This window comes from Cupressus sempervirens, chromosome 3 (assembly GCF_028749045.1).
Source record: "Cupressus sempervirens isolate cs-2001-9-10 chromosome 3, ASM2874904v1, whole genome shotgun sequence".
Taxonomy (NCBI): Eukaryota; Viridiplantae; Streptophyta; class Pinopsida; order Cupressales; family Cupressaceae; genus Cupressus; species Cupressus sempervirens.
Window position 1 is genome coordinate 185982599 of NC_143120.1, and position 72089 is coordinate 186054687.

Here is a 72089-nt window from a genome sequence, read left to right on the forward strand (position 1 = left end):
GACCACAAGTCCTCTATTTTTTTCTTTAACACTCCTGAGCCTATCCAGTGGAGGATTGCTAATATCCTGAGATTTCAGATTAAGTCTCTCCCTCTAACTTACTTGGAGGTCCCTATTATTGTGGGTAGACAACTTAGGATTTTCTAGCAAATCTTGCTCGACAAACTTTGACAAAAAGTCAATCATTGGACTCATAGGTGGCTCTCTACTACTAGCAGGATGACACTCCTTCAATTTGTGATTCAAGCCCTTCCCATCTATAGAAGCATGGTTCAAGCTAAATGGTGTATTTTCTGAAGGAATTTGATGCTCTCTCTCACCAATTTCTTTGGAGTGGCAATTTGCAAAATAACAAATGGAGCCTCATCAATCGAGATACCATTTGCAAGCCAAAAAAGGAAGGAGGCCTCGGCCTCCATTCTGCTATCTTGTGCAATCAAGCTCTTACTGCCAAGCTCTATTCGTGTTGGTGTTCTAGTCAGTCTCACCTTTGGGCCCACATCCTATCACACAAGTATTTACCTGGTGTTAAATCTTCTAATATTTCTAGGTTTTCTCTTGAGGGAAGAGGCTCTATGTTGTGGAATACCCTCAAGATTGGTGCTCACTTGGTGAAGAGAAGTTTATTTTGGATCTGTAATAGAGCCACTAAGGCTCTATTTTGGAGTGATTCTTGGATTGAGCATCCTCCTCTCTTATCCTCTCATCCATAGTTGTAGTCTCTTTGTGATTTTTTCCTCTCTACTAGATGGAATAAGGTGTTCTATTATAAGGAGGTTTATAACCTAAGCCTTGCAGTGGTTTATAGATGGAAGAATTCTTTTGGTTGGTCGCTAGGTGGCTCTTTGGGGTATTGGTTGGAACTATCTCAGATATTGGCTTCTAGGGAGTGTAGCTCTCTATAGGAACCTGATGTTTTGGCTTGGGGAGGTGCTTCTTCTGGCAAGTATTTTGTTTCTTCAGCGTACCTTGCATTGATGAAGCAACCTTTTGGTGAGGTGGAGGGGTCTTGGTGGAAGAAAGTTTGGAATACTTTTTCATGGCCTAAGTGTAACTATTTCCTTTGGATTCTAGTTTATAATTGTTGTCTTACTTGGGAGAATCTCTACAAGTGAGGCTTCTAGGGGCCTTCCATTTGTGTTTTATGCCACAATAGTGAAGAGACTATTTCTCACATGTTTTTTCCAGTGCCCCTTTGCCAAATAGATTTGGCACTTCTGGTGGAGTGTGTGGGGATGCTTGTGTTGGAATGTTTCCTCTTTATCTAAATTTTGGGACCATTTGGGCTTTCCCCCTTCCAAGACTTCTTTTCTTCAGGTTGCTTGGGCTATTGGCCCTCCCTAATTTTATGGCATGTTTGGCTTGCGAGGAATAGGAGGATCTTTAATGATGTGTAGGTTGAGATCAAACACCTATGGGGGGAAATTGTTAATTCTCTTCATGAAACACTCCTAGCTAAATGTGACATTGGTGGAGGTTTGGATCCTACAAATGCTGGTATTTACTCATGCCTTTCCTTTCCTCTTCAAAGAAGCGTTCCCTCAGTCCCCCACAACTACTTTGGGAATAGAGTTAGGAAAAACTCTCACCATTTTAATCATGAGGGGCATTGGTTTCCTCCTGAGGCAGGCATTCCTAAAATCAACACTAATGGTTCTTCTCAGGGAAATCCTAGTTTGGCTAGTATTGGGGGAGTTGGGTGTGATAGTTCTGGTGATATTTAGTTTATGTTTTCTATATACAAGGGTTACCATACTAATAACCTCATGGAAGCCCTGGCTATCTTGGTTGCAGTGGAATAGTGCTATCAACATGGCTAGAAAACAATCATCTGTGACACTGACTCATAGGTGGTTGTGAATTTATTGAATAGAAGTAACCTTGTACATGTGGATTGGCATTTGGCTATGGTTATTTAGCAAATCATTCAATTATGCAATTCTCTTAACTCTGTGTCTTTTATGCATATCACTCATCAGTGGAATGGTGTGGCTAATTGTCTAGCTAAATGGGCCTCAGAGCATGGGCCGGCTTAGAAAATTATTGATCATAGGATGTTTCCCCTTGATTTATCTTAGATGCTGGTTCAACTTGTGGACCAGGATAAAGCTCTATAGTTCTCTTTGTTTCTTGTGTTGTTCTGCTCTCTTTGGTATTCACTAAAATTTTTACCCCTCTTTTAGTCTAGAACAATTTGACTATGTTAAAGTAAGTATGGATGTCAAAATTTAAAGAGAGATGACCAAGGATAGATGGAGAAGGTTACTCATGTACTTATTATTCAATTGTAATTATTTTTTGGTAATATTTAACATAGTGTGCAATGATATGCAGTTGCCTGGTGTACAGTTTTGATGGCACAAGTGTGTGATTGTGTTTTAAATTCTTAGGTCTTTGAATAGATCCTTTGGCACTCCAACTTTATTATTAAATCAAAGATTAACTGGATTTAGCTTTATCAAGTAGAAGAAATTTTTTTTGGTCATCATTTTATTTATGTATGATAAATTAAATATAATTTTTTTTCTTAGTTTATTTGAAATAAGGTTTAAAAAATTATTTTATTTAATTTGAAAATTATTTAAAATTTTATTTATTCACATGAACTTATATTTAAAAATAATTCTAGACTGATATTTTTTATTATACACTTTTTATTTTTTCTTTTCTTAAACTAGATATTTTTATATGATCAAATTTCTTCATTTTGGTATTGTGCAAATAATTTGACAATTTGACAAGTCACTTTTATCTTCTCATTGTTGTAGGTACAAAAGCTTGGTATCGATAGTCTATATCTATTTCTATATTATTGAAATAAATGAGTTGTAAGGGTTTAACTATTAGTATAGTTAAAATCTATTAGAAACAACATCTAATTAATAAATGTAATCTAAAAAATACTTATAATATTTATTGAATTTTTTGTTAATAAGTTTTTTAAACAAAATTTCATCAAATCAAACATTAAAAATACATTAACTAGCTAATTACAAATTCAAACATACCCATTGCACACTAAGATGCAATTGCTACTTTGTTTGTTATCAGTTCATTCTCCAAAATAAATATCTAAAATGGAAGTCATGTTGGGGATCTCACTCTATCATTGCCATTCACATGGGCTAAGTAAAATATAGAAACGAACAACACCACATCCAATCACACACGACAATGGAGAAAAGCGAGATGGACTTATTTCTATGAGGGACATGATAAATAACTTGAGCTATATTTTCTTCCAATATTAAGACTTCACACTTTAAACTACTTAGCATATAGCAATTCCTCTCCTTAAGACACAACAATTGAACAACTATGAAATGAAAGAATATGGGAAGGGAAATGAATGCCCTAATAACATTTAGGCTTGTGTGCCTTCTTATTCTTCTTGTGAAGCCCTCCCATTCATTGGATATCAATACTAGATTCACATGGTGATTCACTTACTACGAATCATACCATAATTTCAAAGAATCAAACCTCTGAATTAGGATTCTTCAGCCCAACAAAAGATCATCATTCAAAGAGGGTTGGACTAATCCCTAAGGAAAGAGGGGTATGTATTCCACTCTTGGGTTTAGTCTTATCAAGCTACGAGACCCCACTACAACGTCCAAATACTTTGGTATGGTATCTAGCACCTATGCATAATGATGGATAGCAAGAACCCATTAAAAGATATGAGAAGCCTTGAAAAATAGATCAAGGTTCCACTAGTAAATTTGAGCCAAATTTTTGACCAAAACTTTTGACCATATGATAAATTGGGGTCAATTTGGTTGAATTGTGATGACTTTTGTTAAATCATGAGCCCGTGTTGGTCAAAATTTCGACCAACACGGGCTCACACTATGTAAAAATTGAAAAAAGTGTCGTTTGCCACCCTAATCTTATTGTTACGCGACCCAAAAGACAGCTCGTGCACTGAACCATTTTCTATCATTGCATTTTGTGGCTAGGAGTATGCACCAAAAGGGTTTTATAGCATCAAAACCAATAGGGTTTGACATCTTGGGTTCTTTGGTGGTTGATTGTAGCAGAGGAGAGCTCGTGAATGCTTCAAAGTTGATCCATTGAAAGAGATTTCAGAAAGAAGGCGGCATGAAAGGATTAAATAACAGCTGGAAACGTTGAAGAGTCTCCTTCCCAAAGTTACAAAGGCAAGTTGAAGTTTTGTTTTATAGATTGACATTTGATCTCATGATACTCTTAATAATCCACCCCATTTCTACAAAATCATTAGTCATTGTAATTTGTGCTTTGATTGCTTTCTTTCTTGCCTTGTTTTGAATATATTTATATGCCCTATACAATGTTTGCCTTTTTTTGGACTAGACATTTCTCATTTACTTTATTCCCTAACTTGAGTTTTCAAACTAGTGCTTATAACAACCTCCTAAGATATTCATAAATACCAGTAATCCAAAAGCAAGGCAAACAAATTTGATGAGTCAAAAAATAGAACACAAAACTATCAAGATCTAATCAATGGACACAAAAAGGCCCTCCAATAATAACCCTTAGATGAAATCCATGGTATTACCCCTATCATTTCTAAACTCTAGACAATTCAAATTCCAAAATTGTCAAAAAGAATATTTATTATAACAAAGTTGAGTATCCCTATCTAATTTGCATCTACTATCCCTGTGTATAATTACAAACTTATCCATACTTACAACATTCATTCTATACACATGTATGCATCTTACTAGATCAATGTAGATGAAGCTTAGAAAAAGTTTGCTTCAAAATAATAAAATCAACTACTAGAATAACTTACAAATTTATTACTATGCAATCGAGCCAACTATGCTAGATAGTTTGAGGGTATCATGCCAACGTTAGGGTTCTTAGGGATGAGCAAAGGTGAACAAGTGATTAGAATATTAAACTTCATCAATAATAGAGTCTTCAACCCTCTAAATGCTCAAAGGGCCAATTGAAAAAAAAAGGTTAATGGTTTCTATTATTGGTAGCCTTTGGAAGACATTACAAGAAAGAAAAATCAAATTCATGATGTCATGCAGATGTTTCACAAGATAAAATCTATACTTATGAACAATACACAAATTGTCTTGGCTTTATTTACATGAAGAAAACAATAGAGAAGTTTTCATTCTGCCGGGAATAATGTACAACATTATAGCATGCCGAAAAATAACGTGAAATGTCAATTTAATTAAAATCTTGAAAATCTCACAATAGAAAGCAATTATGTTGAATAGGCGCATTAGAAGATCTTTCTATCCTACAAGGCAAGAAACATATATATCAAACCCAAAGGTGATGGTTTCCATGGGTTTGTAGGTCTACACAAACCAGTCTTGAATTAGGCTTTTAATACCCCTTCAAATGGTTTGATCAATTCCTACCAAGGACATTTCATACTCCTTATAAATTCCCCTAACACAATACAAATGAATTTCTTGAGGTTCAATCCACTGCTGCAATGTCCAAGCACATTTCTCTGTCAACCACCTAGCCAGGTTGCTGTAGGGCACGCTTAGGGATGGCTAGTAACAATAGAAAACTACAACTCCTCCATTACAATAAAAAATGACATAATGTATATAGAGTCTACTTTCATTTCCCATAATTCCATGCATTTTTAAACACAAGAAATGAATCTAGACTCCATTCTTTTGAAATTGCTTGGGTTTGTCCAGTGACTAGTAGAGTACAAAATAATAAGTATTAACCCAACAAAACTAATCAAGAATACACACAATTATGTAAAGAATATCAAGACCACATACTCTAACTACTAAATGTAAAATAACTCAAATTTCAATCAATATGATCGTGGATGTTCACCATTGCATAGCTGTACAATCAAAATTGCTTAGCATAACACAAAATCCAACCATACAAACTAGTTTGGATGGGCTTAAATAGCCTTCCTAAACCTTCCCAAAACTGAATTCTAGGAGTGGGTGACTAATTGGTAAAATATTGAACCAAGTTACAAAAGTTTCACATAAAGTTGTCAAACTTGCAACTTGACAACTTTTCAATTTCTTGACAACTTTTGGAAATGTTTGGTTCCTTTCAGCCTAGGTGTGTAGAACCTTACCAAATGGTTCCCCAATATCACATGAGTCTAGAATCTATTCCAAGCCATTCTAGGCCTTGGATCATATACTATACTCCTAGAGACAATTGGACCCATTGACAACTTTTTACCTAGGGAATGCAACTTTACATCTTTTTCCACAACTTTTGAATTTTGACTTAGAAAACATGCCAAGATGCACTTGGATATCACTTTGAGATTTCATTTATCTATTATTAGATACCATGGCCCATCAAAGAGCCAAACACAAAAAAAATTCAATAGAACCTTGACATGTCCTAGAGTGCTACTACACCATTCTCCCCAATAAAAGAAGTCCTCATGGGACTGTGGGAGAAATCAAGTTGAGATCTATTCCCTTCTTCTTGAAATCAGTCACTGGTATCCATGTAGCTTCAATATCTAGCTTTCCCTTCCATTTGATTAGGTATTCCATGTAGACCTTGTGCCTAGTCTTCTTTCCCAATCTAGAACTCAACACCTTCTTAGTCCATGGAACTGAATTAGTAATTTTTGACAATTTCTCAGCTACCACTTAAAGCTCCAAAGTCCAAAGAGAACACAGTATCTTTTAAGAATAATTCTCATATTCAATTGGACTTCAGAGAACCCTCTAGCTCATGGAAATTATGTGGAATGAGCTTCCAAGAAGCGTCAAGAGGTATCTAAAAATACACGACTCATGTTGCTCATATGATTAGAGGATGAGTATCTCACACTTCCTGAATTTTAGAAGTTATATCCTTTGTCTACCATTTTAAGGGAAAAAGTAGCTTTTCCTCATACTTCAAGAATGAATGCCAATTTTTGGCATAGAAGAGGTCATATATTATAGAAAATAAGGCCTAACACAAGGAACAACTCTTTTTGTTTCAACCAAAGACTTGTTGAGCCGTACTCTTGAACGTGTTTTGTATCTGCAGATCACGGAGCTGCAAAATAAAATTAGTGTATTACTTAGCAAAGATCGTCCCACAGAAATTCATTTGTCAAAAAATAATTTTAAATACATTCAAAGATATAACTACTTCCTTCAAGCCCTCCGGGGAAGTTTCTCGCAGTTCTAAAATTTGATCAGCTCTTCTTTCTCCAATACTCTAGTTAAAATTTTATCAACAAAATTAGGCCAAGAATAGGCATAAACATAGCACTAGTTAAGATTTCAACAAAACATGAGTTTATAGATAAAGACCAAATAAGGATACCCAATAATCTAAATCATATGGTCTTCTTGTCGTTTATATTTCTTTATTCACTCAAGACGATTGAATGATTAATATAGACTGATTGAATTAATTGAAGAATTGATTGCAAGTTTGTTTGATTCCCAACTGAAGTTTGATGAATGATAGAATGATTTCCTTTGATTTGACAATTTGATAGTTAGTGAATGATGACTAAATGAATGTTGTAATTCATAAATTGAGGAGTGATGATTGTGTGTTGATTTAATGTATTTGGAAGTGATGAATGGTAAATGATCATAAAAAAATTTCTTCTTTTATATATTATTCATGGAAGGTTCAACACCTGTCATAAAAATTGAATCACCACTTTAGATTAATATGTTATTCCCCAACTTTATCTCCCTTGGATGCACTCCTCAAACGAAACCTCTTCTTTATATCTTACAATGTAAGAGTCACTTCTCTTCACCACATGTGCCCCTTGCATTGGTCACAGCCTTTCACAATTACCACCCTTCAAATAAGGTCAAACTCTTCATCGTTGTTGACCAAATGAAGGTACTTCCTTACTATCTTCCCCTCCCTTCTTCCATCAATCCTTCCTTAATTCCTATGCTCCCTTTAAGCATATCAGAACTATCTTATATCTTAGGCCATAATTTACTATGGTTATCTTATAATTATCTAGTCTTCCATGCCTTCAAAAGAAGTCTTTCCCCCCTATTTAGCTGAGCTAGCGAGGTGCAATTTAACAAAGAACAATCCAACAATTCCTCAACAAATCTGAACTAATATTCTTTTTTCCTTTCAAGCTTAGCATGCTATCAAAAAAGCTATTGAGTGTTTGACTCGAATAGAATGACCACTACTTAGAATTGATGTTAACTAATCTTGTGAAGAGTGAGTGTATTGTGTGATTCATTCATCAGTGTAACTTCAGTTCAAAGGAGCGTGCACTAGGCAGAGATACAAGGGCAATGCAAAATATTATTAACCTAGGGATACTTTAGTCTCACAATGCAATTCTAGAAGTCTAGAGTAACTTTGAAGCAAGCCATCTTTGTGGGGGGCAAGGTAATGTACTTATTTTTCTAGTATCTAGATAATAGACAAGTACATGGTTCTCATTCATTAGAAAGATCATACGTTGACCAGTAACCCTTATAATACACTTCCATTTAAAGATAGAATGTTCTTTGAGGTTGATTTCAAGGAACATGGTATACATGTATGTTCATCTTGAGGAGTGGATATGGGCTCTATAGGGATGCAAGATCCAAATTGGGTATAGAGATGTGCATTGGGTTTCTGAGACTTGTTGAATACCTGTGAAAAATTCTTTTATTGAAACATAATGTTCCATTTAGTCCATTAAATGCACTTCTAATAGTTTATCTAAGAAACCATATTTTTTATTTTTTGTATGCCTCCCAATATTTTTTAGCAAGATAGAGCATTTATGAACTTATTTCTTTTCCAGTTTTTGCCATTATTTCTGTATGAAAAGTGTATAGATGTTTTTTTGAAATAGAATCATACTAAAATCTTTTGACATGCTTTTTAATGGCTTTGGTTTATCGATATTTCCTATTACAGGTGTATGAAAAAGGTGTGGCTACAGTTAAGCTTCCTAAATCAATAATTAAAGGCTCACACTTACTGCTCATGGGTTTTCTAAACTATGGAAATTCTTATTACCTCCTAATACAATTGGATATGGATTTCAAGCCTCTTTTTACCCTTTTGGAGTCCAAGCAAGACTCAACAAGTAGATCTGGTCTTCTTTCTTGTTCCATCCACATGTTTCATTTCAACAAGATTGATATTAGAAGAATGCAAATGGTGGATCATGAGGTGAACTTGAGCCTTTTAGACAACGGGAAATCATCTCTAGAGAAAGAGATAACAAAAATTTCAAATTTAATGTCAGAATCTGTGTCTAATCTTGATGCATTTACAGATTCTAATCTTTAGGGCTAAGGGTGCTTGCACTCAAGATTTTCATCTCTAGTAGATGATGTATTTGAGTTTGACAAGGGAATGCCATTATCTTGATAGTTACCAAAACATAATTTTCTTGTTGAATCTTCACCGTCAAATCATCTAAGTGTTGTGTAGGGTATTCAGCAAGGAGGAAAGTATGGTCCATCAACTACATGGGATAGGAACTCTCAATTGTCCTTAATTAATAATACTAGAAAAACTTCTATTGGAAGCTCATCTTTTAACACTAGGTTGATGTTTGAACCAAATCATAAGAATGTATGGCAGACTGGCTCAAGCCCCCCAACTGGTGGACACAATTATGGAGTCAATACATCCACACTCAACCCTGCAAGGATCCAATCTTTTAATAAATTGTCATCAGATACAAAGTATTATTTTAACCATGATCTCACTTCTTCAAAGTCTCCATTGCATCTGAGAGACACTTTAGGTTATCCATCAATGGAGGATAATCATCTAAGAAAAGTAATGGATTCTCCAAAGGAGGGGTTCACATCACATTCTACTCATTGGAAAACTAGTTCATCATATACAACAAGAATATCATTAGTGCATAGGAATTCCATTCAATAGTTAAGGTCTTCTCTTGTTAAGACTTCAACTGGTGGTCAAACATCAACTGCATTCAAAAGCTTTGCAACTAGCTTTCACATGATCCCCCCAGCATGCAAGTTTCTATTTCTAATTCACTATACTTTTGAGATGGAAAATGGAAGCATGTTGGGTTGGGCATGTCATTTGTGTCTGTTGTATGCCTTCTATTTCTAACTGAATATCATCTAGCTGATGCATGAGGTATACATCTTATAGGTCAAACATTAGATTCTTTAACTTGTCAGAAACACATCTAACATAACTCCAAAAATAAGTAATCGAAAGCATTGCCTTTCAGATATTGTGTAGTCAATTCCATCCTTGCAAGGAATATCAACTTATGGAGAAAATCAAAAGAAAAGAAAGACCTTTGAATCAATTAATACACAACATGCTTCTATTCAACTAAATGCTTCCAACACTTTGGGGAGATTTGCTAGCCATGCATGTGGGAGAATTCTCAGAGAAGCTAATCATGGGAAAGCACCTTCAAGTATATATGTATCTATTCTTCTTCAAGTGATTAGGCATTCTTCTTTATGTATTAAGCATGTCTGACTTACAGGCCAAATGGAAGTCCTAAATATCCCATATATCAAAGATGTGGGCTTGTGAAAGCCCTTTATAGACATATGGTTTTGGCTGCCCTATTCAAAAGAGGATGCATGACAACATATTTGTTTGTGTCTTGGTAGACCTGGAAGCACCTACTAGGATATCAAGGTAAATGATGAACACCGGAGGCCTACTCTAAAAGTGGATCTCTCCTCTTTAAGAGTGGTCTTACTCAATAATTCCATATGAATATGTTTTATTTGATTGAATTCATTTATCATTAGTATCGACATGATACCTTCATATCATTTGACTTCTTAATATGATTCCTTATCTTCTAATTCCTCATATTGGTGCACATCAAACTACAATATTTGCCAATATCTTTCTTAAAATAGTAATGGATGACCAAGATCCCAGATAGAAATGGATGACCAAGTTGTTAAGCGAGTATCCACCAATTAGTGCCAAGACTTTTGAGTGCTCTTAAAGGATTTTGATGTGCCTTGTTCTTGCTGACTTGCTATGCCCAATTTAGGCAATATGATTGACATAAGAAAGTAATGCCTAGCTTAAGATGGCTAGAAGGACGAACTACATAGCTATGTATACCATCAACTAAACACGTAGACTATGAAGTTATTAGCAGCCCAACTCTTCATGGAAAAGATTCTCACATGAAGATTTATTGCGAACTTTACTAATATATTTCCAGCTACTCTAATAAGGTTTTGATGAGCATACCTTCTTCCTTCATAACAATATACTTTAATTCACCATAGCCTCTCCAACCAATAGAAATGGTTAAGTTTATTGTAGTGCCTATGTGGCAATATCATGGTGCCTAAGTGGCATAGTAATTGTAATGTGTGCCACTCACTTCCAAGAAACTTTACAATGAAGATCTTCACTAACATTTAAGTATACTATAAGTTGATCTCTTGTGATTGTAAAGGCTTTTGGTCTTTCTCAAAAGTTCCTCGAAGGATACAAAAATTGTTTTGTAATTGGAACCTTTAAAATTCCAAATCAAGTAAAGGAAAAATGAGATTGACTGTTTCTGTCTGTTTATCCATTGTGTAATTTTATATGGAGTATTTGGTTTTCTTGATTATCTAGCAAGCACCACAAAACTTTTTAATGAATTAATGTCTTTGAATTAATGAATTAATGATGGTACTTTTGATTCTCCAGCTCCAGCTAAATCAAGTTCTAAAAGTCAAAAAAGGCAAATGGTCCTGATGCTGTAGCTATAAGTCTTACATTCAAAATCAACAACAAGGTTTCATACAAAATAATACTAAAAGGTGTGTGTCTTTTTGGGGTTCAAGTTTCAAACAGAAAGTGCACATATTTCTATATTATATTGGCACCTTCTATGCTCAAATGGTTGCTGATCTTTGTTTCATGGCTTTCTATTCCAGCACATAGTGCAATTATGCTGAAAGCAGAAAGTATAGCAGATAAAACAGAGTGGGTTAGCAAAATCAGGACCTTATTCAACCTTCAAAAGGCGTATCAACAGAAGGACTAGTATTATTGTTGTCTTGATCTTATCCATTATTGTATACTAGGTGTGTTTTTTTGGTAGAAGGGTGGTACTGCACATTTTGCAAACATCTACGCCTTCTAGAAATTATAGGATCATTTTAGTTACATTTGAAAACATTAATCAAGAAAAACCATATGTGCAGATATAAAAATTAATCACAACATGTCCAATTTATTTGCAGATATATTTTCCTGTGAAGAAAGACCACGCCTGACAATATGAATGCTGAACAAAATGAGACAATGGTTGCATTGTGGGCTCAGTTCCGAAGAAAACCTAATAAATGTTATTGTCCTTGCAAGAAGTGTAAAGCCTTAAATACTCGAAGAATTCTAATCACAACAGCCTAGAGTCATTGTAGGAAACATGGTCATGTTGAAGGGGGCCATGATTTTCATCCATTTCTGAATTTAGATTTCCTACTGGAGGAACATGGAGGTGTGAATATCCAAGCTGAGGATAACACTCTCATGGAAGAAGATGATAATGTGCCAAAGGACATGATTGAAGAAGATGGTATTGGGGCAGGTGATGAAGAGGCTCACAATGATGGTACTAGCGAATTTGATAATGATGATGAAGATGGTCTTGATATACCTTTACTTGAGAAGGCACACAAGCCCTTATACGAAGGCTCCCAAACAACTCTACTCTCGGCTATAGTGTTGTTGGTGAACTTAAAGGTTATGAATGGTATATCCAATGTAACAATGTCACGTATGCTAAGGTATGTCATTTTTGTCATCTTCAATGTTAGCATACAATTACTATTCATTATATTAACAATGCATATTTGTTGTTGTAGGTTGATTAGTGAGTTTTTGTTACCACCATCAAACATTTTGCCTTGTTCGTACCGAGAATTATCTAACATTATGGATCATATTGGAATGAAGTATCAAACAATACATGCATGTCCCAATGATCACATTCTATATCATAAACAATATGAATTTGTAGCAGAATTCCCTGATTGTCATAGTAGCAGATATTGGTCAGATCAAATAATAAAAAAAGTGCCTCACAAGGTTCTTCGGTACATTCCCATTATTCCATGTCTTCAATGGTTATTCAGGTACGCTATCTTGGCACAATTTATGGATTACCATGCACACAATAGAAGTTAGGATGACATTATGCGAATACTTGCCGATGGTTTTGCATTTAAAGAGATAGAAGAAACATGGTCACACTTTAAAGAAGAACCTCGTAATCTGAAGCTTTCATTGGTAGCGGACGGTGTCAATCCATATGGAGATATGAGATCTGTTTACTCAGTGTGGCCTATTTTTGTTATTAACAATAACATTCCTCCTTGGATATCCATAAAGAGGGAGCACATAATGTTGTCAATGATTGTGCCAGGTTTTTTTTTCATTTTATAGTTATCTAAATTAATTTATAAATAGTGCATGAAAATGGTCATAATAATAATGTAAGGTTTATGTTCATTCAATTTCTAGGTAAATACCAAGTTAAAGATATGAATGTGTATATTGAGCCCCTAATTGATGAGTTTTTGAAGTTATGGAATGACATCACTATGTATGACATCTCTAGACCGATAGGACATCGACAATTTCAATTCCATGCAATGCTTGTATGGACAATACATGATGCCCCTGGGCTAACTCATTTTTACGGTATGTTATATTGTTAATATCACATATTTTTGGTCTGTTATAGTGCTTACACATTACTATCAAATGTTTAAGTTGCGCATGATAATTGTACATGATCCACTTCTACATGATCTTGTAGTTCTTCAAACAAAGGGAAAATTCACATGTCCAGTTTGTGGTCCGAAGATGAAATCTTGTCATTCGAGAACTTTAAGAAAGCAGGTGTTTGATGAGTTTAGACACTTTCTCCACAATAATCATAGGTATCAAATTTTTGAAAAACATCTTTTCAATGGGAAAGAAGAGACATCATCAAGGCCACGAAAAATGACACCTCATTTATGGAAGTTGGAATATGATCGACTAAATTGTCAAGGTAATATCCAATTTGTCGTCTAAAGTTTAAAATTTGTATTTTGATATTGTCTTATATTTGCTAACATTGTAATTGATGCTTGTGAAGGTCATCAAGGCATCAATGACCAACTTCCTAGAGGAATGAAAAGTTATCCTACTCAATTTAGTAGGTTACCGTACTACAAGGATCTCCCAATTGCGCATTTATTTGATGCTATGCATATTGGAAAGAATGTAACAAAGATACTATGGAAAATGTTGGATGGAAGGCGTGATAGAGAACAAATTGCCAAAATTTGTACCGACATTCATGAATCCAATCATGCACTAAAAGCTTCCATTGAATCAAATAGCAATGGAGATTGCACAAATACAAGAGCCCTTCCTTGGTTATTAACAGAGCAATAGAGTGATGCATTAAAAGAAGTCATAAAAAAAAAAAAAAAAATTCCAACAGGATTTGCTGCAAATATAAGCACTCTTCTAACAAAGAAAGGTGATTTTGGGCCTGGGTTGAAAACACATGATTGGCATATCTTCATCAAGGTAAGTCATGTTCTCTATTTACAGTATATTTGTAAGATTGAATGTACTACCTATTGCATTATTTAATAATATATTGAAATGATCATTTTTAATGATTGCAGTTCATCCTACCTCTATCCCTTCCACAATAGTTTGACAACGGTATAAAAAAAGTTATATATGATCTTGGAAAATACACGAGGTTAGAAGTATTTTTTCTTAGATTTGTAGCATTTTCTCTTAAATCTATTGTATAATTTTATTTGAAATATCATTTATGTGGTTTTGTGTGTTGAATCTCTTTTAGGTGGTTATCATCTAAAGAAATTGACAAAAAAGATATAAAATATTGGAAGAGAAAAATTCCACAGCTTATGTGTGAAATGAAAAAGTGTTTACCTCTAACCTTTTTCAATGCTCAAGAACACTACCTCATACATCAAGTTGAGGAGATTGAATTGTGTGGACCTGTACAAGCTAGATCAATGTGGATGGTTGAGAGCCACTTGAAATTTATGAAGGGCTTGGTTTGACAAAGAGCACGTCTTGAGGGTTCTATGATATACCAGACCATGATGTACATTACTGAATATCTTCCAAAGTTTGCAGCAGATATCCATGTAGATCGCATTTGGGATCCCAACTCTAATGAAAAATTCGAAGGGGAATACCTAACGGGGAAAGGTAGATTGAGGAGGGTGAGAGGTAATTAGAAGTTTTTTTTTTTGTAGTTTAATAATTATTATTCATCATCAATATATATAAGTTGTTTCTAACTAGTGTAATTGTCTTCTTTATAGTTGGTCGTGAGTGGGATGCACTACACTTGTATATTGCAAACAATCTTGATTGGATGACGGTATGGATTGAATAGTCTCAAGAAAATGGTTGCTCATTAACATGGGATGGTGTTGTATCGTTGGTTAAAGAAGCTCATCGTAATGGAGATTCCAATGTTACACAAATGGTACTTGATCTAATATATGGCTCAAGAGATACAAAGGTACGCATAAGATTACTAATCATCCCACATAAGTTTAATATCAACTCACAGATCAATGCAAATAATCTTGACATGTTTGAATAATTGTAGGTCAAACACCACAAAGCTATGCACTACCATGGCTATAAATTCTGCACAAAAAAGTTAGATGAAACGAAGAAAACGCGTGATTCCGAGATAAGTGTTGTCTTCATGGTCACCAATATTTCATCTAGAACTAACATACATCCTCAACTATTTGAAAATCGATACTATGGCATTTTGGATGATATACTTGAGTGCAACTTTAATTCATTCAAAATAGTTCTATTTTTTGTCAAATGGTTTAGGTTACGATTGAATCAAAATGATCATTATAGGACTGTTATTGAACATGATAGTGGATTTACTATGATTAATACAAGGTCATTTGAGCTAGTCGGAGATGAGCCCTATATTCTTCCAAGCCAGTGCAAGTGAGTGTTTTATTTTGGTGTTCCACACAAACCAGGTTGGTCATTTGTTGTTAGACATGACCCAAGAGGAAGGCCAGTAAAGTATAATGTGATCGAAGAAGAAGAAATTGAAGAAGCAGAAGAGGAAGTAAATGATTATCAGGAACAACAGTTACCTAGTGATGAAGATGAAGAAGATGGTGATGATTTTGGTCATGCTGACGATAATGGTGATAATGATGATGATGATTTTGATGGCAATCATGATCATGGAGATGATGGTCATGATGATGATGGTGATGAAGATGATGATGATGGTGATGAAGATGGTGATGATGGCGAAGAAGATGGTGGTGGTGACGACAAACATCAAAGTGACAAGTACGATGATGGTGATGATGGTGATGATGATGACATGGATGAAGATCATGATTATCAATGAAATGTCTAGCTAGGATCAATGTCAACTATGATGGGGTCTTGTACGACCAAACTTTTCTTTCTAAACCATATGTGCACATATAAACATTAAGTAGAACATGTCAAATATTTTTTTAGATATACACATTAGTTGCACTAAATTTTTAACTTAAGACAAATGATTTACATATACAATCTACTTTATTATTAATATTTTTTTTTGATAAGTTTATTACTTTAATTTCACTGCTGATTTCTAAGACTTACTAATTTTTTTCACAGGGCAATATGGATGCACCATCTCAGACACCTTCAGTAGAGGTAAACATTAAATATTGTAAATTTTAATGTTAATATAGGAACAAATGTCGTATTATTATGTTCTTTTCTTTATGGCTTTGGAGTTTTTTTGATGAAATTTTACTGATATTTAATGTCACAAATGATAGGAAAAAGCTAGAATGACCGCTGATCAAATGCGATCTGAAATACGGGCTTCATATCTACATAACATCACCCTTAGTACTGACCCTGTGTTCATCACCCAGAAAATCAACCAAAGATACACTGATGAACTTGTTAACATTATCATCAAGTGTGACAAAAGTGAGGAGAAAGAGGCACTGAGAACAGAATTGGGCCGTAGAATCCAATCTTTGCAGGTAAGCAGTAATTCGACTAAAGCAATAATAGAAATTCAATAGATATGAATATTTTTTACTATCTTATGGATCTTGATCTCTAATTTTATGTGTACTTGTATAGACATTTGTGCCATTTGTGACATCACATGGTGAACATGGTGATGGTCGTTGCGCACAACCTTCGTGTAAGTAGCACTTTGTTTTTATCAACATTATAACACTTACTTTTTTTTTGTGGACATTTCTAGCTAGTATCCCATTTGATCTTTACCCATTGCAAATGTCTTTGCTAACAATATTGTATTCTTCAGCTCATGATGAAGTGCGGACTCCTCCTTCAGTTGCCGATCCACTATTGCCTAGTGCATTGTTGGCAACAAGGGCCATGCAAACATCCTCATCTATGCCCACTAGAACTGGTAAAACCTTGTTTTGCTATATTTTGTAATGTATTTGTACAAGTTGATGAACAACAAAGTAGCATTTCAGTGCTTAAATGATGTCTACAGAAGCCTGCATACACACAAACACATGCATACACACACCACACATACATGCATACATACATTTATTGTACTATGTAGGCAAGATTTTGTCATCGGATATTGTATACCCTGCTTAGATGCAATGATTGCTATATGTTCCATTCATGAGAGATGAATTCTTGTGAACTAACTACTCATAAAATCCTTATAAACTATTGCAAAATCTGATTTTTAAAAATATCTCATTTGATCACTATTTGAGAAATTTCTACTCTATTTAAAGATTTATTAAAAGATTAAATAAAAATCATTTTGCATGTATTTCAATTCAACCTACTATTTAAGACTTTTTTATATATGCATTTATGAAAATAAAATTGTGCTACTTTTTGAATTAATGTTTTAGATTCACATGGAAAAAACATTCTAACTTTTGAATCCAAAAGTAAACTGAAACATCACTTAAAAAATATATTTTAATTTTGTCTTTTATGTTTCTATACGATGTATGTGCATAGATACTTTTATATTCTTGAACTCTCACTGTGATAACAGACCATGGACCATTGAAAGCTATCCTAAACATAGATGATTAAAAATCACACATTATCTTATCATAAACATAAACAACAATATATCATGAATTCTAAAAATATGGCATCTTTAATACACTATTTTTGTATTTAGTTTTTTGAAAAACTCATGTATTGTTGGTCAATTGATTGAGTAGACTTTGCCGAAGCTGCTACCTACTTTTTACAAATTTATTATTATTAATTTAAACTTTCTACTATAGATAAGTTCATTAAAGAATAAAACCCCTATCACACCATGCATGTGAATATAGCTTTCTCTCTTCAATTTCTGCATGGACTTCCCTCAAAGACACTGCCATGCCAACCTAGGATATGAAATAAGTATTGTTGAGCAACTTTATAATCATAGGTAACAAAGATAAGTGGTAGACAATGGTTAGACATAGAAACCTGTTAAGTAAATTCAAAATATAAGGTCTAGAAATATGGTTCAGGTGTTTCCTACATTCCCTTTCATCCAAACTGGAAGTGCTTGGGGCTCCTATCCTGGCCTCGGTCTACTTTACATTGGCTTTGATACTAGGGTAAACTTTTCTGTGTACCAGCTAGGAGTCAAACTGAGGACCACTTGGTTGATGCTGGGATGATGGGGGCAATTTTTTGCCTGAAATTACAACTATGTCCAAATTAGATAAATTTTATATAGAAATATGAGTTTTTGAGCACTATGAATCCAATAGTGAGGTTTATTTTTGCTCAAAGTACACCAAAAAATTGACACCCCCCAAATCCAATACAAAATACTTTAGAAAATGAAACCCTTTGAAAGGAAAAAATATAGATATGAAAGCCAAGCTAAACCTCTCATAAATAGAATAGGGGCATGAAGATTTGGAGCTTTGATACCATGTTGAATTTGATGAAAAACCAACCGTACAACTCCCAAGAATCACCTGCATGAAAACACCTATCAAAGAAAGAGAGAAGCCAAAGCTATGGAGGTTGAAGTTCCCAAATTCATAGAGGATGGGGCATTCTTAAAGTGAAAAAAAGAATTGCAAATGAATAAATTATTACAAAGAGATCAATCCTTATAAAGAAGATCAAAACCCTAAAGGTAAAACTTAGGCAAGCATGATAATAATTAATAAAAGAATTAATTATTATATGCCCAAAGTAAACTTAGGTTGCATGATAATAATTAATAAAAGAATTAATTATTAAAATTTTAAAGTTTAGATTAAGTAGAATAGAGTTAATTAGAAAATATCTAATTACTCTAACATGAACTTACTTTTGTATTCTTCCATGATAATCTCTACATCATTGGTTGACATTGTTGGCATTATGCTCTTCAATATCCTCATCATAATTTGTTCTTCATTCTAGTAAGCAGAGGTTCATCTTATCTTTAGTGCTTCAAAGAATTCTTCAACAATATTTTTGTACATCACCAAGATAAATTCTGAATTCATAGAAATGTAATGCAAGGGCATTATCAATTAACTTCTTCTCATAATCAACCAATCTAGCTAACCTAGAACTATTTATTGTTCCTATAAATCTAGTTTCATTTATATGTCAAAGTCTATTTCAATAGCTATTTTACGAAACTTAAATGACTTCTTCCCAATATATTTTTACAAATTAATAACTTCTCTCTCTGAGTTTTCCATTCTTCTTCAATTTCTGATTTCTTTTGTTTCTTAGTAACTGGTGAAGTCATAGTTTGACTTCTTGTTTTTTTCCTTTTGATAGGTTCTTGTTTGTTGTGGCTTTATAGTCTTAATTTTTATACCTCTTGAAGATTTTGGCTTCACAATTTCAACTTCAACTATAGCAATCATGATAGGTGCTTCCTTAGTTGTTATCTTAGTCTCAACATGTTCTTCAATTTTCTCATTTTCTTTTATGGAAGATAAGGCAAGTGCTTCAAATTTCTTGTCACTTTTTCTAGTCCCTTTCTTGATTGGTGTTGTAGGGAGTTTTATTAGTTTAACCCCAAATTGTGAATTGCTTCCCTCACCACTTTCAGATTCAACTTCCAAATCTTTCCTTAACCTCTTATATATCTTAGGCTTTTTAATATCTAGGGTGATTATTTTGTATGGTTCTTCAAAGGCCTCAAATCTCTTTGCAATTTTTATCCTTTGTAAAATTTAATATGTAATCAACATTCATAATTATTACATTTTTGCCCACTTAATAACCCATTGTTGCTACCCATGAGATTTTGGACTCTATAGCTTGTATCCTACAAGTGTCAATATCTACTAGAAATAAAATGTTGTCTTTATATTTTTTAACCATGGATAGGATGATCCTAAACCTTTTACGCATTCGAACTTGAAATTCCTTGAAATAACGCCACATAGTTGTGTTGAAATCTTCTCCTAATTTCTTAATTTAATCATTAATATGATAAAATGTAGGTCTATCTATTTTCCAAACTACTTGACCTATGTCAGGTAATAAATTTGACACATAAAAGAATAGGCATGCCAACATAGAGTTGTATTTGATCTCTTGTTTCCAGTCTCTTCTTTAACTCACTTTGGGTTCACTATAAGTTGTGACCTTAACATTTCAGCCAAATCATATCTATTTCCCAACTTAGACAAATTATATATTGCATGAACAACACCTCCAGGCACTTTTTTTACCTAACTAGACTGGTAACCCTTATATCTAATAATCATGGCTACAAACATTTTTTCTAGGTCTTTAATGTTGGAAATTGTCATAGTTTGATTGTCCTATCAAGACATTGCAAGCTACTTAACTTCCTCTCTTTGAAAAAATCATAGGGTGCATTTCTCTCTATCTGTCAATAATCTAGTGACCATGTGTATCAACTCCTTGTTGATTTTCATGGGTCTCTCTCCCTCCAACGAAAGTAATTGATCATGCATGGAACCCATGTGATTTCCCCTTAATACCACTTTTCTTGGTTTCATGTTACAGTCATGTATCGGTTGATTCCAGGAATATATGCATTTCATTTTAAGTCTTAGTATATTGTGTACATGCCCACCTATATAATTTAAATTTCATACCTCTTCATCATATTTAGGAGAAGTTTTGACTCTTCATAGTTGACTATCTTTCCAATAGTTACAACACTTCATAGTCACAATTACTTTGAGAAGTAACAAACCTTCATGATTACAATCCATTGAAAGTTACAACATTTCATAATTAAATACTTTTGAAAAGTCACAACCCTTCATAATTAAAACCATTTCAAGTGCCTCAACCCTTCATAATTATAGTCCTTTCGAAAGTCAAAACCCATTGTAAACAACCCCTTTGAAAAGTCACAACTCTTCATAATAAAAACCTTTTCAAAAATTCACAACCCTTAATAATCATAATCCTTTGAAAAAGTCGTAACACTAAATAATTATAACTTTTTGAAGAGTCACAACCATTCATTATTACAATACATTTGAAGAGTTGCATCCTTTTACCATTGGTTACTTTTGAAAAATTCACTTCCTTACTTTCTTCATATTACTTTCCTCTTCCATTAATCCATTCTTTATCTCCTCCTTTCTTCATGTCTTTTTCCTTTTTCCTTTTTTTGAAATGAACTATCCTCCCTTTTATATCTTATTTTGAAGGAGTCATGTCTCTTTATTACATATCTCTTGACTTTTCATTAGATTTAATTAACTTATGTTATTTTATACTATATTATTTATTTACTTTTTAACTTTTTTATAACATTCTCTCTTGTAGTCAACTTTATTTATTTATCAATATTAGTTATTATTATTTAACTTTATTTAATTTTAAATCTAAATTTTTTGATGATAAATTATATTATTATTTATTTTTATATATTCTAATAATATATTATTAGTATTTATTAACTTTAATATTTTAATGTTAATTGTAATATGTGATTCTATTATCAATAGTTATTTAATAATATTTATCATTAAATTATTATTTAAATTCTATCCTAAAATGAGGACATGACAGTCTTTCCTTCCCTAATTTTTGTACCCTAGAGCATATTGAATATTCATGGAGTCTAGTACATAATCCTTCTTGTGAGAGCATCCAAATTGATTTAATTTTTTATCAACAAGTTTCATGTAATTTCATATTTTTGGCAACATGGAACTTGTCCAAAATAAGTTTTATGCACATGAAAATATCAAGATACAAAGCATACACAAAGTATACATACATATAGATGAAAACATGAAGTATATACAAAGTAAACACATGAGTTCTTCAGGCACAAATCATACACAAAGAAGACACGTGAATGCATAAAGAAACAAAGCATGCACAATGCATACACATTGAAATAATTATTTTATTAATTATATCTTATAATCTAATAAGTTGAGGCTTATCATTTGATTTTGGCAAAAATCCTTCACAAAGGGAACACAAGTTAACACATATAATTATTTATAAAATGTAAGTATACTTTAAACAACTTGAATAGTCATAGTTATGAAATTGGGGTTAGGACAAAATACTTATATTCTTTCCTTGTAAGAACAATATGTATGTCCCTACCTATAACATTATTTATAGTCATGTATTCATGAAAATTAGAGTTAGAAATAATCGTTCATCTATTAATTAATACATTACTTCTGTTTATTTCTTATGAGATTAGTATGTATGTATAGGCTAGGTCATCTTGGTAATTTGGCCAAGAAGACCTCAGTAAAGCTTGCATAGAACACTACTACATCTGAGGCCATTTTTTGACCATTATTGGTCAAAATTTTGACCCACTTTTCGACCAAACTTCGACCAACTTCGACCAACTCATTGGTCAGAATTTTTTCGGTCGAAAGTTCGACCAACCAGAAGGTTGGTCAAAATTTTGACCAATACTTTGGTCGAACAACTTCAATATCCATAGTGCAAGTTTTGCCCAAAATTGATCGAAATTTCGACCAATAAAGGTAGAAATTTTGACCAATAAAGGTCGAAAAGTTTGACCAATGAAGGTAGGAAATGTTGACCAAGAAAGGTAGAAATTTAGACCAATGAAGGTAAAAAATTTTGACCAATGAAGGTAGAAAATGTTGACCAAGAAAGGTAGAAATTTTGACCAATGATGGTCGAAAAGTTTGACCATTGAAGGTAGGAAATGTTGACCAAAAAAGGTAGAACTTTCGACCAATGAAGGTCAAAAATTTTGACCAATGAAGTTAGAAATTTTAACCAATGCTTGGGTGTAAATTTTTTTTAGGCATTCTATAAAACAATTCACGTACTTTGCCTATGATATGACATTTTGCATGCATCCTGCAGTCTCTCATCCGACTGATGATAGATTACGAAGAGTGATCTGAAATGATGATGCTAAAAAACACACAATCAAATCCAAAATGAACTTGCATTACAAATGGATTGTGGAAATCTGATATTGTTGATTTTGCATGCATGTCTACCAGGACAATCACAACTTCAACATAATATGTTTAAGTTGTGATTGTCCTGGCAGACATGCATGCAAAATCAACAATATCAGATTTCCACAATCCATTTGTAATGCAAGTTCATTTTGGATTTGATTGTGTGTTTTTTAGCGTCATCATTTCAGATAACTCTTCATAATCCATCATCAGCCGGATGAGAGAGTGGAGGATGCATGCAAAATGTCATATCATATGGAAGGCATGTGAACTGTTTTATAGAATGCCTGAAAAATATCGACAATAACTAATCAAACTGTCGTAATCACCGACAGTAACTAATATGCTTCTTCATTAATATGCCCGATACAATAACCAAACTTGGCAACTATGCACAACAAGTTATACGCTATCCAAGTTCGAATGCATAAAAGGTTTAGGATCATCCTATCCATGGTTAAAAAATATAAAGACAACATTTTCTTTCTAGTAGATATTGACACTTGTAGGATACAAGCTATAGAGTCCAAAATCTCATGGGTAGCAACAATGGGTTATTAAGTGGGCAAAAATGTAATAATTATGAATGTTGATTACATATTAAATTTTACAAAGGATAAAAATTGCAAAGAGATTTGAGGCCTTTGAAGAACCATACAAAATAATCACCCTAGATATTAAAAAGCCTAAGATATATAAGAGGTTAAGGAAAGATTTGGAAGTTGAATCTGAAAGTGGTGAGGGAAGCAATTCACAATTTGGGGTTAAACTAATAAAACTCCCTAAAACACCAATCAAGAAAGGGACTAGAAAAAGTGGCGAGAAATTTGAAGCACTTGCCTTGTCTTCCATAAAAGAAAATGAGAAAATTGAAGAACATGTTGAGACTAAGATAACAACTAAGGAAGCACCTATCATAATTGCTATAGTTGAAGTTGAAATTGTGAAGCCAAAATCTTCAAGAGGTATAAAAATTAAGACTATAAAGCCACAACAAACAAGAACCTATCAAAAGAAAAAAAACAAGAAGTCAAACTATGACTTCACCAGTTACTAAGAAACAAAAGAAATCAGGAATTGACGAAGAATGGAAAACTCGGAGAGAGAACTTATTAATTTGGAAAAATATATTGGGAAGAAATCATTTAAGTTTCCTAAAATTGCTATTGAAATAGACTTTGACATATAAAAGAAACTGGATTTATAGGAACAATAAATAGTTCTAGGTTAGCTAGATTGTTTGATTATGAGAAGAAGTTAATTGATAATTCCCTTGCATTACATTTCTATGAGTTTAGAATTTATCTTGGTGATGTACAAAAATATTTTTGAAGAATTCTTTGAACCACTAAAGATAAGATGAACCTCTGCTTACTAGAATGAAGAACAAATTATGATGAGGATATTGAAGAGCATAATGCCAACAATGTCAACCAATGATGTAGAGATTATCATGGAAGAATACAAAAGTAAGTTCATGTTAGAGTAATTAGATATTTTCTAATTAACTCTATTCTACTTAATCTAAACTTTAAAATTTTAATAATTAATTATTTTATTAATTATTATCATGCAACCTAAGTTTACTTTGGGCATATAATAATTAATTCTTTTATTAATTATTATCATGCTTGCCTAAGTTTTACCTTTAGGGTTTTGATCTCCTTTATAAGGATTGATCTCTTTGTAATAATTTATTCATTTGCAATTCTTTTTTTCACTTTAAGAATGCCCCATCCTCTATGAATTTGGGAATTTCAACCTCCATAGCTTTGGCTTCTCTCTTTTTGTGATAGGTGTTTTCATGTAGGTGATTCTTGGGAGTTGTGCGATTGGTTTTTCATCAAATTCAACACGGTATCAAAGCTCCAAATCTTCATGCCCCTGTTCTATTTATGAGATGTTTAGCTTGGCTTTCATATCTATATTTTTTCCTTTCAAAGGGTTTCATTTTCTAAAGTATTTTGTATTGGATTTGGGGGGTGTCAATTTTTTGGTGTACTTTGAGCAAAAATAAACCTCTCTATTGGATTCATAGTGCCCAAAAACTCATATTTCTATATAAAATTTATCTAATTTGGACATAGTTGTAATTTCAGGCAAAAAATTGCCCCCATATCTAGGCATTCTTCCCAATGCCAAAAATTATTTTTTTAATTATAAAACAAATCACAAAAAAATCACTTTATTAAAAAAATGAATGTTTTTATTTTTAAAAGTTTCAAAAAACACTTTGAAAACTGCTTTCTATTTTTATTAAAAGAACTATCTTTTTCATTTGAAAAGGTACAGCTACACATGCACTAACATTAGAAAGTATTGACAGGCCTACACATGTAGTACTGACATCAACATTGGCATCATCAATTTTGGAGCTGAAATTTGATAGCCATTTAACCATCATTTCTTTGATTTGTTTTGTCCTAATGACCTCTAAATGGTTTTTTTGTCATATCTTGGGCATATAGAGGTAATTTTTTATAGATCTTATATCATTGGAAATTTGTTTCCAAGCCCGTCGTGATGGTACAATTTATTTAGAATCTTGATTTTATTTGGTTTCTTGTTTATGTAGTCAAAGTCAAGAGTTCTATTTTACACTCCGAGAGACATATCTTGGGCATCTAACCTTCAATTTGGGAATTCTTTATATCTTTGAAAAGGTCTTTCAGAGATCTTTCATTAATGCTAGTTATTTTTCTAGGGTTTTCTCTAGGAACATTCTATTCAATTTTTTACATTTTTGTATTCTAGTAGATAAATTGGCCGTTTCAAGTCTAGAGATTGATTTCGTTGCTTCAGATGACTTGTCATGGGTTGTACTATCTATTATATCAGCCTTATGTCTCTTGTAGTCTTTATTGACATCATTTTTTTGTATTCTTGTAAATGTACTAAGATAAAGTATTATATTACGTTTGTATTTTTATTCCTGTTATTTTTCCTTTTGATTTGAGCAGTGTCATTTGAGGACACTCATATAGATTAATATATACTTGGGATTAACCATATCTTATGTCTTATTGTACATCATGCACTAATTTGATTAAAGTGGGATGGGGTATTGATGTTTTGCATTTATTTATCATCTTTCTTTGTCTAGTGAGTATTCCTTCTATGACATTAGCCTCGTGACGTGTCTAAGATTGATCACCTCAATACACACATATGTATTATTTTCTGCATCTAGATTGTGGTTCCTTGATATGAAGTTCTTTTGGCCCACTTTTCTAGTTGCCTATCACCTAACCCTTGTTTTTATTGGTGGGTTCTTTTGTTGGTTCTTATGCTTCATTGGTTCAATGGAGTGAGCTATGTATTCAATATTTGTTCCTATGTACAAGGTGAATGCAATGGCTAATTACCTATGAATTTTAGTGAGATGGATCATTTAACCGTATCTTTGAGTTCATTTTATTTTCTTTGTATTTCTCTTGATTCGAGTATCATCTTCTACGAGCACTTATATAGATTATAATCTTCTCTACCTGGTCATGTTCTACTTCAGTTGAGGTTCTTCAAATCAGTAGTTACTTTTGATAGAGCTTTGCAACTTCTACATGCTCTAGTGGTGTTCTTCATGATCATATCTTTTGTTCCTATCTTCTAAAACATTCCTAATTTGGAGGCTTCTTCAATCATTCATTAGTTCTATCATCATTCTTTCCATCTCTTTTTGGAGTAGGGTTTTTCTCATGTGATTTTCTTTATTTCTCCTCTTTATAGAGATTTGTTTATTCTTGGGTACCTCATCAAGTTTTTTTGTTACGACCAAAATCTACTTTCGATAGTAGTTTCTATGTTTATAGCTACTCTCTAAGTTAATCTTTGGGGGGGCAGAGGGGGGGGTGTTGCTAGAGTAATTAGATATTTTCTAATTAGCACTATTCTACTTAAGCTAAACCTTAGGCATATAATAATTAATTCTTTTATTAATTATTGTCTTGCAACCTAGGTTTCCTTTGGGCATATAATAATTAATTATTTTATTAATTATTATCATGCAACCTAGGATTTACCTTTTAGGAAAATGATCTCTATTATATGGATTGATCTCTTTGTAATAATTCATTCAATCAATACAATTTACAATTATTTTTTGTACATTAAGAATTTCGCATCCTCTATGGATCTAGGAATTCCAATCTCCATAGATTTTTCTTCTCTCTTTCTATGATAGGTTTTTTCATGTAGGTGATTCTTGGGAGTTGTATGGTTGATCTTTCATCAACTTCAATAGTTCAAAACTAAGAGCATGGCTACTATGTTACTAACGATCCTTGAAAATAAAGTGAACAAGAAAATGATAGATATTTGGAAAAAAGTATTTGGAATTGGTCAACCACAAGTATATGAGGATGTTGGAACTTCTACTATGGATGATGACACATTCACTATCAATGAACTAGTTAGAAATGCTAGTGGAAATAGCACAAGAGATGAAGTTGATCTCATCATGGATAAAGTTGAAGACATAATTGTAAAGGTTGTTGCTAATACTAAAGTAATTAATATTGAAGAGGAACATACACAAAAACCATTCCAAGTGAGCCTACATTGAGGTCAACAAAACCACTGAAGAAGAGAAACACAAAGAACAAAGATAGGTTGAAGGATCCAAATTTCAACCTAAGGAAATGTCAAAGATAAAATTACAAACAATATTATTTTTTACAAGAACTAAATAAACAAACTGAAGGGTTTTTATAAGAACTTGAGGACACAAATGAGCATATTGATATACATTCTAAAAAAAAGGACTCACCCCAAGAAGAAAAGAAGGATAAAGAAGAAAAGGAAGAGAAAGAAAAGCACAAGGAAACATAAAAGCACACAAATGATAAAGGCACTGGTGAGAAGAGAAAAAATGAAAAGGATAAAAACACATCTTCATAGGCCCTAGCCAAATTCTATCGGTGCTACTCCTACAAAAAAAAGGAAAAATAAAAAGATAGAAGAAGAAAAGAAGGAAGAAAATCTAAAAGAAAAAAAGAGAAGGATACATGTAATGAGGAGAGGAAAGAAGAAAGATATTTTATAGGGAAGAAGAAAAGATTAGTAAAAGAAGATGAGGAAGAGGAAGAGGAAACAACTAATGATGACGACCTTGAATTTGAGATACTTAAGAGAAATCCAAAGAAAATGGTATGTAAGGAGAGAGATCTATATGAAGAAGCAGTGAAGAAAAGCTTGAGATAGATAAACTCAAGAGAAATAAAATGAAAAAGAGGACACTCAAGAAAACACTAAACCTATTAGAAGACCGCATACTAGATCTTACTATTGAGTAAGATGAACCTTTAATTGACCAATTGAAAAATAATATTAATTTAATCAGTAGCTCTATGTATGAATTTGAAACTAAATTGGACAAGAAATATGAGAAGAGAATTGAAAAAGAAATGATTGAATTTTTTTCGACAAAGATTATGCATCTTAAAGTTAAATTACCTAAAATTATTAAGAAGATGAAAGACTCACTAAATGATGCTAGAAATTTGTATGGAAACCTATGCATTTTTACTACTTTTACTATAGAGATACAAGAGAAGATTGCAACAATGCAAAATGAACTATCATTGCATATCAACAATATAAACACTTCAAGCTCGCATGTGATGGATCACATGAAAAATATGAGAGGGATCGCTTTCAAGGAATAGTTTTTGAGAGAAGAGGAGGATAGAATAAAGATGATAGTATTGGAACTATGAGACATTATCACTCCAAGAAAGAGGAAAATGTGTCAAATGAGGGTTAGGATATTCTAGATAAAAAACACTTAGAATTAACTTTTTATTGCTAGCACAATCAGTGGCATTTAATATTAGAAAATTGAAGATGACATAAGAGTTGATGTAAGACCTAGACTATTTGTATGAAATCCTTCCACTTCAAACAAGATATTTCTCATGAAGTATTTATTTAATATGAAGATGGTAGAAGGTAGATCTGTTGTTGATAATTTAAATGAGTTTATTATGGTTACTAGTCAATTATCTTTTGTAAATGTCAATTTTGATGAATAAATTAGTGCTCTCTTGATTCTAAGTTCTTTTCCAACAAGCTAGAATGGCTTGGTAATGGATTTGGTTAATTATGTTTCTAGTTCTAATTTTTGGAATTCTTAATTGGAAACCAAGATACTAAGAGGGGTGGGAGATGAATCAGGATCAATAACACTTTAACCTTTTCAACAATTATATAAAGCATTCACCACATTTACCATCTCATATCCAATTGCTTATGCATGCATAACTTATTTAATCAAATTGTAATAACATATAGGTCTAATCTATCAATCACATGCATAAAAAAGTAATCACATGACACAAAGATTTTGGTTACCTAGAAACACTTCAATATGAAGGTAAAACTAGGGTGGGGATGACACCCACAAATCTTCACTACTATAGTAATAAAGTTAACCTATTAGGGTTACAATGTTTGATTATATCCATTGATCTACCCTATGAGGGGTATTCCTTAAAATATTTTGAGACTATTAGATCTCACCCTATTAGAGTATTTCACACTTACAACAAAGTAGGCACTCTATTAGTAGATTTACAAAGATATGTTAAGAAAACTCTATTAAAAGATTTACCTTGACTCAATTTGCTAAAACTGATTCAGTACCTGATCCTCGATCTACTCTAATAAGATGATATTATATTCTTTCCGATTTGTTATGATCTTTGATCTAGTAAAGATTTTCTAACCTTTACTGCTTGACTAGGTTGCTTGCTCTATTATGGAATAACATAACTCTTTACCTCTTCTACAATGTTTGCACATTAACACTTGAATTGCATGAATACCTTGTTTGCTCCTTCGTATCATCATAATCTTCACAACCATCTATACAAAATAGGTTAAGACCCGCTCTATTTAAAGATTTCATAAAGATTTTTCTAGATGCTTCCTTGTTTCACCTCTCCATCTAATTTGTTCATCATAGAACATAGGGATATGTGATCCATGTCATAGAACATGTAAAAATCTCTATAACAAACTCTAAAAATATTAAATATCATGTCCTTGTTAGCATGAAATGGTTTACCTCAAAGTTCCTAACTTGAATGTAAATTCTGTGTTTCTTGACAATTATTGTTTCTAATACTCGACACTCACTATATATGTTGCTAACACTTGGTCTTTAGTATGCTTGACACCTTCTGTATAAATCTGTTTCAATATGATCAAAATACTTGGTTTACATTAGACTCAACTTACATTGAAAATATTCAGTGACCATATAATTTTTGAGCTCCTATAGAGCTTGGTATATAAAAGTTTATATATAAGTCTAACTCATGACTTAGCCTATATAGAGTAGCTCAGTTGCAATGATGACTATTTGACCCTACCTAGTAAATGACTAAGTATTTGATACTAATGAAAAACAACAGTAAGAGAGACAAATAATCTCTCTCGTTGATATTAGTGGTAAAAAAAATTTGTCATGATTACATCATTACAAATATTAGTACTCCACCTAAGCCTATGAATCAGTTCAAAAAATAGAGCTACAAAACTTTGACTTATGCCGAATAAACAAATAATGAACAATATATACACATGACTCTAAGTACTCTAATTGTTCCAACTTCATACCCTATTTTCCTTCTAAACTCCAATTGCCTTCTGAACTTCATTGCGTTCCCCTTGTTCTTTTCTATTTTTATCCATTCAAAAGATACAATTATCATTATAATTGCATTCTCCCTTATTTTTGTCACTTATGTTTGTTGTAGGGGTTGAATGAGTGGAATCAAACCACACTTTTCAATAGAAGTTTTGTGTACTTGGGAAATCATAGAAAGTGCATGATTCCAAGTGGTTCTTGCTGATTCCAAAGTGTGATTATGCAACTACAACCAAACTATCAACCACTGAAAGATTATGATCTTTATTGATAAGATTTTGGGCTAATTTGATTGCTTTCTTCATAACCTCCAAATGAGGTATCAACTTTTATTGAATGGAGATCAAATATGACCTCATGCTTCTATCAGATGCCTAAAGCTCGACCAATTTTCCTTGAGCATTCAATAACTTGTTATAGTGTTGGGAGCTGGATTCAACTGACTACAAAATAGTGTTTCTTGTCGTCTTCATATCAGCCTAAATCTGTTGGATGTTTTCTTGAAGATCACTAGTGAATCTTTGCACATGACATAAAATATTGTAGAAATGTTATACTTTTTGAATTAGTTCTATTGTGTTTTGTACACATTCCTGCAATTGAACTTTCTACTCATAAATTGCCATAGAAACTTTGTCCACAACCTTATTCTCAAATTTCTTTGTTGACCAATCCATCAATTTTTCATTGGATTCAATATCTCCAATATTTGTTTGTTCAACAATATTTACAAGTTGGGAAATTATTGGGGCTTGCCCAGTAAAATTTTGAATATCAAAGGCCTCAACAAAAATGTCTTTAATATCATGTAGTACCTACTTCTGTTGATGTTCTCTTCTTAGCTCTTTTTGTTTCTTCTTCTTAGCCAAAATCTCTTGCAACAAAATTGTTTGTTCAAGAGTAAGATTTTCCAAATCTAATTGTGGCATCTCAATAACTTCATCCAAACTAACTTCAATATTTGGAGAGATTTCCTTTATCAGTTTCCTTGTGCAAGGTGTAGAAGTGTTGTTGCTCAACACTATTTTGGTAGATGGTGAGGAGGTATCACTACTTGGTCATGTTTGTACATTAGTGCTAGAGACAATAATAGGTTCACTTGCCATTGTTTTATTTTCCTCCTTATTTACCTCAATGTGAGGTCCTGACACTTTTGGTCCTTGACATATGGTAGGAATGTCTAGACTAGTGTCCTTACCAGTTTCTTCTTCCTCTTTCTCCTCCTTGTCTCCATCTGAGGGCATCTCTAGAGTGTTAGGGGTGTCAACATGAATTGGTGACATGCTCCTTTATAGACTCCACACACCTAAACTTATTTCATCACTCTCATCATCTTGAATAGTTATTGTTTCAATGTCTTTCTCTTGTGTTGCTTCTTTTGTTATAAGACCAAAAATACTCAACTAGAGTAACTAATTTTGCTAAATTATAGCATCAATCTTATTTTGCAATAACATAAAAATTCCTAGTTTAGGAAAAAAATTATTCCTATATCTCTCCAAAAATGTACCCTTCTATTCTTATGATAGATTAGGAATAACCTTGGCTAATGTGCTAGTTCTAATGGTTTTCTCTTCTTCTTCTACCTGTTGTCACCTTCTAACAAGTTTATTGTACAAATCTATAGGTATAATTTTCTCTACTTCATTTGGAGCTAACTTATAATTTTCCATCATATAGATATCATTGCCTCCTCAACTTTTGTTCTATCAATATTATCCAATGTCTCATATTTTACAAATCTAAAACTAGATAAACTTGAATTTTTTTTCAAGTCGACACATACCTCATCAATAGCTTTTTTTTCCATGTGGGTGCTCCTTTAACTAGTCTTATTCGCTTTTGTTTCAATCCACTAGACTCAGTAGTCTCCACTATTTGTTTTGCATACTGCTCGACACTAGTTGTTGCCTTGATCCTTGGTTTGGTAGGTGGTGGAGGAGAGAGGGGTTTCACCACTGGCTTCTTTGCAGTTCCTTTATCCTTTTTTCTAGGTGGTGTGACAACAACTAGGGCTTTACCCTTAACTCCTTCTTCCTCTTCTTCATCACCACTATCCTTTTCTTCATCTTCTCCAAGACCTTGTGTAATCTACTGAGGTTCCTTGCTCTTTTCTTGGGTGTCTAGCTTTGCCTTTAGGTCTTCAATCATTTTCTTCCTTTTCTTTTCCTTGGAAGCTATCTTGATATTTGTAGTAATTTTTGCCTTAGCTTCTTCATACTTCCCAAAAGGTTCAACTTTAGTATCAATATCTTCTTTCAATAATGCAACAATGTTTGTATGAACTATGTCACTATCAATCTCATAATCAAATGTTGTTAGCCATGCCTTCCTTGGCTTAACAACTTGCACATATGTGTTAACTATTTCTACTAAGAAATATACATCATTATAATGTTTTATTACAAATTCTTTTGGTATCCTCATGCTCATCCTCATTCTCTATTTGAATTCTTCAAAATATATATCCATGCTATTTTCAAAATTCTCTCCTGATTGAGTTATATACCCATTGATTTTCCTTAATATTGGTTTTTTTTGTTCCCAAACAATGTTTCCAATACCAGAAAAATACTTCTAAATGTAAAATAAAGTGCACATGATAAGTGAATCGAACTTACACATTGAGTTATTTGCATTCTTGATGGCTATCAGGTTTTATGCTAATTATAGTCTCTGTAACTTGGCTAGATCATATTCATGATATTTAATGACTATCTCCCATGCTTGATCCATAGTCATACATGGCACACTATTCAATCTGCTAGACTGATAGAATTTGTGAGAAATAACTCTCACTACAAATTCAATCAATGGATTAGGAATGTTTGTGATGGGCAACTCTCATCCATTCCACTTGGCACCTGTGTTAGCTTCAACTTACTCACAACTTAGACTTCTCATTGTCTTCCTTCTTATCCAACATAGGATAACTAGTAACCTTGTGAATCATCTTCTTGGTTATTTCAACTAGTCCATTGCATAGCCAAAATTTCATGTCATGGATCTTGCTTAGCACAAACTTGATCCATTCAATCTTGAAATTCCTTGGAAATTCTAGGGTACAAGTTATCCCTTTCTTCTCAACAATTTTGAATTCCTCCTTCAAAACTCCTTTCTCACACAATTTTTGATATGCTTCCTAAATTTCATAATCTCCTACTCCAATCTCACACATGTAGCAACTCCACACATCATATATCATGATTACCTTGGGTGGTATCGAAGATAACACACCCATTGAGTCACCTTTCATTGCAATATTAGGAATAGCATGAAATTTGGGAGGAGGACAAGCATCACTCCTTAGCAATTGAATCTTACCAACCTCTACTCCTTGACTCTTTCTTGTAGATGATGAAGCTTCCATATTTCTATTTTTTAGGGTTTGAAAACTTTCTTCCTCTAGATCACTCGACACAACTTAGATCTTCATTAAATTGATTTTCTTGTCTTAGATTTTCTCTTAAATCACCTGAGGATCTCTTTTTTTCTCAAATTGTTTTGTGCTCTTGAATTATGTATGCAAGGTATGAAATAATGCCTTCAAATTTTCATATATACTTTATTTTTCTCAATTTAGGGTCTCTATTAATGCTATGTACTTAGGTAGGTGAAAGTCAACTGTCTTGTTCAAGATTGTACATTAAAACTAGGTCTTCACTATATAGCTCAGTCTCTTCCATCTAACTCAACCTATACATCAATTTGTTCTAAAGTACTTGGTTCATATTACAATGCTCGGTCAATATAGACATTTTTTACTAATGTTTGACACTATCTATATAAATGATTCTTTTGCACTGGACCTTTCATATATTTGTTCTTATGCATCTTTACTAATGTAAATATGAACTTCAACACATTTTATGTTAGGAACCGATGTAAGATGTATCACTAGATATACAGTTCCGTACATACCTTTTTTACTTAGTTTGAGATGATATGATCACCTTCTCCATTGGATTAGTTGATCTCAACTCCATTTGTTCCATTGCTTCCATCTTCTATATTTTTCTTCCATGTCTGATTCATCTCCTTCCTTGTTTGATCAATGTCCACTTTACCTTTACCCTCGGTGTTATTGTGATTTTTTGTTGGTACTTGAATTATACAGTATTTTCTTGAATGTCCAAACTTGTGACATTTGGAACATACATTGTTAGATGCATGATTCTACCTTTGATTAGTCTAGTAGGGTTTTTTTTTTAATCTACATTCATATGCTCTATATCAATACTTTTGACAGTTGTGACACTAATCTTCAAATCTAGATGTAGTAGATACATTCTTCATTCTTGACCTACAGTCATGTATTTGATGTCCTTGTTTGTTGTAGTAAAAACAATAACCAATAAGCTTAGGTTTTGGATTTTGCATACCATTTTTGCTTTGGTAGATTGTTTTAGTATGACCAAGTTTTCCATAGTGATAACATGTGGGTTTTCCCTTTCACTTTGCATTTCCTAGTTCTCCAATCTTGGATGATTCTCCTTTCTTCGTAGATGAATGTCCTAAACCAATAGTGTTGCCAGATGACCTCATAAGTTCTATAAAGTATTTAATTGCTTTGCTTGGCTTATTAAATCTTTCCATAAGTTCTCTTTCATCTTTTAGTTCATTTTTCCATAAGTCCTTTTGTGATATCAGATTTTCTATTTCCACATCCTTCCTATTCAACTCTTGATTTGCAAGAATCAGTTGATTCATCATGTCAAGTTGAGTGTTTATGAGCTTTTGTACATTAGATATTCCTCTCTTCAAGTCTAGTTTCCATTAGCCTTTTCTCTTCCTTAGTGATAAACTTGTCTTCTTAATCTTTCTTCTTTTTCTTAGTTACTTCACATATCCATACTGATTGAATCTCATGTTCCCTTTTTAGTCCTCTATTTTCTTTATTTAGGAGTGTGTTATTTTCTCGTAGATCTATAGATGTTGTGTCATTTGGATTTTTTTAGCATGAATACTAATGATACTACATTGGGGGAACATCCTAAGCATTGAATTGTATTGACATGTTGCATTCATGATTGTGTTTGTCATTGATGTCAACATAGTATTATTTTTGTAAAGACTAGGAGAATAGAAGTCATAGATCTTACTAGTACAAAAAATGGTTTGATTGTCTAGTGATGCACAATTAAGGACATGTTCCAGACTATGTCTTGATGATTTAGTTAAGTGCAGAGAGCCTAAGTTGGAGGCGTATGATAGTTATACCTAATTTACCGAGAGCAAAATAGAAACAAAGTATTGGAGAACAACATTCTTATGTTTGTTTTCTATCTTACATCAGCGAGTGCATAAGCCCTAGTATCGCACATGTGAAGTTTTGTATAGACTATGAGCCAACAATGCTATTGTAATTGTAATTAATTTATTATCTTATTATAATTAATTAAGAAAGCCTCAAGGCCAACTCAAGGAATTATTATGAAGATATGGTATAAAGGAGAGATGTTTTCCTTTTTTGTAAACTATGTTAAGTATCAATCATTATGAAAAAGTGTGAAGTGTGAAAAGGAGCAGAGTGCTTACTAAATGCAAGTAAGAGATCCAAGGGATTATTGGATGTAAGTTTTGTGATCCGATTACAAGATCTAAAGAAGAAAAAGTCTAGTTGATAGGACCGAGATAGAGGAAGTATATTTTCATTTCTATTATTATGGAAGGAATAATATAGAGATCATTTGGATAGTGGGTTCATTGGTCTTATCCTTGAAGCTATTTGGATAGTGGGTCCAGTTGTCTTCCACAACTCCTAACATAGTTGGCACAACTCCTAATAGGGTTGGAATCTCCTAACAGGGATTCAAAGTCTCCTAATAGGGACTGATATATACATAATGTTGAAATAAACTCCTAATAGGGTCCATCCTCTAGACAAGAATATTAATATTAGTACATCATCTTGTGGGTACCATCCCCATGAGTGTTTTCCCTCTGATCAAGGGTTTTGCTAGTTAACATACCTTCTATTATTGTGTAGGAGTATATTTTTGTGGTTTTAGTTTATATTGCTCATATGGTTAAGTTTATTTAAGGTTGATAATTGTGATAATAGTTGGATAATTTTTTCACCCCCCTCTCAGTTATATCAATGGACTATATATTTTAACAATTTGTATTAGAGCATCAGGTCCTTGAAGGATAAGCTTAACAGCTTAGGGAGATTGATGGTGAATCTTTTCAAAAAGTATAGTCCTAGACTTGATGGGGCCAACTATGACAGTTTTAAGGAGAACATGAAAACTCATTTGTTGTGCATGGGTCAAGGTTATTGGCTTTTGACAAAAGCTAGCAAAAAATTGTTGAACCAGAAAAGCTTGAGGTATGCAATGAGATAGAAAAATATTTGTTCATGTGTAACATGAGAGAAAGAGAAGAACTAATATCAGCTCTTCTAGAAAATGAATACAGTCAGGTAAAGACACCTCGAACATCTCATAAAATTTGGAAAGCATTAGAATCTACTTTGGAAGGTGATTTACATGCAAGAGAATTAGATTGCAGAATTGGATATGTGCATTTCAAGATGCTAAAATGATGGAAGATAAATCTATAAGAAATGATATTGGTAGGATATCATTGATTTTTGTAGGAATCAAGTCTCATGGTCTCATCATTACTCGATGTCCACATAATGTTTCAGTGTATCCTGACCTTTCTCGACAAGGTCTTGCGACCTGACTTAGCTCAGTAAGGTCTTGAATTTCCACAATCACTTGGTGATAACTTTGCATCTTGAATGCTTATACAGATCTCTTCTTCTTGCTAGCTGGAACTGATGTGAGATGTCTGCTTCAGAGTCTCAATTCTAGTTATTCTTGTACGAAATTCAAGTTGATATGCTTGAGTCACCCAGCTCTTGTGTGACATCTGCTTCATGACTTGGACTTGCATTCTCATAAGATTTTGGAATCTATTTTTGCTTCATCTACTTTCTAATATCGGCTTTTCTTTCTTTTCATCTTCAATTCTTCTAGTGTTCATACAGTGCTTAGCAAGGTGTCCAAATTCTATACAAATGAAACATCTTCTAGTGGTGTCTCTTTTCCTCATGTGATGCTTCACACAATTTTCTCCAATGTGCCCAAATTCTCCATAGTAGTGGCATCTACACCATGTGTTGTAGTCCCATCCAAATATAGCTTTTACAATTTGTTCTATTGGATTCAATATGTTGGTTTTTCATTTAGAAGATTTGTGTCCTCATTTCTTGCAATTGTGACATTTACCTTCAAACTTAGCTTTCTCCTTACATTCACTTGCTTAATGATCATGCTTATTGCAATTGTAGCACTTTCCATTAAATTTTTATTTACCATTACTCCAACATTTATTTGATGTAAGACCTAACTTACCACAATGATTACAAGTAGGCCTTTGATTCTTTTGAGCTCCTTGATTGGATGATTCACCTTCTTTTGTGTATCATATTCCTACTCTGCCTTTATGTCTATATTGACTTTGCTCATTCAACTGATTCATGTCTTCTTGAGATTTCAATATTCTTTTATTGATTTATTTTTCAATATTTAGATCATTTTTTAGTCTTTCATTCTTTGATTTTAGATTCATGAGTTCTTCATTTGCATTGGTGAGCTGATCAATGAAGTCTTTTTGCTGAAGAGATAAATGCTAAATTTCATTGTTCTTTTCTTCTATCTCTTCTTTGGCTTTTTCCTTTTCTTCCATGACTTCACATAATATTACTATCTAGATTTCTTATTCTCTTTTTAGGATTTTGACTTCTTCTTGAAGATTGTAATTCTTTTCTAATAGGTCTTTGATTGCTTCATTAGCTTCATCTAAGTTTCTATTCGGTCATATATCTTCAATTCTTTCTTCAATGTAGAGATTGTCATTCATTTTTACTACAAGATCATTCCTTCTTTTCAATGATTGAGAGAGTTTCTCCTTTGATTTCTTTAGTTGACCAATGGCTAATTCCAAATCCAACTTTTCATTGTCAATAGCCTTATCTAGCCTATATATCTCCATTGTCTCTAATCTTTGCTCAAGTTGCTAAACTTCTTCTTTGAAAACCACAATGCTCTAATACCAAAATTTGAAAATATTAGATAGGCTAGGTTATTGAGAGGAGAGAGGTGACTTAGGAACCAATAAAACTTTTACTTATTTCACTAATTAGTCCATCATTAATATTTTGATCTAATTGCATGCATGAAAGAATGAAAGGAAATAAAAATTCATAGAAATTTGAAACATGGTGACCTAGAAACCTTCCAAATACAAAGTAAAATTAGGTGCGGATAATAACCACAAGCTTTACTACTGTAGTATAAAGTTGTCCTGTTAAAGCTTACAATTGATCACTTCTAAAGATCTGTCCTATTAGGAGTAATAAGGTCTGCCAGGTCCACCTTGTTAAAGGATTTACAAGACATACAATGAAGTATGCACTCGGTAAAAGGATTTGACAAAGACTATTAAGTCTACCTTGTTAAAGGATTTAGTTGATACACCTATTAGGATGAATTGGTGGTTGATCTCTAATCTGCAACTCTGATTTTCTGTTTGAGATTCCTTTGAAATGTGAAGATCACCTTGCTGCGATAGATAAATCTTTGTTGTCCCTTATACTATTTTTAGCCTTCTCAATTCACACTTCTTCTCTTTATATTTGCTTTGTAATGCCCTGCCAAGGGATCCAAAAGAATTAACCTAAAGATTTACTAAGTTTGCCAAACATTTTTTTTTTAAATTTTAAGAAAGAATAACATACACATCAATCATAAAGTAGCAGAAGCAATAACATACAATCATCTATAAGCATACATAATAGGTTACATTCCCTAAGGATCCATGGACGTTGAATCACATTTAAATTTAATTAATACTAATTCTAACAAATAAAACATCCATATGAAAGAATAATTAAAATTCCAAATTCCATTTAAGTAATATACATTTGTTCTGAATGCCACTTGGCAATAAAATTTGGAATGCTCAATCATCCACTATACATGTCATAGGGTATGAAAGGCTAAAAGAATATACATTTATTAAAATAGATTACATCATCCTTTTCAGATCCATGAAATAAAGTACAATGCAATAAGTGAAACCATCCATCATAATACACAAAGATAGAATAAAAAGAAATGCAGACAAGGAAACTCTAGCCATGGTATCAACAGACGAATCTCAATGGTAAGATTAAAAAGCACTACCACTTGACCACATGGAACCCAAATGGCCCACTACCACCACACTGAGGGGATAGTCTCAAGTCCCAAATATGATATAAATCCAAATATCAAAAATAATCTCTAAGCCAAGGAAACCCTTAAAGTAATCTAACTCAAAGGTTCCAAGATAAATCGACATCTAGACCTAGAGGCACACAAGATATGCAAGAAATCTATACTACTATTGGGCAAGTATCATTGGACGAATCAATGCTAGGGTTACCCAGCTAGTCTTTTAATTTTCCAACCTCCTAGTGACCCTCTGCAGCACTAGTATCCTCTTGTACTGACAAGGCATACTAAATAATCAACTCTAAGGCTACCCGGCTAGTCTTTTAATCCTCTGGCCTCTTAGTGACTTTCTATGGTACCAATATCTTATTAATTCATTTTAAACTCATTTAATGAAATGTTATCACTTATTAAATCACTTACAATGGGTTACCCTAGCAATCACTTTAGGCTCCGACCTCAATTGCAAACCACTTCCCAACTTAACATGCAGATTACCTACCCTATGCTCATAAAAGTAGAAATCAAAGAACCACAAATTTCACCTCAGCCCTATACAAGTGACTAGAAAGCATCAAAAGATAATTCACAATAACACATTAGTTCTCTATGAGCAACTGGAAAGCATCTCCAAAAATAGTAATTAAAGACTCAAAATGGTTAAGTCAAATATGTCATAACATTCACCTCAGCTTCACATAAAAATGATAGAAAGCAATAATGAACAATAAACACAAACTCATCAAAGAGCATACCAACACATTACCATGGTTGAGTTTAAAACATCAAGATAAATTCCTCATAACATCACAATCACATAACTCCCAAGCCTTTGGTAGACGACCTAAACTGGTCAACACTCTAGTCAACCCAAACCCAAAATATAGAGAACATATAGATAACAAAGTGTAGGTTTCATAGTTTTGTTTTGATTTTGAAAACATATTGTTGAGTTAAATGTAAGGTTTTAGTTTGTGTTTCAATTAAATAAATTTCACAGTTCACCCTTACAAATAACCCATTCTTATGTTTGAATAGAATATAAAATTACCTCAATTTGATTTTAAGTCAATTTCTTAAAATAATCTAAGGACAAATATATATTCATTTATATTATTAAAATAATATCTATTAATTTTCCAACAAAGCTTATTCTCAAAGTCAATATTATTATTAAACAAAATAAATGTAAATTCACTAAGTATTCCTATATATTAATTTAATTTAATTTCATTCCATCTAGTTAAATTAATTAATAACTATAGACAATTATAATCTAAATCGTTTATTAAATAAATTATTAAAATAAAATATTAAATAAACATGATTTAATAAATTAAATATTATTAATTTTTAATAAACTAATCATAAAAATTAAATTAAATTAAATTATAAAATTTTATTTAATTTTTTTTTTAGAACACTTTTTAAAGCATTTATTATAAAACCTACCGACTTTTGGATATAGCCGTGTAGCATTTATAAAGGTTGTCGCAGGCTTAGTTGTTGTCGTGTGCAGCAACCAGTCTGCACGTAGACTGTTGAAGGTAAGGTGGGGGGTGGGGGTGTCATGACCCCTCCTCCCCATTTTATATTATTATTTTTTATTTAATTTTTAAAAAAATAATCTTGTTTATAAATATAAATTATCAATAGCCCTCCCCCTCCCCCCTCCCCCCCTCATTAAAAATTTTAAATATATATTTTTTATAAACATTTGAAACCTTAGTCTTATAGAACAAATATGATTAACCATTCAAATTTTTAATTTAAAAATTTTATTTTCTTTCAAAACCCCTCCCAATTTAATTTCCAAATTTTAATTCTATAGAAGGAGGCTTGTACTAATATTTTAATCTTCCCATTTATAGACAAAAACAACATACATATCAGAAATTCCAAATTACAAGATTGAAAGATTTGTCGCAGTAAAACCCAGACATTTGATTCATAGTCATGAAGAAGACAGGAAAAAAAATAGCATAATAAACTATGTGATTAAATCACAAGAATCTACTTGGACTCTAATGTTAATATCTATGCCCAAGAAGATTGTGAGAGAAATTTCTCCTCTCAAAAACCTTCTCTCTCCCAAAAATCTTTCCTCTTCCCCAAAATTCTCTTTCCGAAATTCGCGGTCTCTCAAAAATGAACCTTCAATTGGTGATAAGGAATTCTCTCCTAAAATCAAGGCACTAATTGTGCGATCACTTGAGAGCACTCCTTGCTCACCAGACATTAACTCTTTATTATCTTTTCTTTATCTTTTTAATGCACATTTATAAAATATAAAATAATTTGATTTAATTTCACTAGACTTATCTTTTTAATTAATTTATTAAATTTTAATCTCATGCACACTTTATGTAAACTTTAAACTTTTAATAAATTAATATTTTTTTCACTTTTTAAATTAATTTGTTATATTTTAATCTCATGCATTCTTTATGCAATTTTAAAGCTCTTAATAAATTAATATCTTTTCATGCTTTAATTTAGTTTCGAAATGTTAATTGATAAAATATTTATTAACTTAAATAATAATAGTATTTAGCATTTATTTAAAAATAAACTCTAAATATATTATTATTAAATTAAATTTATTTTATTTTATTTTTTGATTGGTAAACGACCAAGGCCATGATAAATTTTATTAAAATAATAAAAGATTACATCAGCTTATACTCTGTTCAAATGGGCATAGGTAGGAAAGAACAGAAAAGGAAACCTCCAGTCTAACCCGGGATAGAACACCCTATTTTATTACATCTTAAAAGGGGCATACCGCAGTCAAATCAAAATTAGTGGTTTCATTAATTAATACAAACTAGATAAAGGGGCATACCCTTTGCAATTTACATTTTGCTTACAATAACCATATTCATTACATTTATCAGAATCCCTCTTGGCCACAAAAGACGACTCGCCAATGAGATAACAAAGAACCTACACCAAATCTATCTACTACTAGCTATGCTAAACAAAAGAAACAGGGTTAGCAAAACAAAAACAAATCAAAACAAGAAAACCAACCATAATCTACTAGAGGACTAGGAATACTAGCAACAATAAATTTGATCCCCATAATGATTATCATGTCAGCAATAACTATACTAATATAAGGTATAAGATCACTTAATAAAGTTATGAAATAAAACCTATAGCAATAAACCCCACTAGATAGAAAGGTAAGAGATAAAGTAAATTCTGCTAAAGATACCATCTTATAAGCCTAATATTAAGCATAGAATAGACCTTAATTTAAAATTACAAGAACTTGAAGAAATAGAACATTAATAGAGGTCAAACTATGATAAGCCATACGACTAAAAATGATAAAAAACATAGAATCCACTAGTCTAAATAAAGGAAAAGCTTTAGAATGCAAATAATAAGGAATCTCTATAAGGACCAAAGAAATGAATAAAATAGAGCCTCCTTAACTCATTTAGAGCCATCTTCAAACCAAATCGACATAACCCAAGGTGTTCAAACTGAAGTATTTGAGGGAGAAACTCAACTCCAAAACCTTGCTTTAGAACCAATAGACATGTGATTGGTATAACAACCACAGGATAATAGATTGAAAAAACCACCAATCATCAATCCCTCTCATTCCATGGCTAGGGAAAGGCCCAAAAATAGGGCAATAGGATAAAAATTTCATGCTCAACCCATGAAAATAAAATTAACCTTAAGCCTTTAAACTAATCTAAGGATAGAACACATTAACCTTAGAAAATATTAGACCAGCCACCTCATTAACTAGATCCATAAGTTTGGATAATAAGTAGTCATCACAAGAATCTAAAATAGGATAGGAATAAACCAAAAGCATAAAACTGATTAACACCACCAAAGGAGAGCTACTAAAACTAATTCAGAGAGTCTCCAAATAGTATGTAAAACTAAAACATTCCTATTGTAAAATATGTGAATTGATAATTGAGATCCATCATGAAGCAAGAAAAGCTGTAACCACATAGACCAATGTTAAATTACATAAACTATTAAATAAGAAATTCATAGAATGAGAACATGCATCTAAGATTACATAGTGATCCAACAAAACCATAATTGGAAACTAAGCTACAAAGAAACTGTAGATAAAATGTCTATATTATTATCAAGTAAATATGATGTTTATATGTCAACTTTAAACTAAAATATAGTCCACTTGTTTGATATTCTACTAGCCCCATACAAGTTGTCCAAAAAGCTAGATCAAAAATCATCTAGAAACTAATAAGAACAATACAAAAGCCAGCTTTGACCATCCTAAATTTTCAAGACCCAGGGCCAAGCTGAGCAGAAACTAAAGAGACTCATCAACTATCTTAATACGATAAACTTTCCTATACAAAAATGGAAACCGGCCACAAAACCCTCCCAACTACTCCTATTTACTTCTTTCAGTATACCATAATAACTTCTACCACATCATTGTGGTTTTCTTCCCTGAAGAATGGAGGGAATTCGAATGAAGATTTCACCCTGCTCATCTTCTCGATGTTGGGATTGTAGAAATCCAGTGTGTCTATGTTGTCAAGAGTCACCCCAGGATGCAAATAGGCCTTGTACATGGAGAGATAGTTGGAAATTCATCCATTGCCCCTAAATTAAATGATCTTTCTCTATCTCATGAGAAAATGGAAGCATGATTCCATTTTTGGCTAGGCCATGTTGAAGGCCACTGTATCCCTAATCATAAGCGTAGGACGTCTAGGAATGTTTGCAATGATGAGGCTACTAGAAGCGTATTTTATGTAATCCTCAGGAAGGGGTAAGCATAAATTCTCGTCTAGGTCCATAATGGCTTCTTCAATAACTTTGCACCAAGTGAATTGAAAAATATTGAGACACGGTCAGATCATTGCCCACTTCCTAAATCCAACTTTCACCAAACATCCAATAAAAATTCCAATGACGTCATTGTTGGTTCTCCAAGAATGATCATATTTGAAAATGCCTTCACCCATGGCTCTACTAACCAAATTCTATTCATCCCATCAACTTTCCTCATAATATTATTCCATCTTTCCAGCTTTACCTCCCCTAAGAACACCATAATTCTTTCTTTTGAGGAGTGGAAGATGCATATGTTGGTATCCATTATGAATTTGTGACCCCAAGCAACAAATAGACATAGGAAATAGAAGGCAAGAGGATCAAAAAGGAAAGTCCTAGAAGATCCTAGAAACCCGAGCTACCTCCAGGATGTCCCATACCTAGTAATTATTAAGGACAACTTGTCAACCAAAAGCCTAAGAGATAAACAAATATCCTAATAATTAAAAGAACTACGAAGGAGATGCACAATAATAACTAGGCCATAGGAGAATAACATCACCTATAATGAGTTGATATGAATTTAAAGATTACAATGCATTCCCTTTGAATCAATTGATTGTAGGCTTATTCTAAACATATAATTAATAGACTTTGGAGACCTAGACAATGATTTGCTATACCAAAATGAAAAAATCATACTCTAAAAAGCCCAATATCGAAAGACACTACTAATTATAAATCAAACAAATCAAGAACTAGGATAAAATCTTAATAAATTAGATCCATCCACCTCGGCATTTGCTAGGGCATCTGCCTTGCTATTACCTTCTTTGAAGATATGGCATATTCTTGAATCTTTGAATTTGTCAATTAGTTGGACTACTTCTAATTTTGAGTTCACAATCTAATTAGGAGTAGATCTCTTCTTGATTGCATTTAGTATTATTTGAGAATCCCCCTCAATAAGAATTTTAGATATACCTAATTGAAGAAAAAATTTAAGACCTTCTTCTAGAGCAGAAAACTTGGCCAGATTATTAGATGTAGGTGGGATAGACATAGCTTTTTTAGCTAACCACTGGCTGGCATCATTATTAATACTACAATCAATACCTACAATTCCTGGATTACCTCTAGCAGCACCATCAAAGTTTAGCTTAGCCCAACCCTTACTAAGGGGGGACCATTTGCAATTATTCCTTGCCTCATTACTTTTACTGAAATATATCAGCAAAGGATTGATTAGCTTGGGCCATATCCTTTTGATGTGCCCATCCCATAAAGAGAAGGAATCTTCTTCAAACTGTGCTTTCCTAAGATAAGAATTCATAGTCTCCACAATACTTGCTTCAATTTTTAGAGTCAAATCTTCCACTTTCATTTCTGATTCGTAGAAAATCATTCTATTTCTCTCTTTCCAAATTTCCCACATAAGAATTGATGGAAAAATATTCCAGAGTTTTCTATAAATACCCTTGCATATGTAATTGGGCCACCCACTAAGAAAGTCTTGGAGATTTTTAGGAACTAGAGACTACCAACCAAAGTTATGGATGAGCCATTCCCAACACCTACGAGCATAGGGACAATTGAAGAGAAGATGGTTAGAATTTTCACATGCTTTCTTATAGAGAAAACATCTAGAAGGCCCTGCCAAACCAATTCTACTCAATCTTTCTGCTATTAAAATGCTTTCTTGATAAGCTAACCATGAGAAGAAACCAGCTTTTGAAAGGCAGGCAAAATCCCAACATAAATTTAGGGGAATATCGACTTCCACCCTGGTATTAGACTTGACCAAGACTTTATAACCATCATTAACACTATATTTTCCATTGTTAGATGCTGCCCAAACTAGTTTATTCTCCTTATCAATCTCCTTAACCTTTCTTGACAAGCCAATATTGTAATAGGCTAATACCTCCTTAGGATCTAGGTCAACCCCTTCCATAGATTTCTAGGTCCAAACTATCTGATTATTTCTAATTGTCTGAATTTTATAATCACCAACTTTCCTACCCTAGTAGGAAATGAGTTTATGAATGAGGCAAGGTGGAACTCGCTAAGAATCAATCAGTAGGAGTCCATCCCAAGAGTCTTCCCAAAAAAGGGCCTTATCACCTATACCAATGTCCTAGGTTAAATATTTACTTACTAGATGATGACACTTAACCATGAAATTCCAACATTTTGAACCCTTAGGAAGGGACTTCATTCTGAAGACTGAACTTGGGTCATCTATAGAGAGATACTTATTGTATAGTATCTTCACCCATTTTTTATTTCTTTCTGAGTGAAGTCTCCAAATAATCTTGGCCCCTAAAGCTTCATTTTGCCATGAAAGGTTTTTGATATTGAAACCCCTGAGCTCCTTTGGTTTATAGACACTATCCCATTTGATAGGAACTAGTTTTTTAGTGTCATTGCCATCTTTTCAGAGGAAATTTCTAAGCTTTCCTTCAAATTTGTGAAGGAGGGGTTTAGAAAGGGGCAAACAAGACAATGGATATGTGATAATTTTTGATAACATTGACCTGATCTTTATGTTTTTACTAGCTTTCGTAAGCCATCTATCTTTCTAGATATCAATCCTAGCTTCCATTTTTTCCAAGGTGTTGTTCCATACCTTACCAGATTTAGAATGCATTTCTAATTATATACCAAGATACTTGCAAGGGAATGCAACTTTTTTGTAACCTATCATCTAACAAATCTGGTCTTCAAGCTTAGAGTCCGTGTTGATAAATTTTTTTTTGATTTAGCTTCATTAACTTTTTGTCTAGATGCTCTCATGTACATTTCAATGATTGACTTCACTTTAGCTACCTCTTTAAGAGAGCTCTCACTAGGAAAAATAGTGACATCTACATATTGTTGGTGTGTAATATTAGGAACATTTTTAGTGATAGTAACACCTTTAATTTCATTGTTACTATATGCTTTCTTAATGGCTCTCCCAAAAGCTTCTGCCATTATGATATACAAGAATGGGGATAAAGGGTCCCCTTTCCTAATACCCCTAGAGGTCTCAAAAAAACCTTTAGGAGACCCATTAGTAAGCACAAAAATTTTAGTAGTTGAAATGCATTTGAAAATCAGATTGATCCATTAACGAGAGAATCCAAAAGCTTCTAGAGTCTTACAAAGGAAGTGACAATCCACCATGTCATAAGATTTTTGGATATCCAATTTCATGAACATATAGGCATCTTTATTCTTAATGACCGAATGGATTTCTTCTTGGATAATAATAATGCCATCTAAAATTGATCTACCTAGAACAAAACCTGTTTGCTCCTTAGAGATAATTTTGGGTAGCACTAATTTCAATCTGTTAGCTAAGATTTTAGAGTACATCTTATATATAGTATTTCATAAGGTCATAGGCCAATAGTCTCCTAGAATCTTGGGTTCTGCCTTCTTTGGAATCAATGTAAAAAATGAGTGGTTAATTATAGAGAGAATAGATCCACCCCTCCTAGATGCTTCAATGGCCTCACAAAGGTCTTTTTCGATTATATCCCAACATTTTTTTAAAAAGAAGGCTTGAAAACCATCTAGCCTAGGAGATTTATTGGGGTTCATATTAAAGACCACCTTTCTTACTTCTTCAATAGATATTGGTTTGTTAAGAGCTTTATTGTCTTTGGATGACAATAGTTTAGGAATATATTTAAGCATTTCGTCCTGCTCAATCCTATTTGACCATTCTAAATTATTTAGAATCTTTTGAACATGGTCAACAAAGACATTAGCTATCTTAGAGGGTTTGTTTGTGATTATCCCTTCATTATTACTAATACTAGTAATAGTATTCTTTGCTCTATTGTATAGAGTCGAGTTATGAAAATATTTGGTGTTCCGATCAGCTTCCTCTAACCATCTTTCCCTAGATTTCTATTTCCAAAAAATTTCCTCCTTCGAAAGGATCTATTCCTGCTTGGCCAGCAGATCTTTTTCTAGTTGATAGCTATCATTATTCATTCCATACTTAATAATTTCTAAATTGAGATTTTTTAATCTATTTTCAATATCTAATTTCTCTTTGAAGATATTATTAAAATGATTTCTATTCCAATTGAGAATGTTTTCTTTTAACCATTTCATTTTTGAAACAAAAATAAACATCTTCGAGCCTTTGAATTCACCTTGTGACTACCATTCTCTAATTTTCCCTAAGAAACATGCATCCAAGAACCACATCTTTTCACATTTAAACAAGTTTCTAGTAGGTTTTTGTGGTTCTATAAGTTCCAATCTAACTGGGAAATGATTGGACCCAGCAATCGGAAGAATAGAAGATTGGATATTTAAATTATTTACTCCTAAATCTCCTCTGATAAGAAACCTATCTAATCTTTATGTTTGTTATTCCATTTATATATCTCATTATTATAAGGGATATCAATTAAATTGTTTCCTATACACCATTCTTTAAAATCTCTCATGGATTGTGTAATCTATCGAGAGCCCCTAGTTTTCTCATTCAATTCTATTGTTGTGTTAAAATCTCCTCCAACAATTATAGGGATATCTTGAAAATTATTTATTTGTTGACTAATGTCTTCCCAAACTAGTTTTTTCTCTAAAGTACTGACCGGACCATATATATTGAACAGAATGAATTTGATATTAGATTTAATACTACTTACTAAGCTACTTAGCCAATTATTTTTATAAGATAATATTTCAAAAGAGACCTTTCTATGATTCCAAATAAAACCTAGACCTCTTGATACTCCAACTAATTCAAACATACTATAACTCCAATTGCCTAGCTTTTTACCTAGAGTGAATCCTTCAGTTTTATTTAGTTTAGTTTCTTGTATAAGAATAATGTTTGATTCAAATATGTTTAAAATATTTTAAAATTATTTTCTTGTTAGGGGTATTTAGACCCCTAAAATTCCATGTGGTGAGCTTCATGATACTGTGGGAAGGCACTTCCCCTTCCTTTTATTGAACAATTGGCTGATTTTTTGCTATTCCCAAGCTTTACCATCTGCTTCTCTAAGTTCTCTCAAGGATTTCCTTCCTCTTTTAGCTGCCATTTTTCCACAATTTGGGACTTTGAGACCATCCAGGTTCTTTTTTATACCCAGCTATTCCAGGTTGGCTTGTGACTTTTCCATCACATCATCATTATTGCTTTCATCCAATACTTTCCCATTTGTTACCAAATCTTGAAGTAGTTGTTCTGCAGTACCCTACTGATCCTCAAGCATGTCCTCTTCCCTCTCACATTGAGCTAGTGGAGAGATTGTTGATGACTTATGTTCCTCATCAAAGGAGGAAAGATCCCTTCTAAGGTCTAAGAATGTATAGTTTTCTCCACCCAGTTGTAGTACTTTCTATAATAATTCCTCTTTCCAAGCCCTATTGTCACTATCTTCATTGTGAAAATGAAAGACCCAATTTAGTTCATCTAATAGTTCCTCAATATAGTCTATCTCTTCCCTCTTGAGTAAATCTATATTCAACACTTCATTCCTATCCTCTTTTTGATTAATTTTTTTTTGAAACTCTTGAATTGGAATGTCCTTTGATTCAACCAATTCTAAAAAAATTTCTCTATCCTTATTTTCCATGACTTCTTTTTTAGGAGATGGAATTTGCCAAAATTTTGTGAGACGTTTTGGAAGCTCTTTGTCTGGGGAAGCCTTTGCTTGAGGAGATGCTACCTCATGATTCTTAATATTATTATCCCTTGTCTTCCCATCCAAACCACCAGTAACTTCGAATAGGAGTACTTGTTCTTGCTCCTCCAGACTGTTGGGAGCATTACCTAGATCCTTAATGTCCTCCATGGAGGAAACTGCTAACTGTTGAGATTCCTTTGTTGTTTTCTTAATATCTTTCTTTTTTTTTTTTTTCCTTTCTTGCTTACTCTATTTTTTGTTATCTACAATGATGCTTTGAAGCTTGGGTCTACAACTTATTCTGGGGAATCCATCCATAGTTCTGAAATTATGTTTTTGTCCATATGCTTCCAAGGAGGGAGCATCATACTTGCTATTTGCCATAGAGTTGATTCTATTAGATTGATAATTCCCATTTTCACCATTTGTAAGTATCGTAGAATTGTTCTGAGCACTTTCTTTCTTATGACATAATTCATGATTCTTTTCTCTAGATTTATCCTTTGTAGATTCTGAATTATGACATGTCTTGCGATTATTTAGATCTTTTTCTTCCAGTCCCATCTTGATCTGCCTTCTTCTGATGAATGCCAATGTTCTATTAAGATCTGAGGTTTTTGATAACATATTGAAGGAATACTTCCTTTCATCATCAAGCCTGATGATGTCTAAAATTTTGTCGTCACATTTTTGGAATTTTAGGTTATATGAGGATATGTTTGTGATAAGTTTTATACGTTTAAGGTTTGTGTTATTAACTTGAAATTTAATGAGGAGTCTAACATAATTGCTCTTTTCATATGACAAATCCAATCCAATTAGATCTCCTAGATATCTACCAATCCTTTTTAAAAGATTAATTTGATTCAATTCAAGAGGTAAGGATTTGGCTCCAAACCAAGTAGGGACTGAAAAATCTAAATTATCTATATTACAATTAGGAATCCAATCAAAAAAATGTATAGCATGACCTCTAAACATACAGTTAGAAACCCTAAGAAACTCCTTTTTAATTACCTCATCACAACAATGAATAAAGATAATTCTATCAAAATAATGGGTTATACATACCTGGGAGCCATAGAAAACCTCTACCCAGTCAATTAGTTTTTGAATATCCAATATGGGGCCATTCCAGAAGGCATAAAGACCTACCTCACCATCGATCTTCACTATCCTAATTGCTAATGATGAGCATTGTGCCTTTAGTATTTGTCACAGGTGGCTAGGTGGCGATAAGAGAAAAAGGGGCCCAATGGAGACTAGGGATCTCTCTGCGGTGCGAAGGGATATAGGTGGAGGGAGTTTGCAATGGAGCACTCATCAGAGAAGAAGAGGGACCCCCTACACTTGAATGAGAGAAAAGCCTTCAAGCCTGAGAAACGGAGAATTCTAGTGATGCCTAGCATATTTTGTTGAATTGAAAACAAAATTTTTTTTGTCCAAGCTTGATACAGAATGAACTTTGACTAGAGTCCTCCTATCTATAGTGTAATCCCAATAGGAGCTTTGAAATAGATTTCCATCCCTTTTCGGCTATAAATCCACTAGTGGGGCAAAGGGATTCAAAGTCTTTACCTCTGAGTTACCCGTATACTTAGTATCCTCTATGCTATTCTGCACTTTGGGGCTTTGCCATCCTTGAGAGTACTAATGGAATGCCTGCAACTTTCTATTGGAATGATGCTTCTAAAATTTTCTAGGATAGATGCTTGGTTAATACTATGAAGCTCGGTTAGTACTATCACTAATCAACTTGGTAGATACTACTTGGTCTGAACTAAATGTAGATTCTAAAACTCTATGGCAACTATAAAACTCGGTAGAAACTATATAACTCAGTAGAAACTATATATAGATTGCTTGGCTCAATAGTAGCTTGACTAATTGGCCACAGAGTTTCAGAATCTACATTTTTGACTTTTTTTAACATTATAAAATTATGTATATAACTAAATTAAATAAATATTATCATGTACTAAAATTTAACTTTTAACTTTTATCTTTAAACTTAATTCTTTTTATTTAATTAATTTTCCAAATTAATTAAATATGATTAAATATTAAAATATCATAACAATTTTCCATTAAATTAAATTATTAATTTAATCATTTAATTTGACTTAATTAATAGAAAAATCACCAAAGACTTATAAAACAAAATACGAAAAACCCATCATAGAAAAACACATACAATATCAAACTAAAGGGTCATAATCATGAATTGACATCATTCAATGCATTTAGAAGGTAATCAACTCAGATACTTGTCCTAATTTTCTAGGACAAATGGGTTAAAGGTTTAGGATTTGGACTTAAGAATTTATCTCCCCTCTCTTACCATTGAGATAATGTGATAGGGTACGCTCATCCTAGCAATTCAAGGAAGTTGATACCCAGTACGTACAATCTACATAAAATCCATGCATGTACAAACACAATATTCTAAACTAAATAGGCAATGGCAGGAAGTGGTGCATCACATAGATCCCAACTAGAAGGTGACTACGATTCCCTTAACCACATCAGAAATTTCATATATAAAGAAAACATACATGCACACCATACATATGCAGTATGGGGTAAGTATCCATAAGAAAACACATATGATAATCAATCTAACTAACCATCATCAATAACTGAGAAAAATTGTAATAATCATCATGCATACATGAAGTATAGAGTACAAAGTAATCTCATCATAAATCAATTGAATATAAAACAATATCTGATAATCTCAAAACTAATGCTACTAATCATCAAGCATAAAACTAGCCTAAAAGAATTCAACAATAATAACAAAATGTAAACTAGGGCAAACACTACATGCTTCATACTTACTTTCTTGGATATGATACAATTCATCAAAGTCAGCTACAACATAGATTCCCATCAAGATCACAAAGTCGGCCCAGTAGCTAGCACTTGGGTTTTGAAGACGAATTTGGTGATTTTCTGATACTTATAAGAAACCATTGTCAACACTCGGTATCGTCATGTACTTGGTAGACGTATAATCTCAATTCATACTAATCACTTTCAAGTAGCTTGAACTTAGTCAACACTTGTGTGACTAGGTGAACACTATATAACTTGGCATATAAACTAAATTGCTTGGTTGACACTCCATGGCTTGATCAAAACTAACACTGCAAACTTGGTATTAATTGAATCACTTGGTTGACACTCCTTGGCTCAGTCAAAAATAGATTCACATCACTAACATTGCAAGCTCAGTAGACACTGGAGAACACGGTTGACATTGTGCAGCTTGGTTAATACTGTGAAGCTCGGTTAGCACTGTCACTAATCAACTTGGTAGATACTGCTTGATCTAAACTAAATGTAGATTCTAAAACTCTGTGGCAACTATAGAAATTGGTAGCAACTATATAACTCAGTAGCAACTATATATAGATTGCTTGGCTCAATAGTAGCTTGACCAATTGACTATGTGTGAGTCACTAATAAACAAACTTGACCTTAATGTCAACAATAATTGTCCTTCAACTCTTAATGCAGAAATAATCTAATCTATGGGAAAAAAAACATGAAAAGAAAATTAGGTAAATTGAACTATAGAGCCAATTCACCATCAAGTTTGTTGACCTTTGTATTATCAGAAGAAATTCCATTTATAGTTTTCTGTCATTCCCTAGTTCAACAAAGCAATAGTCACAAAATAGAAAAGAAAAGAAAATTATCCAATGATATGAACATGTGACATAGATTTTCTATCCATGATTATGAATCCATGCTACTTATAAAAACATATGATGACTATTTATCTTCATGCAACTTCAGGAAATCCTATAACATCTTCATTTTTTCATATTCTTCTATTTGGTTCCAAGTTCATATAATTCATATTATAATGATCACTGTAGCTTTGAATTTCCATCATTGATCTCAAATCAATGGTCAAGTTAAATCATGATAAAGCTTCTTTCTTTTTCCCTTTGTAATTTCCTCCATGGGTCCCTCTGTATACACGTGTCGTGCACTCATATTTTTGCATTATCTAAACCTTGTGCATCTTTGAAAAGCAAGAATATGAGCATCATTGATCTCTTCAAATCTAACGATTGAGATTGAAAGTGCTAAACTCTCTTTCCTATCACATCTTCACAACTATAATTCCTTCAATATCTTCATTCGATATTATGATGCGACCATGGTTTATTGATGTTTTGTCACTGTGTCGTGATATTGACTCAAGGTTTCACTTAACCTTCTATGATCATGCAACATCTAGATTTTTAACTATTGTGGTTAACTCTTTATCGAAGGAATAAAATGCCACTTCTTTCAATGTGATGATGTGATGATTGATTTTCATTGTTTTGCTATCTTGACCCATGGGTATTCTTAAACTTATGCAACTATGTTTCTTTAGTTTTTCACTCTATCACTTCCTTAGCCACAGGTTACCTCTAACCACTAGTGGGCATGTGATCTTCATTTCCTCTACTACTTCACAACTTAAAGACTCTTAGCCATGTAATTACCGGTGATGCTATGCTGACTATATAGGTTTTAAACTATTACTATTCCTTCCAACTTTACAACACTATATCTAGCTACCTTCAACTGTGTGCGACTGTGAGACTATCATTGATCTCAAGGATCAGATGACTAAGATTTAGGAAACTCTTGATTCTCTAGATTTCTCTGTAGCATGGGCCCACCTATTCCACATGTCATGTTGTTGTAATGTCACTTTGGTTATCATTCATGCATCTCTTAAAAGCAAGAATATGACAACCGTTGATTAACCAAGAGATCAACCATCGAAAGAATTTCTTAAGAACCCTACTTTTTTTTGTATAAAACCAATCAAATGAAGACACTTCTCACCTCATCTAACATTGTACCAGCCACAAAAGGAAATGGCCCATAGGGACACATGTTGTCACGTCATGTTCTCACTTTGGTTAAAAACCTTACAACTTAAATATGTGAGAATACAACAATCATCAATTTGGTTTTGATCTGACAATTAGGAAGATACATTTGTTGAATACTTATATTTCCATCATAAAATAACATCTGTCAATCTAGTCTTCATCTAATGATTTAGATTTAATCTCTAAGCTATTTGACTTGTCAACTTTACAACATAGATGTGTAGGTTAAATATAAGCTGTCGATTGGATTGTAGAAAGAAATTCACACCACCTTTGACTAGATTCTTTCACTATTTCTAATGATTTATCTGCTTCTCCTGCATTCGATCTTGATCATTTGCAATGTCTTCCATGAAAATTGAAATATAGCATGAATCCTCATCTCCAACATGATTAAGAATAACGAAATATGAATTAGTAGAATATCCAAACCTTCTTCTCATCAAGGAAACACATAACAAACCCTCCAAAACCTAATCACCTAGCCTTGGATTGGTGCATTGCTCATATCATTTCCTACATCAGGTTAGCTCAAAGGAATGATGAGAAGAAAGGCCATCCTATGGGCAATCTAGACTCAGAATCAAGACATTGACACTCTGATATGGCTCTAACTTAAAGAAAAAAAGATATGAAGTAAAATTTAGGCAAAAGACTTAAAGTAAGCACCTTGGCAATGATATCTTAAATTTGATAGTTTCATGAAAGATCATGATTACACTCAACATCATTCAGGCCATTGTGTTTATTTTAAGAGGTTGGATGATGACAACTATAGTATTTCATGTTTATACATGTTGGTGATATGTTGCAGCTAGGTCTAACATGGCTTACATCAATGGATTGAAGCAACATTTAACACATTCATTTTCTATGATGGATTTGGGAGCACAAAAACAAATCCTTGGTATGAGAATTCATAAAGATAGGAAAAATAAGAAATTGACTTTATCTCAAGTTGATTATATTAAGAAGGCATTGTAATATTTCTCTATTGATAATGCCAAAGTTGTCAGCACATGTTTACTTAGTCATTTAAAATTGGCTAAGGAGATGTGTCCAAAGACGTAGAAAGAGGAGGATAAAATGTCCAAAGTACCTTATGTTTTAGCTTTAGAAAGCTTAATGGATGTCATTATATATACTAGGCTAGATATTGTACATGCAATAGGAGTCATTATTATGGATACAAGTCATCCTAAGATTGAGTATTGGAATTCTGTCAAATGGATGCTTGGATATTTGAGAGGGACATCTAATAAATGATTACACATTGGGGGCTCTACTACTGATTTGCAGGGATATGTTGACTCAAATTTGACAAGGGATCTAAATACTAGGTGGAGTACTATAGGTTATGTATTTATTGTTGGTGGGACAATAGTTCAAGTTGGATTTCTCAATTATAGAAGGTGAATACTTTATCTACTATAGAAGAAAAGTATGTTTTTCCTATAGAGGCAGTGAAGGAGATGATATGGCTTTAATTTTTTATGAAAGAATTGGGATACCTATAGAGAGACAATTATCTATTTAGAGATAGCTAGAGTGTCATCTTGCCAAGAATTCTACTCTACGCTCAAAGACATAATACATGCATTTGCGGTACCATTTCATTCAGTCAGTTTTGGATGATACATAATTAAAAGCTAGGAAAGATACAAATAAATGATAATAAAACATATTGACAAAGGAGAAGTTAACATCCTCTTCATCTTCAGGTTATCTTCTAGACTAAACTTAATAAAAGAACAATAGAGTCCAACATGGTTTTATATTCTAGTGGGCATTATAGGTTTAGTTGTTCTATAATTAGTCTCCAAGTGGGAGATTATTATTGTGGAGTCTGACTTGTCTCCAAATAGGAGATTGTTGTTATGTAGATCCTAATCAACCTCAGAGGTTAATTTGTCCCACATCATTCAGTGTGTTTCCCCCCTATATTTTCCTACAAGGGTTTGGTGATAGTGCCCCCAAAATGGGGTCAAGGAGTAGTATCCCTTACAAGGTCATGGGGAAGATACCCAATTATGCCCCCTTCCTTAATACATGGTGGGATCAAGGGGCAGTGACCATGCAAGGGTTTTTGGAGGTAGTGCCTCCGAAAGATCAAATAATTGTAAAAGCTTGTGACCCTATGACATATTCTAGTGTTATTTTTGTAAGAAACAAAAAAACTTGTACAAAATAAATTAAGATTTGGGATTTTATGATGTGTGATCATAAAGTAGCTTCTATGGTGGTATTGAGTTGCAAGGGATTGTAGATTATAATCAGGTTGTAATCACTAGATGATAAGAATATTGGACTCATTATTTGGTAGATGTAGCCCAAGGATTGGGTGAACCACGTTAAGTATTTGTGTTTTGTGTTCTCTTCAATGTGCCTTATTTCTTTATGATATTGGTTATATTGCATGTAATTATTTTCATCTCACTAATCCTACTAAGGACCTCTACTAGTACATGTAAGGTAGGACACCATGAGATTGCATTAGACTACATGTAGAAAAAGAAAATATTTGGATGACATAGGTTGCACGAGTGCTACATTAATTATGATTGTGGGAATGTTGCAATAACTAGAATTGCATACAATTTTCATCTTATTATTGAATGTGATAACAAATTGTGGATGTCTTTTATTATACTTATTGAATGCAAATCTAAAATTATCTAAGTAATTGTTACTTGCGATGAATGTTCGATTGATGCACGCTTTTGTGTTTATGCTTAAACCAAGGCCATATTGCTCTTAATGATTGGATGAGTATATTTAGTAAACTTGATTTTAGTGATTTCCTACATAACCATTTTGTATGACATTGTGACATATTAGGTTAATTTCTCTTTGATTCCAGAGCGGGACGTTACATGCAGAGAGACTACAAAATATTTTATTATTATCAAGAATAGAGTATGAAGGATCTAATCAACATAGAGGGGTGCAAAATTATAGGTCATTTTCTTGTTGTATTACTTTAACACTTTCAACAAGTGTTTCAAAATTCTTTAAGAAAGGTAGTTCTTGACAAAACTTATTTGTAAATTCCTTAACAGGCTGAACACTCTAATAGTGGGATTAAAATCCTATAACAAGGTAGCCTATAATAGGACTTTGGATACTTTTAACAAACTATCACTCACTCCTAATAGAGTGAGTCACTCAAAAAGAGACAATTGTATCTCGTAACAAAGCATTCTTTTCTAATGCAGTGAAAAGATTGTGGTTTCCATCTCCACTACATTTTTTCTCTCTAACCAAGGGTTTTTGTGAGACCAAAATCAAATTGTTATGTGTGATATAAATCTTTTAGTACTGAAATCTTATATTTTCTACAAATTTAAGGTTTCAAGTTTGAATAGGTGAATTGTTATAGTATTGATTCACCTCCTCCATTGTTGCCCCTTGTTCCCCTTCTCAATACCTATTATTTCTAACATATAGAATGTCCCCCTTGTTACTCATCATATAGTGCCTCATTATGATATGATCAACCTCCCTATACCTATGTGCTAAATAATACTATAGCAAAGTCTACCTTCAAGATATGGTAGGTTTCTTGGTGATTAGTTAGGATTTATGGTTATTTGAATAAGAGATGGCAAGAGAGGTTTTATGCAACATATTAAGTAGGCTATGTTTTCACAATGTTTAAACAATCCATGACTTAGTTTCTATTTGAATAATTGACAATGTGGAAGGTTTTTTTCCATGCAATCCACCACATCTTAAGATTAATGTCTCATGTTGTGATAGTGTCCATCTAAACCAATTATTATTTTGTAATGATAAAAACAATAAATTATGGTATTCTCTACTAACCAAAGAATTTTTGTTGTTTTCTATTATGCAATGTATGTTAGTGATAATAATTAGTATTTTAACACTATGTAGAATCTTGAATAGAGTCATTCCACCACCCTTAATTAAAGAAACTATTATCTAGAATAAATAAATATATAAAAAATTATACCAATACAAATAGATAAATGACGTATAAATAATAAAATATATAATAAATAAAAATAAAAATGAAACAACGAAAAATATACCAAGCCATAACAAAACTAAACACCAACATGTATCAAAGCTTTCATAGAAATTATCCTTAATTTGTGGAGGCAAATTTTTATTCTAAACATCTAATGTGACAACCTTTATTCATATTTAGGACGGATGGTGTGTACTGAGATTACCTTTCTTTTATTTATAACGTAGAAATGAGGAAATTCCACAATTTGTGATGTATTATCCATCATATATCAGAGAAGCGTAAAACATCTTAAATATATAGAAACACAAATATAATTATGAGCTCTATAATTCTTGATGACAATAGAGATGGTAAGATGTCTTCGATTATACTTCTATTTTAAGGGACGAAATAGAGAAACAGAGACAGTTGCATTTAACTCATCTTACATCATGAAAAATGTTTCATTATACTTTTCTTATTAAATTATAGAAATGAAAAACAATGGAAAAACTCTGAGACCTACGTCAAAGAAGCGGACAAAATGGCCAAAGAAAATGTTTCATTCCCATACCTTGTAGAAACAAAAAGAAAACCCATATTCATATTGCTTGTGGTCCGTTCCTGCACGGCGAGACTTTTCATTTCATGCACCTCAGCACTGATGTTACCGACGATTTATGAAGCAAGACTTGTCAGTCAACGGGAGACAGAACGGAACATAAATTATGTGGTGTCTTTGCTTTTGAATCTTCCTGCAACTATGACTCTCAAAATTAAAATCTGTGTGGACCCCACGTCGACTTACTGATTTATCTGGTCAAGACAAAGGCATCTTATCTGGGGGGTAGCTTAGAACTCCAGTGTGAATACAGACAAAGGAGCATGTATATAGTCATATGTATAAAATGTATGCATATATAAATACTTTACTTTCAAAAAAATATTAATAAACACATATAAAAATAAATATAATAGTATTATTAGTTTGTGTCTTATATATAAGCTAGGGAACCAATGCTCCCAGTAGAACTTCCATTGGTTTTGATGGAAAAAACAAAATATCAAAGGGGAAGGTTTTACAACATGTGAATACTTTTATGGCACAATGCTCTATTCGTGAGAGGTGATGAGAAAAATTTTCATGCAAATGGAAGATAATATTTGACAGAAAAAGATTTCTAAGCAACAACTACACCTAAGTTCTTGTCGAAAGATAAATGGAAAAATTGCTCTATTTTTCAGTATGAAATTTTGGATCTCAACCATATTGAATCGACCAAACCCTCATTTTCACAACATCATTTTTTTAGCATCATGCCCATTAGCAGGATGCAGGGGGCTACCATGACACAAGATATAGTTTATATATTCTTTGACATCCCAAATATTGTCAAAGATAAATTTGTCGAAAAAACTAAGCCACGACAAAGATTGCAAAGATATAGCTTTGCAAAATGATTGATTTTCATATGAAATAAAGTATAGACCCAAAATTGGGTAGGATGCAGTTGGCTAGCATGACAATAAGTATACATAAAACACATATATTTTTGTGAGCATCATAACCATTACCAAAGAAAAACTCAAAATTATCTACTCATAAATATAGAATATGAAGTTACAAATAGATCAAATCTTTCTATATTAAATTAAAATAATTTTAATTATTTACATAATATTAAAAATACATTTAATTTTTAACTAAATTAATCATTGTCCATATACATAGATAGGGCACTCCCACATCGATTGATCTTTTCAATCGACATAGTTCAGATAGGGGGCCCTCTCCCTCTATTCCATCACCATCACCATCACCATCAGAAGAACCAAACGAGTCATCAAAAAATTGCCTCTATGCTGCAATACAACTTTCAAAAAAAAAAGTGAGAGTGAAAAAATTCAATTAGTAGGTTGACTATCACCATCCCCTAATTGAGTAGGAGGAGAAAAAAACAAAGAACTCCATAGCTTGTTAGCTTTATTATGTATAAATGAATCAGTAATAACTTCTTCCACTAGATGAGTAGAGGAAGATTAGGATTCCCCTTCACATGAAACTAAGGGTCTTGCAGGCCCTTCTAGAAAAAAAAAAGTAGTAGAGTCCACACCACCCACAGATGAAGCTTTTGTACACGAGAGGATATTGGCCGAAATAACCACATGTGAGTGAGAAATTAGTCCCAACATAGCATATGTTTTGCAAATGCCTTCCCCCTAAAGCTAGCATCAAATGAAATCTTGTTAAGAATAGTGTCTAAAGGGGCAATACTAGATGATGCTAGAAAATCATTATTTGTCGCTAACATCAAAACAAACTTATCGAAGGTGCAGAGAAAATATCATGGGAAAATTCCTCCAATAAAGGCCTCTCCCTACCAAAGATGATAACCTTGCACAACCAATAACAAATTATCCCCATATAGAAATTGAGGCTTCAAAACCTAGTTGGGAACATGAAATAAAAGCGACCATGACTAAGATAAATCAAGAGAGTTAGAACAAAGAATGGACACAATTTGAGAAGGAAAAATAACCCTTTTGAAGTGAGGAGAGAGGGATGATTCCCCAATAAGGTGATAGATGCATCTTTGGCACTTAGGAAAATGAACAATAAAAATACTATCTAAGATATCATTAGCAACAACCCCTTCAAAGGAAGTATTAGAAACCCAAATTGGGCTCATAGATCATAGGCCCATTTCATTAACATATAACCATTTTGTACATTGATAGAGAAATATGGATATTGGAAGAAAACTCTAGAAAGTGTTAGAGATTGGAAGAATAATCTACAAAATGTTGATTTTTTCAAGTGTCTGGAAGCCTCCTTGGTCAATGGTCAAATTAGTTGGAATATACTTTGTATAATTAATCTATTTTCCAACATCCCCCCAAAATTAATTATACCAATTTTTATAACTCTCCCCCATGATTGAAATAGGATGGGTCCTAACATTATGTCTTGTTAGGTACCCATTTACAACATTAAACTTTGGTTCCCCTTATCACTCACTTTGGAAAGAATTTCCTCATCATTATGCTTTGGGTTTTTAACAGGTTCACCCATAACCATTTGGGATTTTCCCAACTAATAAAATCATTTTTGCTTTATGTTTTTCACCCAAGCAAGTGGTTTTACCACAAACCCTTCAACAAACTTTTAGGTTTTTCACCTAAAGAAATGGTTTTGATTTACCACAAACTAGTCACACACTACTAGTAAACAATCAAAAGTAGGCAACCATCAAAAAATTATAAGATTTTCTCTTTCTATACCAGCAACTTCTCAAAAAATGCCTTAACATTGGACCCCAAGAAAAATTCAACTAAACCAATGTCCTAAATGTGCCTTGGATTAACGGGAAGAGAAGTGCATGTATGCCCAAAAAATCCACTCTAAGAAGCTTCCTCTTCATCAAAGAACAGATCATCAACTTTAAACACACCATGCAAAGCCATGATAAAAGCCCCAATGACAATTGTTGTTAAAATCGTCTATGTAACCCTATTAGAAGGAGCACCAAGATTGTTTTGAACATCAATCCTCCAAGCACAATGCCATTGTTGAAGCTTTGATTGAAAACCACAAGCGGCTCACTATAGAAGAGGTAAAGTAGGTATTAGGTGACAACTAGGACAATGATAACCAACAAAGAAATTAGCTCCTTGAAGAGGCTATGCAACACCAGCACCATCAGCAGCAAAAAAACTTTTACACTACTTTTGTATACAGTCTATTGGATATTCTCTTTCTCTCTAGTCTACTAGACCATATACCATCAACTTTGATACCATATTGGAAACCCGAATTGGGCTCATAGATCACAGGCCCATTTCATTAATTTATAATCAATTTGTACAATGATAGAGAAATCTGGAAACTAGAAGAAAATTCTAGAAAGTGTTGGAGATTGGAAGAATAATCTAGAAAGTGTTGATTTTTTCAAGTGTTTGGAAGCCTCCTTGGTCAGTGGTCAAAGTAGTTTTAATGTACTTGGTATAATTAAGTTATTTTCTAACACTATCCTTCTATTATGGCTTTTTGTCAAAAGTTCATGTGTCTAGTTATTTTGTATAACATATTTATGCTTACATGGGAGCATACTTGGCCTCTATTAAATGGCAGTGACGCTTAGGCTTATCTGACGATGAATCTATCAAGAGAGACAACTTTTCTTACATATGTTATGTTTGCCTCCCTAGAAACCAACTATTCATTCTAAATACAATATATAAATATTTTTGTGAAATAGATTTTTGTTTTAGGTTGTTGTCAATAAAGTTTCTATTGGTCAGGTTTTTATTTATTTATTTTATTATTTTTTGTCAAAGATAATATGCATGGATCAGATAATTTTGTTTGTCTATGAGGCTTATGATTGATGAGATTAATGAATCAACATTGATTGCATTGTGAATATTTTGGAAATGCACCTTAGGAGATATTAATGAATATCAAATAAAGTAACCTAAGTATTTCACATACACTACATGGATCTAATTCACGTAGGAGTAATTATAAGCTAATTAGACATTTAGGTGTCCATCAAATAGGGTTCCTAAGTTTTAAAAAAGGTCCAAGAAGCTCTAATAGGTCATATAATTCCAAGATTCATCAAGACCAAAAATTTAGATAAACTATTAAAAAAAGGTAATTATATTCCCCTGATATGTTTGATTCAAAATTTAATTAAGATCCTACAAAAACTAAACTATCTGACATCCAAATGAGAACACCCCTATTCCTTACCGACTCATATTTTTCAATTTATCCAACTCAATTTCAGAAAGAGGATAACAGTAATTGTTGGCGAGACTGGCTTCACACCGGGTAGTTGCAATTGGTTTAACATTTCTATAGCCTAGTCAACAACATTTTGTGCATAAACTCAATTTCCCCAATCAAACAAGACCAATTAAAAAATTGAAGCTTTATTAAATTTTTTTATTTTAAACCTACCTAGTTAAATAAGTTCAGCTAAGCTAGATAACATTAGGAGATTTATAAGTACACAAGTGCAAGCATAAGAATCAATTCTTCTATTAACTTTGCAACTTTTCCATAAATTCAAATTCAATACAAACTATTCAACTCAAGTAAATTGAAAATGATAAATAGAAAAATATAATATTCAAAGATGTTGATTTCGATAGTTTATAGTCATCTTTCTAGATTCAACTCTGTGAAGAACTTTTACATCCACTTTTCTAATCACACTACATGATCCATCATGTTAAAAGATCAGATTATGTGAATAAACTATTTATTTCTTTATTTCAATCAATCAAATAAAAAGAATCATAAATTATTAACTCATAATTTACCAAATTTCTTTTAAAATATATATGTATTTTATTTTCCTCTAAGGAATCTTTTTTTAAAAATCACATTTAAAAAAAACAAATTTATGATCATAATTATAAAAAGAAATACTCTCAAAATTAAAATTTAACTAAATGTATTGTAAGAAAACCATTCTATGTCAAAAAATAACAATTCACAACATAATAAAAGAAGAAAACATAATGATTACAGAATCTTTATTTATAATAATATAAAAATGTAAATAATACAATCAAAATAATTTTTTAATTATAATGTAATATCACAATGAATTATTTATTTATAAAGTCAAGCTCTCACGTATGATTAAATGTATATAAAATTTTCACACACAATGATATTACATTTATCTAGATAAGTGCAAAGAGAGAGTGAGGAGAGAGCAAGTGAGAATAGAGAGAGTAAGGAGAGAGAAAGTGAGAAGAGGGATCTAGAGTCATAAGAGAAAGAGAGAAGAGAGAGTGAGAGTGAGGAGAAAGAGAGAAGAGAGTGAGGAGAGAGAAACTAAGAAGAGGGATCTAGAGTGAGCAAAGAAAGTGAGGGGGCGAGAGAGAGAGAGAGAGAGAGAGAGAGAGAGAGAGAGAGAGAGAGAGAGAGAGAGAGAGAGAGAGAGAAGCAAGAGAGGGAGAGACAGAGAGATTGGAGAGAGAGAAAGTGAGGAGAGATATTGAAGATCTAGAGAAAGTGAGAGCTCGAGAAAAATAAATCATTTGAGGGGAGAGAGAGCGAGTGTGTTTTTTGCATATCCTAGGTTTTTATTCATCTAGAGTTTTAAATCATTCTATGTTTTCTACATCTACCTAATCCTTTTTTTTAATCTATCTACCTAATAATTTATATTTCTAATCATATTATTTCTTCCAACTACACTTTTAACTATGCTTTTAAAATGTTTGCTAGCATTTAAGCTAAAATACAACATATAAACATATAAATGACTAGCATATACTAAAAATAACTAAATACCCATATAGAGTAACTAAATATTCATTAAAGACAACTAAACTTTTATTAAAAACAACTAAACATTCATAAAAAAATAATTAAATATTTGTTAAAACCTACTAAACATTCATCAATAATAACTAAATATTCATTCAAAATAATTAAATATTCATTCAAAACACAAAAATTAAAAAAATGAACATACCTTGTACACTTAATGCTTGAAGAAGGTCAAAAATGGTATGCTAGAATGATGATGTAGCTAAAGACATCACAAAGCTCTCTCTAAGCCCTTCCATGAAATTGTAGCTGAAAAAATGAAATGTAAAATGGTAAAGTGGCAGTTAAAAAGCCATTTTTAATAGATAAAATGTGATTTTCAAGGCTTTGAACAAAACCTTATAGGTTTCACACAAAGCCCTATAGAGCTAGTGGCCCCATTAGGCTTCGTACAAAGCCCATGGATTTTTGAAAAGCTCTGGCCACATGGCTTCATGCGAAGCCATGTGGTGGCTGCATGCAAAGCCCAAGCTTCGTCGAAAGTGTTTAAATATTGAACCTCACACTTTTCATCTAATTTGTTTGTGATGAAAAGTGGGGACCATTACTATGGCCTGAACCTTTTATGACATTTGTTCTTGATATGTTTATTGCTTGAAAAACCACTCTCATAAAATATAAATTAATCTTTCACATCTTTTCAATAAATTTGTTAAATTTCCTTCATTAATGCCTCTTAAATTTTTTTGAATAATTACTATCTTGTAAAAACATAGTTTTGATTAAGTAAAAATAGGTTTTAAAGGACCCAAAACCTTTACAATAGCAGAGTTCTAGAGAGAGACTGGAGAAAAGAATAATAGAGAAAAGAAACTAAGAAAAAACATGAAACAAACCTTAGACAACAAAAGGAGGTCACAGAGGATAGTGTTGGAAAAAATAGCAAAAGTCCAGAAAAGGTACAACAACTAACCAGCTAAGGAATATTGATCAAATTCATAGCCTGGTCCACCAGAGAATGCATGGTTTTAGTAGCAGCTTTCACCTCATCTTTCCTATTGCTTTCCTTGATCTTCTTCGAATGGGCTCAGGTAGGCATACTAGGTCCTTGAGAGTCAGCCCCTAGGGTAGAATCCTGGCCTTTATCTGCCTCATTCTTCTTCAAGAAATTGGTTACTTTATCCACCATTTTCTAAGCTACTTATCCATGTTGCCCACCTTGGTTTCAAGTTTAGACACCTTCCCATGGATACTACTAATTTCCTTGTCCATAATTCTCTACTTAGCTTTCAACACAAGAATCTTATGCATAAGATTTTTCACTTCGTCAGTGTTTCCTATGACCTCTGAGAGCTTGTCAATATGTTGTCTTAAGGTTCTTTCCCCTTTGGCTATTTTGGCAAATTGCTCCATTTCCTTACTCAACAAAAAAAATTATGCTTTAGGATGCCAATGTCTTTCTGAATAGAGCCAAGGTTGCTAAATAGGCCTTTAGGAGACCCAAGCCCACTACCTACATAATTACCCCCATCAGATTTAGACCCCTGCTCGTTATCCTCAGCATAGTTAGAATCCTCTTTAACCTTTTTAACATTTTTATTATCCTTTCGCCACTTAGACTTCCTTTTCCTCTCCAAGCATTAAGCCAAAGCCTCATCATCAGAATGAGGAGAGGCCCTCTCATTATGACAACCCTTGCCCTTACCTTTGCCGCCTCCCCTATTTTTGATGTGCTCTCTGACAATTTCTTCAACAAAATCACTCTCCCTCTCCTGGTCAAAATCCTCCTTCTCAGAATTCTTTTTCCTTTTCTTATTACTTCCACCTGAACCTCTTTTTGGGCTTGGAAAACCTCCTTCAGCCTCATCTTGTGTATCAGAGTTGTAGCCCTTTTCTTGAATGTTCCCTTCAGTGTCTTGATCTCCCCCTTTAGACTTCCTAGGTTTCAAGATTTTTTAAGAGTTGAGCACATTCATGATCAAAACCATAAGCCCTTCATGGCAGACATGTTCCCTAGTTGGTCATGTTGAATGGCTTGGATAGAAATGGCAAGAGATTGCAACAAGTAGGAAGGAAAATTCACCCTAATATTATGATGAAAATGGTTTGCCAACACAAAGTAGTAACCATAAAACTTTGTGTATCTACCATCCAAAGTCAACGAGACATATAAGCCGGGTTGAAGTAAGAATTACCTATCTTAACCAGAAGATTTCTTTCCTGTTCAGTCTCGACAAAGTCATCAATTGCCTTGTTCAATATCTTCCTTTCCCTATAGCAATTCATCCTGTCCAAATCCAAACCAGTAGCCTTTGCGATGGTTTCTTTCATGACCTCCATCCTCTAATTCCCCACCAAAATCGAGTCATCCTTCCATGATTTTACAAACTGGTGCGTGATTGCCAAGTTATTTCCTTTAAGTCTCTCCATGTAACCGGTGAAATTGCCATGCTTGAGAATATCCCAAACCTCTAGTTTGTTCTTCCATTCCACATAGCTAGGTGGTTCAAGCCATTTCCTCTCTCCCCCCATTATCTCTGCAATAGAAGCATTGGTATGCTCACACTAGAAAACCCCAAACACTCTGCAATTAGAAGCACTAGTTTGCTCACACTGGAAAACCCCAAACACTCTGTGCTCATCAAAAACTAAACACAGATAGACAGAAGTAACCCATAATCTGTGCGAGCTGCCACATTTCCAAAAATAATTTTGCACCTCACTTCGAAGAAGTAAAAATCATAATTCTTTGACAACATCATTATTAAGAGATTTTTGCTGGGATATCCATTTGTCATGCTTCACATGCTCATGGCCATCAGTAGGTAAAGTGTCATATGAATACCATATGATTTTTTGATCATTACAACATGCCACATTTGAAGCCCAATCAGCTAAGTCATTTGCTTCCCTATAATTATGGGATATAATGCAATTTTGAAAAAAATTAATAATATGGCCTGCTTTAGAAATAATATTGTCTATAGTCCATGAAGGTGGGTAAATTTTCTTTAAGAAGTTTATGATATTAAGGGAATCACCTTCAAACCAAATGTTCTTCAAATTCAAATCTTTGGCAAAAATAAGACCATAAAGAGCAGCAGAGGCTTTCGCTATGTGATTGGTTTGACACCCCAAAGGTATTGCCATACCACCAACAAAATCAACATTAGAATTTCTAATCACCATTCCACAACCTGCAATGCCTGGGTTCCCTTTCAAGCCCCATCAAAGTTTAGCTTGAACCAGTTGATCGAAGGACAATCCCATCTAGCGCTTTCCCTTGGGTTAGGATCTTTTGTGTTCAATACTAGACTCCTAATGTTCCAATTATTAATCACCCCCACATCCCATTCATTAGAAGGTTGCTATCCCTTACTGCAAATTTTGATATTTTCATGTAGAAGGACCTTGATTTTATGGAAAACCTAAATAGGATTGGATTCCATCCCTCTGAATATCTTGTCATTACGTTCTTTCCAAACTCCCCAACAAAGATAAGGAAGTATAAAATCCCACAATTTAATAATTAGAGGGTTCTTAGAAGGAGCTTTCCAACAAGAAAAGAATAGATGGATAGTAGCATGAAGGACCCAGTCCATGTTCATTAAACTCCAAATGATATCCCAAACCTTATTAGTAAAGGAACAATGGAGCATAATGCGATCCACTGATTCCTCATCATTCTTATAGAGAAGACATCAATTAACAATGAAAAATCCCCTCTTTTTAAGATTATCTTGAGAGTTAATATTTTATTTTGCAAGAGAATCGAAAAAAAGATATTAATTTTAGGAGTCATACCTTTCGCCCAAGCCATAGCCCAATAGGGAATGTCATGATCCTCAAAAGAATTAGCATAAGCTAATGCAATAGAATACACACCACTAGGATCCTTTTTCCAAATTAAAACATCCTCTTCATGATTCAGACAATAAGCATTCAAGCATTTTGCAAGCTTAGCCAAATTTAGATCCACCCTAAGAAGATTCACCCACAAATCATCCTTCCAGTAATCACTAACCAAAGTACCAAACTAAGTCTTGCACTACTCCATAAACCCATTCCACCTTGGGCCTTCACAAAGGGGATAATCCAAAATCCAAATATCTTCCCAAAAAAGGATTTTCAAACCATTTCCAGCCTACCATTTAACTCCTTTCTTTAAAATATGTTTAAATTTTTGAGCATTCTTCCATATCTGAGATCCCCCTTGATCAGAATCAGAAAATGGGAAGTGTTGAAAATCAGATTTTTCCCAATTATATTTTTGATCCTAGATATTCCTCCATTCCCCCTCTTCCTTATACCATCTCCAAAGAAGTTTAGCCAATAAAAGTTCATTCATAAAAGAAATCCTCCGAATCCCAAGCCCTCCCTTCCCCTTGGGAGTGCAAAAATTCTCCCAAGCAATAAGAGGAAGTCTCTTTTTGGTGTCCATACCTGTCACAAGAAGGTTTTTTGAATTTTCTCAATAGCAAGTGCAAACTTTCTAGGGATTTTAAAGATACTCAAAGCATAGAGTGACACACTTTGAAGGAAAGATTTCAAAACAATAACCTTCCCCGCCTGACTTGAGAGAGATCCCTTATAGCCAGCAAGTTTCAAGTGAATCTTGTCAATTAGAGAGTTCCAAAACCTGTTAGGAGGAGATAAACCCAAAGGTAGCCCCAGATAAGTACCTAGCAAGGTTCCACTCTCACACCCAATAATCCTTTTAATCATTGATTGTCTAGCCTCACTAACATTGATAAAGTAAATCACACTTTTATTCCAGTTGATGATTTGGCCAGTAGCTTGCCCATAGTTAGTTAAAGCCTTTTTAATGTTCCTAGCATTACTCACTGAAGCCTCCCCCATGACAATAGAGTCATCCACAAATTGCTAAGGAAAGCACACAAAAGCAAAGGAAGAAGGGCTAAGACATACAAAGTCTTCTCTCTCAACCATATTATTTTTAAATCTTCCCAAGCATTCAGCCAAGATAATAAAAAGAATAGGAGAAATTGGGTCTCCCTGTCTAAGGCCCCTGGAAGCTTTCAAAAAGGAGGAAGGGGAACCATTAACAAGAACTAAAAAGGAAGCCAAAGAAATTAACATAAAGATCAGATCCTCAAATCTCTTATTAAAACTAAACACTATCAAACTCCTAAGAAGGAAGTTCTAGTCAATTCTATCATATGCTTTGGAAAGGTCAAGCTTAAGAAGAAACCCTTCCTTCTTAGACACCACAAGAGAATGGATGTTTTCATGAGCCAAAATAATGGAATCCAAAATCTGCCTACCATGAACAAAACCATTTTGCTAACTAAAAATAATAGCTGGAAGAATGGAAAGAATTATGAGCGTCAGGACTTTGGAAATAATCTTATAAAAAGAATTACATAAGCTGATAGGCCTGAACTGATCTAGACTATCAGCACCTGACTTCTTAGGAATAAGGGAAATGAAGGTCCCATTTAACTCTCTCAAGATGTTTCTTGAGCCAAAAAATTCCTTAACACCATTACAAACATCTGAACCAATGATATGCCAATATTTATGAAATAAAGAGAGGGGAAAACCATCAGGACCAGGAGCCGTATCACCCTCAAAATAAAAAATAGCCTTAGAGATCTCATGCACGGAGGGAATAGAAGTCAGGACAGAGTTCCAAGCTTCAAAGATGTAGGAAGGAATACTCTCCAGGAACATTTGCTGCTTTTCTAATTCAGGTCTAGGTTGCACTACAACAAGTTGCTAAAGAACACCAGTGTCTCCCTTATAAAGACATCTTCATTATCAGTTAGACCATCAACCATCATAAGTTTAGATATTCTATTATCCATCCTATGTTTCAAGGTTTTCATATGAAAGAACTTGGTATTTCTATTACCTTCTTTAAGAAAAACCTTTCGGGAATGTTGTCTCCAGAAAGTTTCCTCCTTAGAAATAAAATCATGAAGTTCAACTAGTTTAAAACTCCCCTCTTCCTTAGAGACCATCTCATAACCATTAGCTTGAATCTTATTTTGAATTTCTTTAAGCTCCTCCAAAATCTTGTTTTTTTTCTCAAAAATATTACCAAAAGTAGTTTTATTCCATATCTTAATGAGTCTCTTAGCATTTTTCAATTTAGCCGCCACCCTAAACATAGCTGTACCGTCAACATCAATGTTCCACCACTCCTAAATGAGGTTCTCCAAATTAGGATGAAGGGTCCACATTTTCTCA